The following is a 72,089-nucleotide window of genomic DNA, read 5'->3' as shown; positions in this document are numbered from 1 at the left end:
ATTACCCAAGGGAAGTTTCTAAGGAAAATTTCTCCTTGAATAGAGAAGCAAAGGCTCATGCCTTTTGCTGATATCCTTTCTTCCTGCTTTACCACTGTTGTTGGCACCATGGCAGCCATCTTATAACCATGAGGCAACAAGACAATGAGAAGACAAACAGAGCCTGAGTCCTTAATGGTGCTGTAAGCCACACCACATCAAACCTGGAGCTGTCCTCCCTCTAGATGTGTTATTACTTGAGACAATTAAATACCTTTTATAGAAGGCTTAAGGGGTTCTGTTATTTGCAACTAATCAAACACATCCTAAACAATACAGACTCAGGCTCAAAGGGTTAAGTAATAAGCACGTTGACACTGAGCGCTAAGTATGTGTCAAGTGCTGTGCTAAACTATTTGTGCCCATCATCTCCTCTGCTCTTCTCAGTAACCTTAGAGAGAGGTACTATTGTTATGCCCACTTTTCAGATAAGGAAACTGAGGCTTGGGAGATTTAAAAAACTTACTCAAGCTCATGAAACCAGCAAGTAGTGAAGCTAGAACCTGCACCCAGCTCTGGGCTGGACTAGAACACAAATTGTTTCATTCTCAGCCTTGTCTTTATCTTAATTCTGACTGCACACGAAGAGGAGCTTGTGCGGAGGTTGTTGAGGGAGGGAAGAATTCACCCTGGGAAGGCCATTGTCCCTCATATGGGTCCCTGGCTTGTGGCAGCTCCTTGACCTGGTCCCACATACCACTCCTGGCCCCTGCTGTACAGGTTGAGAAATTCAGTTGTGAGTTACCCCAGGGCTGAATGGGTTCCAGTTACCTGCCTCACAAAAACCCGTAAGTGGGTGAAAAGAAGAGCTATCAAGCAGATCAAATGCAGGTGAGATTTTGCTGACACCTGATCTTCCTTGAGGCTTGACGATGCAAGTACATGGAAAACTAGATTACAACCAGGAAGCTGCCTGCTAGGCGTGGGATCTGAGAGGGTAGAGAGGTGGTGATCCCGCAGACGTTCCCAAGCTCTGCAGCGTCTGCAGACAGATGGGGGAACTCGCTGGGTGGGCCAAGGCACCCACCCTGCAGACACTTACATCACTGGGTCTCCTTGGATTTGCACATTTTTTTCTTGGATGTGTGAATGCCTTCAGGCAGCTCTCCTCCAGCTTCCCAGCTGAAACCAAGCCATTCTCTTTCAGGGTGATTTTGCCTAGCAGCCATTACGATCTTGCTTCATCATTAACCCCCATTCACAGGAATGGAATTGCCGAGTCAAAACTTTAATTTTTTTATTGTAATGGATGTTGTCAGATTGCTTTCCAAAATGCCTGGAACCATTTGCCGCTCCACGAACAATGCAAGAGAGTTCCCTTTTCTCTGTATCACTGCCAACAAAGGTGTTCTAGCTATTTTCATTTTTTCCAGTCCGGTAGATATAAGGTTACTTTAATTTGCATTTCCCTGGTGAGTTTGGGCATCTTTTCAGATGTTTGTTGCTATTGAGCTCTGCCTTTCTCTGAGTTGGGTTTTTTTTTCCTTTCTTTTCTTTCCTTTCTTTCTTTTTTCTTATTTTTTGGTACTTTCTTGTCAATTATATATTATATTATTTATATATTACAAATATGCTCGTATATTATAAATATTTCTTATTCTAAATATATTTGTATATTATAAATATTCTATATTTGTATATTATAAATTTGTATATATGCATATATTACATTATACATATCTAAATATTGTATATTATATATATAATAGATGCATATTTGTATATTATAAATATAAATATTAATGTTATAAATATTTTACTCTGAAGATTGATGTCCTTCAGCTTGAGAAAATTATTTTCTGTTATTTATTTGATGATTTTCACCCTTATTTTCCATGTTCACTATTTCTGGAACTCATTAATCAGCTTGAAGTCCTGAGGGCAGGCCGTTGGAAGATAGGGGTGAAGCGGGAAGAGCACGGATGAAGGGGAACCCCAGGTATGAGCTGTGCCCCACAGGGAGGACGGAGTGACACCAGTGCCTGTTCTTGCTGCCTCTGCCCTTGGTGGTGTGGAGTGGGTGTCCGTCTTTGGTCATGGGGCCAAACATACACCCAGCCCAGGAGTCAGAGCAGCTGAAGGAGGATCCAGGGGAAGACAGAGCAGGTGCTGCTCGTCAGGAGATGAGCCCACAGATAATTCGAGCTGCAAATTGGTTGCTGATTCACTTCCACCCTCAAAATTGCTCAAGAGTCTCTCTTGTGGCCAAACCCAACCAAAATATACAGGGAAGGGAATTCTGGGAAATGTAGTTCAGCCTAGTCACGTGGGCCTATCACAAAGCCAGCACAGCGCACTTGGAAATCATACTTAACACTCATATAGCACACATATAAATATATGCCAACTACTATTCTAAGCATTGTATGTATATTAACTCATTTTTTATAATACTCCTAAGAAATAGCTATTATTATTAATATCCCCATTTTACAGAGGGAGAAACTGAGAACAGAGAGGTTAAGTAAGCTGCCTAAGGTCACACAGCAGGTAAGTGGCAGAGCTGGGTTTTAAACCCAGAAAGTCTGACTCCAGGGTTTGTTTGCTCCACTACTCCACTGTGCAAAGGCAGTGTTGCTCCCTGGCCAAATGGATACTTAAAAGTGGAACCTGGTGAGTTGTAGAGCTTTATTTGGGGAGTTGTTTATGTGATTGGCTGTGTTTTTATTTTGGACTCTCCCAATGGAGGTGGTTTGTTGAATTTTGGGGGGCTAAGGAATGTGTGTTTCAATAAATAGAGGGTCAAGGTGAAAGCAAACTGCTCAGAGAATCTGCATTTTGTCCTCTCTTGGTCCCTCTGCTTTAATCTTATGAGTGCAGGCCCTGCCACCAGAGGGGTGAGGTGGTTTCTCAGGAGGAGGGGCGGGCGCCACCTCTAGGCTCCTCCTGTCTCTCTGCAGGTTCTGGACTGCTGGGGACTGAGTCCCCTGAGCTGGGTGTAACCCCGGCAGGCCTCTGCATCCCCCGCCTCTCTCTTCACCTTATAAACGTGATCTAAGAGTCTGCTTTGGCCCCGGTGCTGTTCTCCTGGTGCAGAGGACAAAGCACTGGTGTCTCCATGTTTACGCACAGCCGGGTCTTCAATAGCGAACGTTCATCCTGTCGCAGCCACCAGGGCGGCACAGAAACGGCAAGCCGCCTCCCCAGCCGTTTGGCCTTGGAGTAAGTAGGCCATCGGAAGGAGCGAGGGTAGCGACCTTCTCTTCTGGCATTTGATAACCCCGGCCTCCTGCTCTGAAGCCCCGTCACCTGTGTCTGCAGAAGCCTGGTGCACCCAAGGAGGAAGGGGAGGGTGGGGTCGACCAGCCCCCTAGCCCCGCCCAGGAGCCAGGGACCAACGCTCTTCTCGGGGAACAACCTTCCCATCTGCGCTCCTGGGTCCCACCTGGGGCTGCTGCGGACAGTGCAGGATTTAACAGAGCAGCCTCCGGCCTGGCTTCCCTGCACTGATCCCCAAGCCTGAGTTCAGGGGAAGGTGCTGGAATGGATGTTGGGACTGGCCGGTTAGACCCTTGTCTGCTCGGCAGCTGGCCCCTGGGAGTCCCCACGGTGTGAGAAGGCAGGCTAGCATGTGACTGCGGGGCCGTTCCCAGTGATTCGCAAACTCAAGTGCACGTCGGAATCCCCTGGAGGGCTTAGTCCAGCAGGCCCCGCACCCAGAGCACCCGAGGCCCGAGAATGTGCATTTCTTACAAGTTCCCAGCTGCTTGCAGCTACCTCTGCGAGGAGGACCCCACTTTGAGAACCACTGCTGTGCAGAACGCCGCCTTCTCCTCTGAGGCATGACACCGTTCCAAGACTGACTGCTGAACTGTTGCTGCCCGCCCAGCCTGGGAGCAGCCTGGAGGCCGTCCTTTCCCGCCCCCTCCCAGCACGGAGTTGGGCAGCATCAGCAAAAGCCGCCAGGGAGGCCCCAGCCCTCTGCTTAGCTGATGGTCTACACAAAGCGTCCTCTGTGGTGCAGACTTGCTGACAAGCACCACCCTGTGTTTTGGGGATGAACCAAATCTTCATAACATTAGACCCGTGGATTCCTGGCTCTGAAAACTGATGCGAAAACTCCCCCTGCTTTCCAGCCAACCCACCCTGGCCATCCTCTGCAAGCAGGCGGAACGGGAGGCCCAGAAATGGAGCCAGGCCGGCAGGAGGTCTGAGAGCTGCTTCCTGTGTCAGCTGATACCAAGACCCCGTGCAGCTAAATCACGAACAGTATACTCCACAGCTGCCTCAGCCTCTTCCCCTTTGGCCTTAAAGAGCCTGTGCCCCGCCCTAGCGCTCAGAACCGGAGACACGGGCCAGGGCTGGCGGTGGGGAGCGGCTCAGGCCAGCCCAGGTGTGTCAGCTTTACAGACAACCGTGGAGCCTACAGGGCAGCCCCACTTGACTTGACTCTCCTTCTCCGAGCTTCCATGGACGCCCCATGGTTTCTCCCTCCTTGGCTTTCAGGTAGAGTCACAAGTTTCCTGTTCTGTCTCCCTTTACCCATCACTGTGAACTTCAGGTGAAGCGAGAGGGATTTGTGCGTACACAGAGCTACTGCCGACCTCCTTGGTGTTTAAACCCGGACTGTCTGGTCCACGTGTCGTAACCTGGTCCCTGAGCCCAAATATGGACTACAGGGTGGGTAGGTCACAGGTGTCATCTGTAACGTGCCCCCAAATGGCACTGGAGGATTCAGAAAGATGGTGCCTCCTAATTAAAGTTTCCACAGGCAACACCTGCCCAAGTGGAAACACCTCAACTGCCCCTGTTCTCAGCCTCTAGCAAAGAAAGAGAACATTCCTCACTGGGGTTCTTTCTGTTGAGTGTTTTTGCACGGTGCCCAGCCAGCAGACAGCTATTTGACATTCGCAGTCAATGGAATAAATCATGGAGTTGTGCTGGTTACCAAAAGCTAGTAATTTATTTCACTAGCTTTCAAATGAATTCAAGAAGTTCGGAAAACTGCATGGATATGAGTAAATTCTAAACTCAAGCACAAAGGGGTGCAGGAGTTTTCTTTCTTTCTTTCTTTCTTTCTTTGGTTATGCTGGGTCTTAGTTGCGGCTCCCTAGCTCCTTCGTTGTGTCATGTGAACTCTTAGCTGCAGCATGCATGTAGGATCTAGTTCCCTGACCAGGGATTGACCCCAGGCCCCCTGCATTGGGAGTGTGGAGTCTTATCCACTGTGCCACCAGGGAAGTCCCAGGAGTTTTATTTATATAAAATTTGTTTCTCTCTGCTACTGCTAATAAATATTAAATAAATATTTGTTAAAAACTGATTTGAAGGGGATGCAAAATGATAGCTTGCCACAGATCTCAATCTGACCCTGTGTAAATGTTACCGAATTAAGTCATAGGGACCTAGCTCAGGCCCTAGGCTGGCTGAGGCTCTGCGTCGGAGGGGGAAGCTTCTTTTTCTGTTCAGGTTCAAGTAGACAAATAACCGAGATGGAGACAGCGCAAACTTTATTCAGTGACCAAAGAATGGAGAAGCGGGAACTAAGTTCACAGGTTAACTTCTCACCCACCTGGCGAGAGGGATTTAATTTTAGAGTAAAGACAAAGGGAGGACGAGTGAGGCTGATGCCGGGGAGCATATGCATTAGTCTACTGGGGAAGGGGCAGGGCTTCTTCTGAGGGAGTGGGTGCCACCCTCTTTTCATCCCTTTTGGTCCTTACTGTCGGGTCACGGTCGCGGATAGGTGTGTCATTTTATATGCTGATGTAGTAAAATCAGCAATAATGAGACTAAAGCATCTGTTGGCGGTCAGATTCGTCGCCATCTTGGTCCCAGCTTGTTCCATCTGGCTTCTGTTTGTTTGTAGCTTCCTTTCTAATCTCTGGACGCTTTAACTTAAAGAATTATGTTAACTCTGCTAAAGGTGCCGGTTGGAGGGTTGTGAGCAAAGACCTAGAGCAGCTCTGGCAACATCAGCTCTATGAAAACGTGTGCCTGTCCAGTTTTCTGGGTGAGTATTCATAGCTTTCATTGCATTACTAAAAGCACCACCAACTGGAAAAGGACAGGAACCAATGGCTTAGATAAAGCTCTCAAGCCACTCCCGACCTCTCCTCCCTCCCCTCCTTCCCTCTGCCCAGCTGTCTCCATTCCTGGCTTTCCTTGTGGATCTGATGAGGGACTAGAATGAAACCACGTGTTTCACGAGTCGCCACCCACCTGTGGATGATTAAAGTGAGCTGGAGGAGTTTTTTGAACCAAGTGAAATAATAAATATAAAAATACTTTACAAAATCATACAGAAGGAAGGAGTTGAAAAGGTAGGGGGTTGCCAGTATTGTAAGTGTTAGTGTAATGACTGATTCCCCATCTCCTGACCGACCTATCCACGGGCTGTTTACTTAATGTTGTAAGTGCTGAAGGGTACTGATAATCACAGCTAAGGTGTGCTGGTAGCTTCCTGTCCCACTGATTTCCCACACCAACCCTATGAGGCAAGCAGTGTTACCCCCACTTTACAGATGAAGAAACCGAGGCCTAAGAGAGTTTAGGTAACTTGTCCTAGTTACAGGAGAAGGGTTTGAACCGAGGCCTTCTCGCTTTGGCCCCTAGGTCTTAACCACTGTTGAGCAGCTGCTACGTACCAGGAGCTGGGCTAACGGTGCTATGAGTATTAACCTACTGAGTCTGTACAACAAATCTGTGAAATGTGTGGTATTATTATTCCCATTTTACAAAAGCCCAAACTGAGCTAAAGATTACCTAGCCCTGACCACAAGATCACAGAGCTAATAAATACTGGAGCTGAGATCTACCCCAATCTCACTCCAGAGTTCATACCCTTAACCCTTGTGCTGAAATGCTAGGCTTTCAAAAGCTGCTTAAATCAGCCTCCAAATAACTATGGGGGTGGTGGGGTGCCTTCGTTAAAGGCGATTTCTCTTAGAGGAGGATCTGAGCTATTTTCTTAAGATTCAAAAACTCAGCAGAGAATAATTTCATTCTCACACTTCAACGATCACACTTTGGTTTCAGCAGATGTTCACGGTACACCTACTGTGTGAAAGCACTGGGCGCAGGGCGTAAGGGCTGCAAAGTTGAAGAAGGGTCCTCGCCCGCTGGGAGTCCCCGTCTAGACTAACAGACCCATCCATGTAAATGTCACAGAAAGCAGACTGATGAGACGGTCTGACAGCTGCTAAGGAGGCTGGGGAGCATTCTGTGGCTTTTGCTGACTGTTGAGTTCCCTGTTCAGGAGGGGTGGGCAGGTGTCCCAGGCATCAGGGTTTTAAGAAGTACCTGCAGGCAGGGGAGACATGCAGGGCTGAGATACTACTCAGCCCACTAGCTCCTCTGCTGGTTCCAAGCGGTAAGAAAAAGGAGGATTTGGTCTCCACATCCGTCTGGTCACATGCCCCAGGCAGCTCCTTGTTTCTTCTGCCCGATTTCCTTGTCCATGCCTTCCCTGCCCAACGCAGGGACACATCTCAGGGTTGTGGGTTTCTGCGGGGTCACACAGGAACAGACCCATCTCTCAACACTTCCGGACTTGTGTTGGGGGCATGGAGGTCTTGAGGCGCCCGCCTGTCCATTTCCCAAATGATGATTAACTGTAACTGACAACCCTGCATTACATAAGAGGATTATGAAACTCTGTAACAGGGAGGTAGGTGATCTGTGTGTATAAATAGACGAAGACCTCATTATTGTGCTTCTTTAAGACTCAGAGACATCTAGTGGCAGAAAATTGTATCTGCAGCCCTAGCAGATCCTCTCCAAATAAGTGACTTGAAAAAGTTCTAATTTGTGAGACTTTTGTACATACTCAAATTGGGAGACTTTAGGTTAAATTATTTTGAAAGAGAAGGAATGTACAGGTTTTCCATTTGTAGAAGTACAGTATGTTTTTAAACTTGAAGTATAGCTGATTTACAATATTTCAGATGTACATCAAAGTGATTCAAATATATGAATATATATATATATATATTTCAGATTCTTTTCCATTATGGGTTATTACAAGATATGGAGTAGAGTTCCTTGTGCTATACAGTAGGTCCTTATTGTTTATCTACTTTATATATAGTAGTGTGTATCTGTTAATCCCAAATTCCTAATTTATCCCTCCCCACCCCTTTCCCCTTTGATAACCGTAAGTTTGTTTTCTATGTCTGTGAGTCTGTTTCTGTTTTGTAAATAAGTCCATTTGTATCATTTTTTAGATTCCACATGTAAGTTGTATCATATGATATTTGTCTTTCTCTGTCTGACTTACTTCACTCAGTATGATAAACTCTACGTCCATCTGTGTTGCTGCAAATGGCATTATTTCATTCTTTTTATGGCTGAGTAATATTCCATTGTATATATATATATATATGTACCACATCTTCTTTATCCACTCATCTGTTGATGGACATTTAGGTTGCTTCCATGTCTTGGCTATTGTAAATAGTGCTGCAGTGAACATTGGGGTTCACGTATCTTTTCGAATTAGAGTTTTCATCTTTTCTGTATATATGCCTGAGAGTGGGATTGCTGGGTCATTTGATAACTCTATTTTTAGATTTTTAAGGAACCTCCATACTGTTCTCCATACTGGCTGTACCAATTTACATTCCCACCAACAGTGTAGGAGGGTTTCCTTTTCTCCACAACCTCTCCAGCATTTATTATTTTTAGACTTTTTCATGACGGCCATTCTGATTGGTGTGAGATGATACCTCCGTGTAGCTTTGATTTGCATTTCTCTCATCATTAGCAGTGTTGAGCATCTTTAGTATGGTATTGTATTTAATAAAAAGTACCGTAAGTCTACTTTAAGCCTGTTCTCCCCAAAGTTTTAGATGCACCCGACTGTATAAAGTGTGTGAAAGAGAAAATTAGACAATAAAAAAAATGACTCTGTTAACAGCCTCTACATATTCACCTGTCATGATGCTGAACTTTTTTGATATAATTAGGTTTTCTACCAAATTCACAATTATCACTATCAAATTGGTCTTATAGGTGAGCATGCATAGATTAAATAACTACTAAACCAAATATTTAGGAGAATGTATAAGGAGAAAGCTTCCCCGCAATCAGACTAGGAAGTACCTTTCCTAGACTCGGGGGCAGTAGAGCTGCTGGGGGAACAATTTAAGGGTGGGTATTGTTGGGTCCCAAAGAGTGAGGCCCTGTAGCCTGGACCACAAGCTGGGACCCAGCAAGACTGTAAGATACATCATGGAAGGTCAGTGTGGGAGCAGCAGTGGGATGTGTGTCATGTTTCCCTGGCAAAGCCCTAAGGGAGTGGCCGAACCTAGAGAAGCAGTGGCTGTACATGTGATGTGACGATGGGGCTCAGGCAGCCTCCCAGTTTTCTACAGCCCAGAATACGACAGGAAGAGCAGAACAATACCTGCGTGCCTGTGGACAGCATAGAAGGAGGAGAAGGAAACACTGAAACTCTTGAATTGCTCTCTGAGAACAGAGGAGCAATGGGGTGTCCCAGGAGTGACATCCGATGACATCCCACCAGCCAGTGCCTTGACACCAGGAAAGCTCCCCATTTCTTAGGCATGAAACTGGGGAAAAGAAGGTGCTGGAGTAAGTCCCATATTGAGTCACCTTAAGTGTTACTACCCCAGTGGAATGGAGCCTCTTTTCCCCTTTTCCTTTCTGCTCGCCACGCACAGAGCAGAAAGGAAAAGGGAAAAAGAGGAGTTAGCACGGGAAGTGGAAGATATACAACACTGACGGCTTTGTTCAAACGTCCTCACCTTAAATATCTGCTTCTATCTCAGTCTACCACTTCCCTCTCTCTCCCTCTCTCAGCTCCCCCCAACCCACGCATATTCTAGCCATTCCTTCATTTGCCTGCTCCTTGTTATTCAAGGTACAGCCAGATTTTTTTCTTTTCTTTCTTTATTTATTTGGCTGAGTTAGGTCTTAGTTGTGGAATGCGAGATCTTCACTGCTGGCATGCAGGATCTTTCCTTGCGGCGCACAGGCTCTTCGTTGTGGTGCATGGGCTTCTCTCTAGTTGTGGCGTGTGGGCTCCAGAGCACGTGGGCTTAGTTGCCCTGTGGCATGGGGATCTTAGTTCCTCGACCAGCGATCAAACCCACGTCCCTTGAATTGGAAGGTGGATTCTTAACCACTGTACCAACAGGGAAGTCCCCAGCCAGATTTTTTTTCTGATTATAAAAGTAATATGTATGCATATTTTAAAATACATAAAGGTGTAAAAAAGAAAGTAAAACTCATCTTAATTCCACCACACGGAGATGAACACTGTTAATGCTTTGATCTATATCCCCTTAGACGTCTTTTCTATGCATATCTGTATGTATATATTTAAGAAATGAACCTTACCATGCAAAGATATTTTATAGCCTATTCCCACTCCATAAATGCATAACTCTTTCCATGTCAATATAGTTGCATGTCATCATTTTTAATAGGTACACAGTATTGTATAGTGCTTATAAATAAACCATAAGTCACTTTTTTGAGGGCCATGTAGGTGGTTTCTAATTTCTTGCAATTATGAACAATGTTGTGATAAACATCCTTGTGTTTTGGGGGGTCTTTGGTTTGCTTGTCCAGTTCTTCCCCCAGGACAGTGGTTCTCAGAGTGTGTTCCATGGAGCCCGTGGAAATGCGTGAGGGGCTCCTGCAGGGGTGAGGTGAAGGCTGCAGGGCTTCAGCCCTTAATCTTCCTTCAACAATCATAGGTTCACGTCTCTCTGCTCCATTTGGGGAGAAGAAAGAGTTCCATCACTAAATGTAGCTGGAAATCCAGTGCTTTAGGACATAGTCAAGGAAAATTAAAATTGTTATGTCGGAGAGTATGCATGTTTAAAGATCTGATACGTACTGCCAGATGACTCCTGAAAGGGTATACTAATTTACATTCCTACCAAAAGCATATGTGTGCCTGTGTTTCCCACACCAACACTTTGCCTTTACAGAGCTCTAAAGGCAAAATCATTTTTAAAATTTCTATTTCTTTGATTAGTCATTATATTGCTTTCTTATTGCTGCTGTAATAAATTACCACAAACTTGGTAGCTTAAAAGAACATAAATTTATTATGTTGAAACAGAAGAATCTATTTCTTTCTTCCAGAAGCCTCCTGCATTCCTTGGCTTGTGGCGCCTTCCTCCATCATTAGTCTAACTTCTGCTTCTCTCCTCACATCTCCTTCTCTGATTCTGACCCTCCTGCCTCCCTCTTTCACTTATAAGGACCCTTGTGATTACTTTGGGACCACCCAGATAACCCAGAATAATATCACATCTCAAAATCCCTAATCACTTCTGCAAAACCTCTTTTGCTGTCACAGGTTCTGGGGATTAGGACATGACATCTCTGGTGGGTCATTTTTCTACCTGTCACAGTAATGATATAGAGCATGTTTTATTTATTGACAATCTGTAGTTCTTTGATAAATTATCCTTCTGTGACCTTTGCTCATTTTGCTATTAAGATATTTGTATTTTTCTAGTGGATTTGTAACACAAAAATTATATATTTTGGAATTATAGACGTGTTGCTTATTACGCATGTTGCAAATCTTTTTCTTCACATTTCTGGTTTTTAAACTTTCTTTAGGCCGTGTGTTAGTCTGCTTGAGTTGCCATAACAAAATAGAATAGTCTGGGTACCTTAAACAACAGAAATCTATTTTCTCACAGTTCTGGAAGTTAGAGCTCCAAGATCAAGGTGTCAGCACGGTCAGTTTCTGGAGAGAGCTTTCTTCCAAGCTCACCGATGGCTACCTTCTTGCTGTGTCCTCACACGGCACGGAGAGAACAAGCTCTCTGGTGTCTCTTCTTATAAGGTCATGAGGGCCTCACCCTCTTGACCTCATCTAACCCTAACTACCTTCCAAAGGTCCCATCTCCAAATACCATCACATTGAGGGTTAGGACTTAAGGCTTTCATGGAGACACAAACATTCAGTCCGTAACAGGAAAAATTTGGATTTTCATGTGGTCTAATCTGTCAGTCATATTCTTGATGCCTTTTGTCTTCAGTGATATGTTAGCTTAGCAAGGCCTCTTTCACCAGAGATACATAAACATGTACATACACTTTCTTCTTAAACTTTTATATATTTGCCTTATTTTACATTCAAATTTTAATCATTCTGGAATATAATTTGGGGTAAATTCTGACTCTGTTTTCTTGCCAGTTAAAGTACTTTGTTTACCATTTTATTCTTCAAATAACAGCTTCAAAATAGTCTCTAAGGACATAAGCTTTTAACCAGACAGGAGTCCTGGATTTGCCATTATCTGAATACTGGCCTGTTGAAACCAGTTTTCCTCCTTCCCTTTCTCTGCTAGTTGTAGAAAATTACTTTTTGTCTTTCTGGAAAATCCATTCATTCAGTACAAGACCAACAACTAAAGCCAACTTTTTTTTTTAAAGGAAACAATGAGTTTCCTTAATATTTCAGGCTTGAACAGCATTCTGTGTATAGCAATTTACCATCAACCCATATGAATGTGTACTTAGAGCTTTCACATTCCTTTGAATCCTAAAGTTATTTGGTTTTCAAAACCAATGGAAAAACACTATCCATGGAAGAAAACTATTTAGATATTTGAACTTTAAAAACCTTGAAGGCTTTATCTGTTGGGGCCACTTAGTGTTCTGCACAAGCCAGCATGAAATGTTTGTGCCTGGGAATGAAGGGTAGGGGTAAAGCTTCAAACCGCAGAAAGGCGAGTTCTAAATCTTATGACACAGGCTCAGTAATTTATAACTACACACAATGCTGGTATACTATACATTAATAATCCTAATTCTAAAATAACATAACACAGTATATCATAGTACAATAACAGGTATAAAGTGATTTTAATGGTTAAATATTCAATCGGATTAAAATTCCCATTTAATCCAATGCCTTTCTTAAGCTCCTACTATGTGCCTTGGCCCTGTGTTTCCAGGCAGTAAAAAGTGCATGACAACAAAACAAACATTTGTGATGCAAATAATTTTGAGATGGAATACAAATTTGTTGAGTTAATACATAAATTTATGTGTTGTATATATGGTGTGATATTACAGGATACATTATAACTAATACCGTGAAAGTAATTTTTCTATTTCACAGCCAGACCTTGAAAATGAGTAGTTTCCAATCCACAAATGTGTTGAATTTCAAAGGTCTGTTTCTAAATCAGTGGTTCAAAACTCAGAAATTATGTCACTATAAAAATAAGGTTCTAAGTAGTGGTGAGAACCAGCCTAACTATAGATTTTTTGTTTGATTGAAATTACACACATTTTCTATGAGAGGTAGTTGAAATTCTATACATTTGTTACAAGGGATACTTTTCAGATATGATACTAGTGATTAAAAGAGGAAAGCAATAGAACTTAATAAGACACGGTCTGTTTATCTAGAATGATAGTCCTTAAGGAAGTTGAAAGTTTAGTACAAAGAGAATGACTTTTGTGGAAATTCCAGAAAGTTTCAGAGACCTTTTCAAGGGGTTAGAGGTTGATGGCGTGGGTCTGAATTATGTCACAATTGTTCTTCTCCTTGTTTTTAATACAATGTGTTGTTCCACTGTTCATGCTTATCAGCCACATTTACTGCTCTGTTTTAATTAATAAATGGGATGCTGAGAAGCCAGGAGCAGTGAGTTAAGGAGAGGGCACAGAATTTGTGAGATCACCCCTCGGGGGAAGAAAGGAGATGGTAGAGAAAAGAGTCAGTGGCCTCTGTGAATTGGCCCCAAGGCCATTGTGGGGAATCCTGCTGAAGATGCATAAGTCCCTCAAATAATAACGATGGTCTCTGCTGCCCAGCTTCCCTCCCCTAACTAGTGGTTCTGGTCCTGAAAGTTGCCACAATTAGGACTGAGACTATTGCTCCCTCAATGGAGGGGAGATTTACATAACTTGGGGGAGAATTGGGGGATTGGTGATAATTAAAGAAACAAAAACAACAAAGTCAATTATTAATTCAAGAAAAAACAAAGAAAACAAGGAGGGAAGGAGAAGTGATTATAGTACACTACACGGCTCAGCTGTCAGTAAGATTTTTACAATCATAAAAGATAAACACTTATACCAGTTAGCAATTTGTTGCCTTTGGCCCCAGATTCAAACTCCATTTCTTGACCTGTGAAAGTTGATCTGGATCCTCAGTTCCTCCTTTGCGCTGACGTGGTGTTAAAAGCTTCGTCAGTAGAGGGCACTGGAGGGAAACTGCAAGAGGAAGAGGCTTCTCTTCCCAGGTACCAGTGTTTTCTGTTTTCCTCCTTGCTCCTACTGTTTGGTTGCCAGCTATGGATGGGTTGGGGAAGACATTCAGTGGCATTCACCTATATTAACAAATTTTTGCAGCACTCCAATGAGTAGATTCCCACTGAATCATGCCAGCACCCCAGTGGTTGGCTTCTCAGCCCTGGCCTGACAGCCCTTCAGAGAAGCTTCTTCTGCTTGCTAGTCCTGGCCATGCTTTTCTACCCACCTGCACCCTGGAGCAGTGTCTCCTGCTTGTCCAGTAACTGTTGACCAGCTCTGGCCTGGAGCAACTCCGTATACTTCTCTGCCATCTCAGCCTCAGGAAGGGATGTTTCTTCCTTGAGTAGCTTTGTTCATCTCTAGGGTATATTCCAGAGTTCTCTTTCTTCCATAGATGATCCTATATTGCAGTTAATAATTCTTATGTTAAACTTTCCCTCTACAAATCACTGTGCAGTTTCTGACTCCTGATTGGGCCTTGATTAATTCAACACTAAATACTTAACTAACAAAAATTATTTACCTATTTTGGGAAGATGGGGAGTTAGAAAGAGTGTGTGTGTGTGTGTGTGTGTGTGTGTGTGTGTGTATGAGAGAGAGAGAGAGAGAGAGAGAAGAAAAGAGAGAGAGAGAGAGAGGGTAGCTAAATCCTTATCTTCCATAGTAGGAAGTTGATAACTAAAATATAAATTTGAAAAATATATAGTATATATATAATATATAGTATATATTAATATATAGTATATATTATAATATATATTATATAACATATATAATATATCATATTATATATTATATTATATATGATATAATATAATATATTATATATAGTATATATATAGTATATATATAATATATAGTATAAGATTGTTATTTGGAGATTTGAAAAGGGTTGTATTAGGAAATGGAGTGTGAGGTATCTGCCATTTTTGTAACAAACCTTGTATTTGACTCTTTATGATCATAGATAACTTTGATAAGAAATAAAATGATAAAAAGAAAATCACTGAGGTTGAAACAAATAAACAAAAAGAGAAGGAAGAAGAGAAAGTTACAAAGTTTGTGGAATATCAAAAGATGTGTCATTGGGATAGTTTGTTTTTCATTAATCGCATAATACATGAGCAAACTAACAGTAAAGGTAGTAGATCAATCACTTATAAACTTGGAGAAAGGTTAAAAGATAAAAGTAGTAAAATCATCAACATCCACAATAATTAGTTAAAGGAGACACATAACAAAAAGATGTAAAATATGATGCCAAAAACGTTAAATGTGGGGTGTGGGAGTGAAAATGCAGGGCTGTTAAAAGGCATTCAAACTTAAGAGAGCAGCAACTTAAAATAATTACATATCTATAAACTTCATGGTAACCACAAAACAAAAATCTATAAGAGACCCAAACATAAAACTAGAGATAGTTATCAACTCACAAAGGAAGAGAGCAAAAGAAAAAGAAAGAAACAAAAAAGAACTATAAAACAACCCAAGAACAATTCAGAAAATGGTAATAAGTACATATCCATCGATAATTACTTTAAATGTAAATGGACTAAATGCTCCAATCAAAAGATATATAGTGGAGAATTCTCTGGCAGTCCAGTGGTTAGGACTCCGTGCTTCCACTGCAGGGGGCACGGGTCTGATCCCCGGTTGAGGAACTAAGATCCCTCATGCTGCGTGGCACAGCCTAAAAAAATTTTTTTAATTAAAGAAAAAAGATATATAGTGGATGAATGGATACAAAAACAGGATATATACTGCCTACACGAGACTCAATTCAGCTCTAAAGACACACACAGACTGAGTGAGGGGATGGGAAAAGGTATTCCATTGCAAATGGAAATCAAAAGAAAGCCAGGGTATCAATATTTATATCAGACAAAATAGACTTTAAAATAAAGACTTACAAGAGACAAAGAAGGCTATTACATAATGATCAAGGGATCAATTCAAGAAAAAGATATAACAATTGTAAATATATTTGCACCCAACATAGGAACACCTAAATACATAAAGCAAATATTAATAGACATAAAGGGAGAAATTGACAGTAACACAATACTAGTAGGGGATGTTAACACCCCACTTACATCAATAGACAGATCATCCAGACAGAAAATCAGTTAGGAAACACTGGCCTTAAATGACACATTAGAACAAATGGCTTAATAGATACATATAGAACACTCCATCCAAAAGCAGCAGAATACACATTCTTCTCAAGTACACATGGAACATTCTCCAGGATGGATCACAGGCTAGGCAACAGAACAAGTCTCAGTAAATTTAAGATTGAAATCATATCAACCATCTTTTCTGACCACAACCCTATGGGACTAGAAATCAACTATAAGAAAAGAACTGCAGAAAACAAAACACATGAGGGCTAAACAATATGCTACTAAACAACTAATGGGTCACTGAAGAAATCAAAGAGGAAATCATAAAACACCTGGAAACAAATGATAATGAAAACATAATGATCCAAGATCTATGGGATGTGGCAAAAGCAGTTTGAAGAGGGAAATTTACAGTGGTACAAGCCTACCTCAGGAAACAAGAGAAATCTCAAACAAAAAACCTAACCTTACACCTAAAGCAAATAGAGAAGAAAGATCAAAACCCAAAGTTAGTAGAAGGAAAGAAATCATAAAGATCATAGCAAAAATAAATGAATAGAGGCTAAAAATCTATAGAAAAGATCAATGAAACTAAGAGCTTGTTCTTTGAAAAGATTAAAAAAATTGATAAACCTTTAGCCAGACTCATCAAGAAAAACAAAGAGAGGGTGCAAATAAGTAAAATCAGAAATGAAAAAGAAGTTACAACTAACACTAGAGAAATACAAGGGCTCATAAGAGACCTCTATGAACAATTATATGGCAATAACGTGGATAACCTAGAAGAAATGGACAATTTCTTAGAAGCGTACAATCTCCGAAGAAATAGAAAATATAAACAGACAAGTTACCAGTAATTAAATTGAATCAGAAACAAATAAACTCCCAACAAACAAAAGTCCAGGACCAGATGGCTTCACAGGTGAATTCTACCAAACATTTAAAGAAAAGTTAACACCTATCTTTAAACTATTCCAAAAAATTGCAGAGGAAGAAATGCTTTTGAACACATTCTATAAGGTCAGCATCACCTTGATACCAAAACTAGGCAAAATATGACAAAAAAAATACAGGCCAATATCACTGATGAACATAGATTCAAAAGTCCTCAACAAAATATTGGCAAACCAAATCCAACAATACATTAAAAAGATCATACACCATGATCAAGTGGGATTTATCCCAGGGATGCAAGGATGGTTCAATATTCACAAATCAATCAATGTGATACAACACATTAACAAACTGAAGAACAAAAATCATATGATCATCTCAATAAATGCAGAAAAAGCTTTTGACAAAATTCAACATTCATTCATGATAAAAACTCTCAACAAAGTGGGTATAGAGGGACCATACCTCAGCCTTATAAAGGTCACATACAACAGGCCCACAGCTAACATCATACTCAATGGTGAAAAGCTGAAAGCTTTCCTCTAAGATCAGGAAGAAGACAAGGATGCCCACTCTTGTCACTTTTATTCAACATAGTTTTGAAAGTCCTAGCCACAGCAGTCAGTACTAGGGATGTAATGTACAACATGATAAACATAGTTAACACTGTTGTATGTTTTATACTGAAGTCATTAAAGGGACTTCGCTGGTGGCACAGTGGTTAAGAATCTGCCTGCCCACGGAGGGGGCACGGGTTCAAGCCCTGGTCCGGGAAGATTCCACATGTCATGGAGCAACTAAGCCCGTGTGCCACAACTACTGAAGCCTGCGTACCTAGAGCCCATGCTCCACAACAAGAGAAGCCACCACAATGAGATACTCGTGCACCACAATGAAGAGTAGCCCCCGCTTGCCGCAACTAGAGAAAGCCCGCGTGCAGCAACGAAGACCCTACACAGCCAAAATAAATAAAAAAAGAAAAGAAAAGTCATTAAAAGAGTAAATCCTACGAGTTCTCATCATGAGGAAAATAAATGTTTTCTATTTCTTTAATTTTGTATCTATGTGAGATGATGGATGTTCACTAAAGTTATTTTGGTAACCATTTCATGATGTATGGAAGTCAAATCATTATGCTGTACAACTTAAAGTTATACAGTGCTGTATGCCAATTATATCTCAATAAAACTGGATTAAAAAAAAGGAGCACTCCATTTGCTGCCCTCTGAGCCTTCCTCTACTGGCTCCCTAAGGATTACCCCTCACAGCCAGAGAAACAACAGCTTAAATCGATTTTCATTGTTAATACATGGGCTCAAATGGAAATGCCTCTTTTTTCCCTGTTGGCACACATGTACTTGGTCATTTGAAATACAGCATAGCTGTTAATGAATTAGCAAAATAATGAGGAGCCATGAATATCTGTGGTTTAGAAAGAAGTCTTAGAAAATCCGTTATCTCCTGGGCAAGATGGGAAAAGTTAGAGGGGTGTTGCTCTGAATCTTGAATTGTAGCAGAGGTGAGACCAAGTAGGATGTGCAGTTTGGTGGTGATTTTGGTGCTACAGACAGAGTTAGATTGTTGCTTACATTGAAAGGGAATGTAGTACTAGTCATTTTTACCTGCATCTATAATGAAATGAGAATAAAGACAAATAAATACAACTTATGTAATAAATACCCAGGAACATCTACAGTGGCAATATTCTAAACAAGTATGAAAAGGAACATGTGAATATAAAACTCTCCCTTGTCCCATGGTTTCCTTCTCTCTAATATGGGAATATAAACACTGTTGTGTTCTTTTTTTAAATTTTTATTTATTTATTTATTTATTTATGGCTGCGTTGGGTCTTTGTTGTGGTGCGTGGGCTTCTCATTGCGGTGGCTTCTCTTGTTGCGGAGCACGGGCTCTAGGTGTGCGGGCTTCAGTAGCTGTGGCTCACAGGCTTTAGAGCGCAGGCTCAGTAGTTGTGGCACACAGGCTCAGTAGTTGTGGCTTGCATGCTCTAGAGCACAGGCTCAGTAGTTGTGGAGCGCGGGCTTAGTTGCTCCACGGCAGGCTGGATCTTCCTGGACCAGGGATCGAACCCTTGTCCCCTGAATTGGCAGGTGGATTCTTAACCACTGTGCCACCAGGGAAGTCCCAACACCATTGTTTTTGTGAGAATTAATGATAATCTTTGGATAACATCACTAGCACAATGTCTGGCTTGCAGTAACATTAAATAACTGGTTATTACTGATAGTTGCAGGATTTTTCTCATTGTTTTAATTATTGTTTAAAAGCTGAGTTGCAACCTCAAATGGTTTCAGACCCAGGCCAGGAACATAAATGAGGCATGTGGGCCAGGTGGAGACTGTGGTACGTGGAGCGAGCGCATTTCTCCCAGGGGAGCAGTCCCCAGTCAGTTCCAGCCAGTCCCTGTCAGAGAAAAATGCCGGACTCCTCATCATTCTCCTCATTCTTATTCTTTTTTCAGGAAAAGCTGGAAATCCAGATTTTTATGTGAAATCTCCTGATTTTATATATTGAGAATTAAGCAATTCATATCTTTGGAGAGGATTGGGCCCACAAGCCTTGCACGCTCTGCTTTAAAGAAACAAAAGTGTCCCCCAGCTAGAGAATGTCTGTGGGATCCTGAGGGAATCACTCTTTTTTAGCCTTTCCCCCAGTGTCCTCCAGTCACTCCACACATTGCTTTCTCTGGTGAGCCAGCCAACAGTTCTGTCAATGTTTCTGCAGCCTGGGGTGAAGCAGGTTACCCTGTGCAAGGCTCTTACCAGGGGTCCTCCCTGACCCTGTTGGCCCAGGATAATCAGAAAGACCTTATGTGAAGCCCTCTCCTCACCATTTTGGGCCCTCTTCTCACCCTTCTCCCAGGACCCTCTAAGGGCATGGCTAAGACAGTTTTTCACACTGAACTGCTAATGAATTAACAGCTCCCCCTTCACAATGGGTGTCTAGCTTTTCAAAGAGAACACTCGAAAGGAAATAGATCTGGTTACTAATGCAGGGGTTTTAGGGTCCTTTGCACTTCAGAGGTGGGTCTTCCTTGGCTTTTCAGATCACACCAGGGGAGCAAAACCAAACTCTGCCTTTGTATCAAGCTAGCTGAGCTCCAGCTTCTTCTGGGGCCTCGTTTAAAAGTCTTCAGGGATCCAGGAGAAGATGCTATTAGGTCTTCCCTGCTGTTGAATAGTCAGTTGACTTTTATTTAATGTCTGTTGTCAAGTCAATAGCAGTTCAGTATCTACCAGGTATTGTTCAAAAAACACATCAAAAAAGGTACACTAATGCACAGAAGAGAGTGATCAGTATAGGTTGATGTAGAACGATCAGTTATTATTTCTAGGTTAAAAAAATTAGCAGTTTTTTGCTATAAGTTAATTTCCATTCAGCCAAAGGATGTCCCCCGGCTTCTAAAAGCAGGCCTTGCAATTTAAGTGTGTGGTCACCAGGTGGTGGAAGTGGGCCATGTCCGTGGAATCTTACTGGTAGCTGGAGAAGCTGAGCTCACCTTGCCTCAAATCATCTTAAAACCACAGTGAGCTAGGACTTCCTTTCCTTTCAGCCATATTCAACCTGGAGTTCATCAAAAGATGTTTGCCTTTCTGGCAATTCCTGGCTATAAAGGTCTAGGTTTTAACCCAGAGTACTATTCCTGAAAAATTTCACCCTTCTGTTCACCTCAGAGAAAGTCAAGAGTTCAGAACCCTCCTTTTCCAATCAGCTCACCTTTGTCATCTAACACGTTCTATTTTCCTTTCCCCTCTTTGTACAGTAGAGGAGCCCCTCCCCTCTCCTTATATTCCTAGGAAGGACCACACGCTCTGCCTGGGGGCAAGCCTGGAGGCTTTATTGAGTTGTAGAGGCAGGCTGAAGGCTTGGAGAACCTGTCTAGGCAGGAGGGGGTGTTTCTTCTGCTTCCACTGCTGTTATCTGACAAGTTGATCAGTCCCTCCATTTGGATACTTTTCTCAGCTGGGAACAGATGCATCAGGCAACTCAGATTTTTTACTGATCTGCACCATATATTGCTTAGGGGGTTACAAAGTAATTTTAGCAAGTAGACAAATTTGCAAAGACAGAATTTACGCATAACAAGGATTAACTGTACAAATGCACCCAAAGATAGGATCTCGGCTCTCTGCACTTTTTTCTTTCCTCTTCCAATAAGAGCTCCTTTATTCTTACATTGTTAACTATCAGCTCCAGACAGAGTACTTCAAAACATTCATTATAAAGCCTTTCTGGGGAATTTCCTGGTGGTCCAGTGGTTAGGACTCAGCACTTTCACTGCCATGGTCCCAGGTTCAATCCTTGGTTGGGGAACTAAGATCCCACAAGCTGCACGGTGTGGCCCAAAAAGAAAAGAAAAGCCTTTCTGTAGATCAGCAGTCCTCAAAGTATTGTTCCAAGGTCCTGGCGGGGGAGGGGGGTAAATCCTAAAGATAATCCCTTTGGCAACTGCATATCTGCGTGAATCTAGATTTTCTTCGTATACTTCAACTGAAACAGTTTGTCCTAACAAATCGAATGTAAAAGCGGATCTGAGAAGACAGCTGTCTTCTCTTAACCAGACATTAAAGAGATCAGCAAAAGTGTAAAACAATCACTGAGATTTTTTTGTTTTGGAAAATACAGTAATATTATTTATGTTAATTTGTAACTGATTTGCGGTTACTTTTAAACAAATTACTAAAAATTTTATATGTCTTTGTTCTAATTTCTAATACAATAAACATTGGTAGATAAAACCCACTTAATCAAAAGTTCGTTGGCTCCGCAATAATTTTTAAGAGTATAAAACAGTCCTGAGACCAAAAGTTTGAGAACCAGCACGCTAGGCCTGTAATCACTTTTTCAATAGTGTTCCTGATATTTGTACTTGGACATCCCATGAGCACCTTAACGCAACTTGACTAACAGTATATTCACCAGCCCTGCTCACCCTTAAGCCATTCCTTCTCCTGACATCTCAATTTCTGGCATCGTCTTTCCCTCAGCCACCTCTAACGTTTCCCCTCTGGGCGTCCCCTACAATTTTTACTCAGGGGAAAAAAACTCAAGAACCTCTGCAGAATCCATGTCTTCCTTTCCATCCCCGCTCTATCCACCTCTCATCTCCCGTCTCCATCATCCTGTCTCTGCAGTCACCAAACTACTGTGTGCTCTGCTAGCAAGCCAGTCATCACCCCATACGGCCACGCCACCTCCCTGCTCAAACACCAGCAATAGAGCCCATTACCTTCCGGATCAAGTGCAGGGTTTTAGTCCTCCATGTTTGAATGCGAGTGAAGGTTTCTAGCAGTGTCCCACTGTTCCTTTAATCAGACTTTCTTTCTTCCCTTGAGGAGAGTAGGATTGGTGGCGAGGATGTAGGGTACAGGTGGGAGGTAGGTTGCTTCACTCCATATGCCAAATCGTCTGCATCCCTGCTGTAGTTCTTCCAGGACAGACCTTTACAGGTGTAACAAGTATGACTGTTTTCCACTCACAAACTTATATAAGCACATGATTCACCCTCCCCTCTTCCTCCTCCCTAGGATTAGTTCTAAATCTCAGGGCTTATGCAATAGCCTGATATTGGTGGGGAAGGGCTAACTCTTCTTGGTTTTGGTCTGGCCTATGCTGACCTCCGTTGTGATGTGAGGCAATAGGCTTCGGGGAGGGGGCATGGGGAGTTCCCACTATAGTTTCTAGTCCTGACTCACTGGAGAGGCCCTTCCACAGCCTTTGCTTCCAGAAAGGTCCCAGTGGTAGCCAAACGCACATAGATTGCTCCTCTCCCAGTAGCAAGTTACTGATAACTGATAATAACGAAAGTTTATTGCACTCTTATTATGGGACAGTCTCCATACTGGAGGCTTTTAGATTTTATCTCATTTAATTGCCACAAGAGAGAGGAGTTTGGAGATTCTTCAGCCCTCCTGGAGGCAAACCGTGTGGCTGGCAGGGTCTTGGTGCTTTGGCTGGGTGTAAAGCCTGTGACTCTGAGGTGAGAGAGCCGAGTTCAGGAAATTGGTCCACCAGAGACCTCCTGGCTCCACATAATATCAAACGGCGAAAGCTCTCCCAGCGATCTCCATCTCAACGCTAAGACCCAACTCCACTCAACGACCAGCAGGCTCTAGTGCTGGACACCCTATGTCAAACAACTAGCAAGACAGGAACACAACCCCACCCATTAGCAGACAGGCTGCCTAAAATCATAATAAGGTCACAGACACCCCCAAACACACTACTGGATGTGGTCCTGCCCACCAGAAAGACAAGATCCAGCCTCATCCACCAGAACACAGGCACTAGTCACCTCCACATGGAAGCCTACACAACCCACTGAACCAACCTTAACCACTGGGGACAGACACCAAAAACAATGGGAACTATGAACCTGCAGCCTGCGAAAAGGAGACCCCAAACACAGTAAGTAAAGCAAAATGAGAAGACAGAGAAACACACAGCAGATGAAGGAGCAAGGTAAAAACCCACGAGACCAAACAAATGAAGAGGAAATAGGCAGTCTACCTGAAAAAGAATTCAGAGTAATGATAGTAAAGATGATCCAAAATTTCGGAAACAGAATGGAGAAAATACAAGAAAATGCAAGAAACGTTTAACAAGGACCTAGAAAAACTAAAGAGCAAAGGAACAACACAATAAATGGAATTAAAATGTCTATAGAAGGAATCAAGAGCAGAATAACTCAGGCAGAAGAACGGGTAAGTGACTTGGAAGATAAAATAGTGGAAATAGGGCTTCCCTGGTGGCGTAGTGGTTGAGAGTCCGCCTGCCAATGCAGGGGACACGGGTTCGTGCCCCGGTCCGGGAAGATCCCACATGCAGCAGAGCGGCTGGGCCCGTGAGCCATGGCCACTGAGCCTGCGCGTCCAGAGCCTGTGCTCTGCAACGGGAGAGGCCACAACAGTGAGAGGCCCGCGTACCGCAAAAAAAAAAAAAAAAAAAAAAAAAAAATAGTGGAAATAACTACTGCAGAGTAGAATAAAGAAAACAGAATGAAAAGAATGGAGGACAGTCTCAGAGACCTCTGGGACAACATTAAATGCACCAACATTCAAATTGTAGGGGTCCCAGAAGGAGAAGAGAAAAAGAAAGGGACTCAGAAAATATTTGAACAGATTATAGTTGAAAACTTCCCTAATATGGGAAAGGAAATAGTTAATCAAGTCCAGGAAGCACAGAGAGTCCATACAGAATAAATCCAAGGAGAAACATGCCAAGACATATATTAATCAAACTACCAAAAATTAAATATAAAGAAAAAATATTAAAAGCAGCAAAGGAAAAACAACAACATACAAGGGAATCCCCATAAGGTTAACAGCTGATCCTTCAGCAGAAACTCTGCAAGTCAGAAGAGAGTGGCAGGACATATTTAGAGTGATGAAAGAGAAAAACCTACAACCAAGATTACCCTACCCAGCAAGAATCTCATTCAGATTTGATGGAGAAATTAAAACCTTTACAGACAAGCAAAAGCTAATAGAAGTCAGCACCACCAAACCAGCTTTAAAACAAATGCTAAAGGAACTTCTCTAGGTAGGAAACACAAAAGAAGGAAAAGACGTACAATAACAAACCCAAAACAATTAAGAACACGGTAATAGAACATACATATCGATAACTACCTTAAATGTAAATGGATTAAATGCTCCACCCAAAAGACATAGACTGGCTGAATGGATACAAAAGCAAGATCCGTATATATGCTGTCTACAAGAGACACACTTCAGACCTAGGGACACGTACAGACTGAAAATGAGGGGATGGAAAAAGATATTCCATGAAAATGGAAATCAAAAGAAAGCTGGAGTAGCAATTCTCATATCAGACAAAATTGACTTTAAAATAAAGACTATTACAAGAGTAAAAGAAGGACAGTACATAATGATAAAGGGATCAATCCAAGAAGAAGATATAACAATTGTAAATATTTATGCACCCAACATAGGAGCATCTCAATACATAAGGCACATGCTAACAGCCATAAAAGGAGAAATCGACAGTAACACAATCATAGCAGGGGACTTTAACACTCCCCTTTCACCAATGGACAGATCATCCAAATAAGGAAACACAAGCTTTAAATGATACATTAAACAAGATGGACTTAATTAATATTTATAGGACATTCCATCCAAAAAAAACAGAATACACTTTCTTCTCAAGTGCTCATGGAACATTCTCCAGGATAGATCATATCCTGGGTCACAAATCAAGCCTTGGAAAATTTAAGAAAATTGAAATTGTATCAAGTATCTTTTCCAGCCACAAAACTATGAGACTAGATATCAATTACAGGAAAAAAAATCTATAAAAAAAATACAAACACATGGAGGCTAAACAATACACTACTAAATAACCAAGAGATCATTGAAGAAATCAAAGAGGAAATCAAAAAATACCTAGAAACAAATGACAATGAAAATACGATGACCCAAAACCTATGGGATGCAGCAAAAGCAGTTCTAAAAGGGAAGTTGATAGGAGTACAATCCTATATCAAGAAACAAGAAACCTAACCTTACACCTAAAGCAATTAGAGAAAGAAGAACAAACAAACCCCAAAGTTAGCAGAAGGAAAGAAATCATAAAGATCAGATCAGAATAAATGAAAAAGAAATGAAGGAACAATAGCAAGATAAATAAAACTAAAAGCTGGGGGCTTCCCTGGTGGCTCAGTGGTTGGGAGTCCGCCTGCCAATGCAGGAGACACGGGTTCGTGCCCCGGTCTGGGAAGATCCCACATGCCGCGGACTGGCTGGGCCCATGAGCCATGGCCGCTGACCTGCGCATCCGGAGCCTGTGCTCTGCAATGGGAGAGGCCACAACAGTGAGAGGCCAGCGTATCGCAAAAAACAAAACAAAACAAAACAAAACAAAAAACTAAAAGCTGGTTCTTTGACAGGAAAAACAAAATTGATAAACCATTAGCCAGACTCATCAAGAAAAAAAGGGAAAAGACTCAAATCCATAGAATTAGAAATGAAAAAGGAGAAGTAACAACTGACACTGCAGAAATACAAAGGATCAAGAGAGACTACTACAAGCAACTATATGCCAATAAAATGGACACCCTGGAAGAAATGGACAAATTCTTAGAAAAGCACAACCTTCCGAGACTGAACCAGGAAGAAATAGAAAATATAAACCTACCAATCACAAGCACTGAAATTGAGACTGTGATTAAAAATCTTCCAACAAACAAAAGTCCAGGACCAGATGGCTTCACGGGCAAATTCTATCAAACATTTAGAGAAGAGTTAACACCTATCCTTCTCAAACTTTTCCAAAATATAGCACAGGAACACTCCCAAACTCATTCTACAAGGCCACCGTCACCTTGACACCAAAACCAGAAAAAGATGTCACAAAGAAAGCTACAGGCCAATATCACTGATGAACATACATGCAAAAATCCTCAACAAAATACTAGCAAACAGAATGCAACAGCACATGAAAAGGATCATACACCATGATCAAGTGGGGTTTATCCCAGGAATGCAAAGATTCTTCAATATACGCAAATCAATCAATGTGATAAACCATGTTAACAAATTGAAGGAGAAAAAACATATGATCATCTCAATAGATGCAGAAAAAGCTTTCGACAAAATTCAACACCCATTTATGATAAAAACTCTCCAGAAAGTAGGCATAGAGGGAACTTACCACAACATAATACAGACCATATATGACAAACCCACAGCCAACATCATTCTCAGTGGTGAAAAACTGAAACCATTTCCTCTGAGATCAGGAAAAAGATAAGGTTGTCCACTCTCACCACTATTATTCAACATAGTTTTGGAAGTTTTAGCCACAGCAATCACAGATGAAAAAGAAATTAAAGAAATCCAAACCAGAAAAGAAGAAGTAAAGCTGTCACTGTTTATAGATGACATGATACTATACATAGAGAATCCTAAAGATGCTACCAGAAAACTTCTAGAGCTAATCAATGAATTTGGTAAAGTAGCAGGATACAAAATTAATGCACGAAATCTCTTGCATTCCTATACACTAATGATGAAAAATCTGAAAGAGAAATTAAGGAAACACTCTCATTTACCACTGCAACAAAAAGAATAAAATACCTAGGAATAAACCTACCTAAGGAGACAAAAGACCTGTGTGCAGAAAACTATAAGACACTGATAAAAGAAATTAAAGATGATACAAACAGATGGAGAGATATACCATGTTCTTGGATTGGAAGAATCAACATTGTGAAAATGACTCTACTACCAAAAGCAATCTACACATTCAATGCAATCCCTGTCAAACTACCAATGGCATTTTGCAAAGAACTAGAACAAAAAAAATTCACAATTTGTATGGAAACACAAAAGACCCTGAATAGCCAAAGCAATCTTGAGAAAGAAAAATGGAGCTGGAGGAATCAGGCTCCCTGACTTCAGACTATACTACAAAGCTACAGTAATTAAGATAGTATGGTACTGGAACAAAAACAGAAATATAGATCAATGGAATAGGATAGAAAGCCCAGAGATAAACCCACACACCTTTGGTCACCTTAACTTTGATAAAGGAGGCAAGAATATACAATGGAGCAAACAAAGCCTCTTCAATAAATGGTGCTGGGCAAACTGAACAGCTACATGTAAAAGAATGAAATTAGAACACTCCCTAACACCATACACAAAAATAAACTCAAAATGGATTAAAGACCTAAATGTAAGGCCAGACACTATAAAACTCGTAGAGAAAAACAGGCAGAACACTCTATGACATAAATCACAGCAAGGTCCTTTTGACCCACCTCCTAGAGAAATGGAAATAAAAACAAAAATAAACAAATGGAACCTAATGAAACTTAAAAGCTTTTGCACAGCAAAGGAAAACATAAACAAGACCAAAAGACAACCTTCAGAATGGGAGAAAATATTTGCAAATGAAGCAACTGACAGAGGATTAATATCTAAAATTTACAATCAGCGCATGCAGCTCAATATCAAAACAACAAACAACCCAATCCACAAATGGGCAGAAGACCTAAATAGACATTTCTCCAAAGAAGATATACAGACTCCCAACAAACACATGAAAGGATGCTCAACAACACTAATCATTAGAGAAATGAAAATCAAAACTACAATGAGGTATCACCTCACACCGGTTAGAATGGCCATCATCAAAAAATCTATAAACAGTAAATACTGGAGAGGGTGTGGAGAAAAGGGAACCCTCTTGCACTGTTGGTGGGAATGTAGATTGATACAGCCACTATGGAGAACAGTATGGAGGTTCCTTAAAAAACTAAAACTAGAACTATCATACGACCCAGCAATCCCACTACTGGGCATATACCCTGAGAAAACCATAATTCAAAAAGAGTCATGTACCACAATGTTCATTGCAGCTCTATTTACAATACCCAGGACATGGAAGCAACCTAAGTGTCCATCGACAAATGAATGGATAAAGAAGATGTGGCACATATATACAATGGAATATTATTCAGCCATAAAAAGAAACAAAATTGAGTTATTTGTAGTGAGGTGGATGGACCTAGAGTCTGTCATACAGAGTGAAGTAAGTCAGAAAGAGAAAAACAAATACCGTATGCTAACATATATATATGGAATCTAAAAAAAAAAAAAGGTTCTGACGAACCAATAAAGACGTAGACTTAGAGAATGGACTTGAGGACATGGGGAGGGGGAAGGGTAAGCTGAGACGAAGTGAGAGAGTGGCATGGACATATATATACTACCAAATGTAAGGTAGATAGCTAGTGGGAAGCAGCCGCATGGCACAGGGAGATCAGCTCGGTGCTTTGTGACCAGCTAGAGGGGTGGGTTAGGGAGGGTGGGAGGGAGACACAAGAGGGAGGAGATATGGGGATATATGTATATGTATAGCTGATTCACTTTGTTATAAAGCAGAAAGTAACACACCATTGTAAAGCAGCTATACTCCAATAAAGATGTTAAAAAAAATTGTCACAAGAATCCTATACGTATTAATATTGTCTCCCCTTTATAGATAGGCTCTGAGGAAAAAAATAGTTTGCCTAAATTAATGGCTAAGTAGCAGAGCTGTTGGATCTTACCCACAGATCTGTTTGAGTACAGTGTTCATGCTCTTAGCCACTCATGGTAAAACACTTCCTCCTCTGGAAGGCTCCGGAAGCCTTCCTACTCTCCACTTTGCTTCAATGACTCTTGAGTCCTGGTGCTAGATGAGGATTAAAATTAAGTAGTTGTGTGTGCTCTGTTATACTGCAGTCAACTGTTTATTCTATAAGCCAGGGTAGAGAGGGGAACCAGACTGAGACCCTGCCCTCCAGAAGCTCACACCAAGCTGTGCCGAGTGCTTTGCTGTAAATGCTTCTTTTGCCTAAGACGAGTCCGTGTGTCCAATGTGTTCCCAAGTCCAAGCTCGCTCTGTTTGCCGAACGACAGGCCAATAAATTGGGAGACGAGGTATTGAGGCAAGGAATAGCGATTTTATTCAGAAAGCCAGCAGACCGAGAAGATGGCAGACTAGCATACCCAAATAACCGTCTTAATGGGGTCTGGATGCGAAGAGGGAGAGGAGGTGAGGAAGTAAAGTAAAAAGGCCATTTGTCTTGCAGCTGCATGGGGAGGGGGATGTGTTAATTTCTTCTTTTCTGCAGCCATTCACAGGTGGGCAGGGTCAGAATGTCTCTCTCTGAGCTGAACAAAGGCCTTTTAGTTTAATAGTCAGGCAGAGGGGCAGGGTTCCCTGTGGCAGGCCATTATGTACGCTTACAGCTATAGACAGTGATTATAATAGTAACAAAAGCAGCGAAAAGCAAAGGTTAAAATAAAAGATGCAGAAGAAACGTGGAGTCAGCATTAGGTCTTCCCTGTTACAAATGCACAGTGAGGCCAAACATACCAAAACATGTGGCGCAGAGAAAGGCTCATTGCAGGGCCAAGCAAGGAGACCTAGTAGCTTGTGCTCAAAAGACCTCAACTCCCCAGTGGCTTTTAAGGAAAGGTTTTGATAGGCAAAATTTGGGGCGAGGGCTGCAGAGTGTGTGACTTTCTTCTGACTGGTTGGTGGTGAGGTCACAGGGGTTGCCCCAGGAATCTTGTGCTCAGCTTAAAGTTTTCATGCTCCACCTGGGTGGGGGCCTTAGTTCCTGCAGAAGAACTCAAAGATACTGTTATTTATAGTCTTTGAGGAGGAAGCAGGACCCTGCCCCAAGGCTGCACGATTGCTTCTTGTTTCTGCATTCCCCCCCTTCCCTAATTAGTAACTGTTTGAATCTGCCCTTCGGAACTCAGGGAAGGTCTAGGAGGCTGAAGCCTTTTCCCTATAAACAAGAAACACGGAAAGGCTTTTATACCCTGGAGGGTTCCACAGGGTCCTTCTCAGTTTCATTTCAGGACTGCCGGGGTGGATGCTGTCCTACTGTTGAAAAAAAACCCACCACCATTGTTGCTTAAGGCCACCACACCTCTCAGTTCGGCCCACTAAGAAAAAGGAAAAGGGCTGTGTTGACTCTGACATGAGGTCTTTGAGGAGTCCCTGAGCCTTCTCCAGAGGCATTGTTCTGCAGAGGGAACCTCAGTTGGCCAAAGGTACAGAGAAGCAGAAACAGAGATTGGAAGAGGGAAGGTAGCAAGAGGTGGGGGGAGAGGGAGCAGAGTGCCCGTCACAGACAAGATGCCTGACGTTCCTGAGGAAGCTCTCCAAAATGCTGCTTCACAAAGCCTTGCTCTGTGCTGAAAATGTCATCCAACTGGGAGTCCTGTCTGTTGCCATTCTGTGCCGACTTCACCCAAAGGTCACCTATTGTCAGATGGAGCCCAGGTGGAAAGTGAAGTGAGAGGGAGTCCAGTAGGCTGATTTCATTCTGGCTTTTCTGGTTTCTGTTTTTATTTTTAATTTTTTAATTGAAGTGTAGTTGATGTACAGTGTTTCAGGTGTACAGCATAAGTGATTCAGTTATACATACATACATATACATATGTTAATGCAATTTCGTGTGCCCGATGCACGGTGAGGCCAAACAAACGGAAACGGCGGAGTTTGGAGCAGAGAAAGGTTTATTGGTTTTAAAGGTTTATTGCAAGGCCATGCAAGGAGAAGAGGTGCTCATGCCCTGAAAAGCCTCAAGCTCTCCAAAGGGTTTCGGCAAAGCATTTTTAAAGGCCAGGTGGGTGTGGGGGTGCCAGGGTACGTGATCAGCTTGCGCACAATTCTCTGATTGGCTGATGGTGAGGCAGCAGGGTGGTGTCACAGGGGTTAACCTTATCAGTCCTTAGGCTCCAGGAGGCCTGGAGCTGTTTGCTCATGGTCATCAAGTAGTTCTTCCATTTGGTAGGAGTGGGGGGGGGGCGTGACTCACATCTGCAAAACAACTCAGGAAGTTTGCATCAAATACTATTATCTAGGTACTTCAGAGAGGAGCTAAAGCAGAGGGGATGGGGGAAGGTCTGTCCCAGGAAGGCCCCATAGGGTCCTGCTCCATTACATATATATATATATATATATGTGTGTGTGTGTGTATACACACACACACACATATACACAGTGTATACATATATACACACGTGTATACATATACACACATGTACATACCCATATATACCCACACACACATACATACACACATATACACATATACGTACACATATATGTACACACACGCACACATATACACACATATACACACATGTACACACATATACACACAGACACACATATATATATACTTTTTCATATTCTTTTCCATTATAGGTTATTACAAGATATTGAGTAGAGTTCCCTGTGCTACACAGTAGGTCCTTGTTGTTTATCTATTTTATATATAGTAGTGTGTGTATGTTAATCCCAAATTCCTAATTTATCCCTCCCCACTCTTTCTCCTTTGGTAACCATAAGTTTGTTTTCTATGTCTGTGAGTCTTTTTCTGTCTTATACATAAGTTCATTTGTACCATTTCTTTAGATTACACATACAAGTGATATCGTATGTCTTTCTCTGTCTAACTTAACTTCCCTTAGTATGATACTCTCTAGGTAGCTGGTTTCTCTTTAAGTAAATGAGTAGGGGTAGAGCTCCATCTGGTTTCCAAATGGCAGTGAAATGTACCCTGTCATCCCAAAGTGACAGCTGATTTCATATAAACAGGATCGTTCCACATTTTCCAAAGGCAGTGGTGATCCAGGGAAGCAAAGGTGGATACGCAGGTACCTGGAGAGGGCTGGAGAAGGTGGCCTAAGAGACCAATAACCCGGTAGCCAAGGCGTAAGGATCCACACTGATCTGTGTGGCAGCAGAAAAGAGTCTTAGATAAATCACAAGGAAGAAAGAGAGGAAGTTCTCAAATAATTGCAAACACTTGTATCACTCAGGACTCTTGGGTTGCAAACAACAGAAAGGAACTCTGGGTAACTGAAGACACAAAGAAGAGTGTTGAAAGACTATGAGTAGCCCAGAGAATGAGGAAAAGGCCTCAGCGGAGGCAGAACTAGGGCAGCTCCAGAATCCAGGAAGCAGGAAGTAATGAGCAACCCTGTCCTTGGGGATGAAACTGTTTTGCCATTTTGGGTCCTTGTGTCATGAGGCCCAAGATCTAGTTTCCACAGGACAAGAGACCCCATTTGTTTAGTTTGGTTGGGAGTGGGGCACCTTGAGGGACAGCCCCACCAAACCTGCGTGCCGTGGATGGGGGCAGTGTCTGCATGGGAAATAGATGGAGACACGGAGGCTGCGCAAGTGATGCCCCCATGTGTACTTACTCACCTGGGCTTTCCCTAGGGATGTGCAGGTAGGCTCTCACTGGAGTGAGTTTTAATGCAGCACTGGTCATTAGAATTGAGACTGGAAATAGTAGAAACAGCAATAGAGAAAGTACTGCAGGAGGGAGTACAGGAGAAACGGGAGGCAATGTCAGAAAGAGCATCCTTCAGAGATGTGTGTGAGGAGAGGAGGGACAATCACTTCTCTTCCTGTTCACTGCTCTTCAGAACTACCACGTACAATTTGGGAAAAACGCCCCAATTAGCCGTACCCAAGGGAAGGTACTAGTGCCTTTACATAGGTAAAAGACAAATATGGAAGAAAGAAAAGGAAAACGTTTGCAAATTTTGAGCCAAAGCATAAGGGCTAGCCTATGTTTGTGTGTCTAAAGAAAAAAGAAATAAATGTCTTCAATCAACATAGTCCCTCTTTATTCTTGTGCATGTTTTTAAAAGTACACATTTCCATCTACGAAGAAAATAAAATTAAAGCTTCTAATAAATAGTTCTTCAGAGAAATAGATCATATTAGAGATCAAACGTTCAGAAAAATCACATAAACACACACACATACCTATAATGAATTAAAAGTCAGGAAGGGGACTTCCCTGGTGGAGCAATGGCTAAGACTCCACGCTCCCGGGCTTCCCTGGTGGCGCAGTGGTTAAGAATCTGCCTGCCAATGCAGGGGACATGGGTTCGAGCCCTGGTCCGGGAAGATCTCACATGCTGCAGAGCAACTAAGCCCGTGTGCCACAACTACCGAGCCTGCGCTCTAGAGTCTACGAACCACAACTACTGAGCCTGCATGCCACAACTACTGAAGCCCGCGTGCCTAGAGCCCGTGCTCTGCAACAAGAGAAGCTACCCAATGAGAAGCCCGCGCACCGCAACGAAGTGTAGCCCCTGCTTGCCACAAATAGAGAAAAGCCCGTGCGCAGCAACAAAGACCCAGCGCAGCCAAAAATACAAATTAAAAAAAAAAAAAAAAAAAGATTCTGCGCTCCCAACGCACGGGGCCTGGATTTGATCCCTGGTCAGGGAACTAGATCCCACATGCGTGTCGCAACTAAGAGTTTGCATGCCGCAACTAAGGAGCCCGCCTGCCACAACTAAGACCCGATGCAACCAAATAAATAAATAATTTAAAAAATAAAATAAGTCAGGAAGAAAATGAATTACATAGATATTCACAGGAAATGAGACAGATGGTTGCAGTGCTGAGAGAGAGAGAGAGAGAGAGAGAGAGAGAGAGAGAGAGAGAAACAGAGAGACAGAGAGAGACAAGCCTAGAAGACTAGAAGGGCTGAACTGAGAGGACACCTGAAATCAAGACCAAAGGTCTACAGAGCAACAGAGACAAATATGTCCCGGAATAGCAGAAGGCTGAGCAGCCTCTCTCTCGATTCATTCACTCAACAAATAGGTACTGAGCTCCAGCTGTGTTCAGGATGCTAAGCCATGTCTTGAGGAGATGTCACCACTGACTCAGGGAATCTACATTTACTACCACCTTACCCTCTCCTACTGAAATTCTTCCTTAAAGACCTAGTGACAAAAATAGGGCAATATAATGGTCACCAAGTTTGTTTCTGTTTAGCTACTTGAATCCATCATTTGAAAAAAGAAACACAAAAACTGGGAATACAGTATGGAACTTCAAATCAAATTTCATATTGATTTTCAAAATTTTTCTAATTAAAAAAAAACTTTTGAAGCTTACCCACTCATTTTAATATTCTCTCAAAAGCAAAGATAGACTCTGTATTTAGAAGGTCATGCCTCTATCATGATAATAAAATGGTTTTTTTAAAAAAATTATTTAACATATGACTCTACTCAGTTGGAAAAATATAGCAAAACATGAAGCAGGTTCAGAGCTGAGAAAGATCTAGGTTAGTCTTGTGGGTTGTTTTTGGAGAGAAGAAATAGGGTAAGAAATTTTTTGGATTTTGTCCAGGTCAGATCCAGTTCAAACTTCAAAGAGAGAATAATATTGTTATTTGAGTTCAGTTTCAATTCAAATTAAAATACCAGTTTCCTACTTTGGGTTTAGTTCAACTCTCTGCTGAGAGTTGAGAATGTCATTTAGTGGAAGAAAAGATGCCAGGGTAATTATTTTTTAACTCATTTTGTTACCCCCTACCCCACTGTAAACTGAGCGTAGCCGACGGCTTTCAGATCCACAGAGCACGGTGGAAATCCTCCAGGGCACAGAATTCCCTGGGCCCTAGGATCCATGTGGCCAGAAAGCCTTTTCGAGCTTGCACCCTATTCTGAGGAGAGGCAGGAGGGATGCCAGGGTCTGATAGGGCCCTTCTATGTGGGTTGACCATGGGTGAGAAGGCTAAGGAAGTGGGAGGTAGGCTCTGGGGAAGCTGACACTTGGCATCTAGGAGCAAGGCAGAGGTATGCAGTGGACTCCATCCTACACCAGGAGAAAGGTCAAGACAGGCGTGAAGATACCTGTTTTCTCCTCTTCATCCATTCCTAGAGACACTGACAAACTGTGTCCAGAGGGAAAAGCAAAGAATAGGGGAAGGTGATGATTCAAAAGTGTCCTTCCCTGGTCCCACGTGCTAATACGTCCATCAGAACCTTGCTGAGAGAGGACTGGCTTGGCGCCGCTGCCCCACTGTTTCTGCAATCAACACCTACACCCACCCCTGTCTCCACCCAGCCCTGGCCACCTTGCTTTCTTATGGAGGAAGCCCAAACACTGCTCAAAATGACAACAACCTGAGCCCCTTCTCCACCCCATCTCCACCTTTAAAAAAGCAGCTTCAGAGACTTCATGGAAAAGTCTTTAAGCAAAACTGGTAAAGGGATTTACAAAGCCCGCTTTTAAATCTATGTACTGCTACACCTGGGTGTCTGTCGCCCATGCCCTGTTTATAATACTTTGAGGGATAACAACAGCAACAACAAAAACAACAAGAGCAAAACCCAAACACTGTTGCTCAGGCGCTGAGAGGATTAAATGAGATGACATACTGAAAAGCGCCTTAAAAAACCAAACATCACTGTAGAACTGCAAGTCCACTTTAAATATTCTGGGCTCCTTACTGGCTTCTAACAGCCTAGACTTACAAATATAATTAATATATATCCCATGGTTAAGTTTTTAAACTATTCTATCATTTATTAACTGTTGTAATCACACTATTACTATTATTACCACTACTAGTCGCATTTATCAAACAGGCACTTTGCGTAACACTTACACACATCATTTCAATGAATCCTCCCGAGAATCCTAGGAAGTCACTGTCCCCAGTTACAGAGAAGGAACTGAGAGGCTCAATATTTATTTACTAGTCCATTCTTTTAGCCACTGATTTACAATGGCACCTTTAACATAAAGTGAATTGCGGTATACACATGACTCTGTTTTAACTCTCTATTCTGCTCCGCTGATGTGTTCAACTATTTCTGCCTCAATACCAAAGCCTTTCATGATGGCTTCATTTACTGTATATTTTCCTATTTGATATCATTACACTTTTTTTTTCAAAAAAAAATCTTCTTTTCAAAAAGTAGATTTTTGGGAATTCCCTGGCACTCCAGCGGTTAGGACTTGGCGCTTTCACTACTGTGGCCTGAGTTTAATCCCTAGTTGGGGAAATAAGACCTGCAAGCCTCATGGTGAAGCCAAAAAAAACCAAAAAAACAAAAGATTTTCCTCACACAAGGCCTGTATTTTCCTTTTGTATCATTTGCTGTTTAGGGAATATACACAGGAGGGTGTATATTACAAAAGACACAGGAGGGTAAACAGCGGGTAAGTGTCTCTCCACTACATCCCATCATTCAATTCTCTGTCAAGAAGGAACTGCTATTACCCGTTTCTTATTGCCCTTCTAGAAATAGCCCAGACACATGAACTTTAAAATAAGTCTATCAAGTTCTGCCAAAAAAATTCAATTAACATTTCCATTAGAATTGAATTGAGTTTATAGATTAATCTGAGGGAAACTTGACATCTATACAATAACAAATCTCGTTCAGCAGCTAGAATGCCTTTCCATTCTTTTGGTCTTTTTGTCCTTCAGTAAACGTTTACGATTTTATTCATATTTTACATATTTCTGATAATATTTTTGCCTAAGTCTTTTAGTATTTTTGTGTGTATGGCAATAATAAATAGAACCCTGGTGTGTTGCTTTTGTATCCTTCTTATTAGTCTCATAATATCTCATTTGACTATCTTGCATTTTCTATATAGACAGTGATATTGTTTACAAATAGTGACAGTTGAATCCTCCTTTTCAGGTTTTTTTTAAATTGAAGTATAGTTGACTTCTAATGTCACGTTAGTTTCACGTGTACAGCACAGCGATTCATTTATACGCACATACGTGAAAAAAATATATATATATATTCTTTTTCAGATTTCCCTTACAGGTTACTACAAAATATTGAGTATACTTTCCTGTACTATACAGGAGGTCCTTGTTGGTTAACTATTTTATATATAGTAGTGTGTATATGTTAATACCAACTCCTAATTTATCCCTCCCCTGCCCCCCCTTTCCCTTTGGTAACCATAAGTTTGTTATTTACTTTTTAATAACGTTATTTATTTATTTTTATTTTTGGCTGCGTTGGGTCTTCGTTGCTGCACGCGGGCTTTCTCTAGTTGCGGCCAGTGGGGGCTACTCTTTGTTGCGGTGCGCAGGCTTCTCATTGCGGTGGCCTCTCTTGCTGCGGAGCACGGGCTCTAGGCACGCGGGCTTCAGCAGGTGTGGCGGGTTGCAAAAGTAGTATTCCCACAAAGCCAGAAAAATGATGGTTCCCTGGTCTGGGAACATCCCACATGCCGCGGAGCTATTAAGCCTGTGTGGCACAGCTACTGAGCCTGTGCTCTAGGGCCAGCGAGCCACAACTGCCGAACCTGTATGCCACAACTACTGAAGCCCACATGCCTAGAGCTCATGCTCCATAACAAGAGAAGCCACCACGATAAGCCCACGCACCACAACGAAGAGTAGCCCCACTTGCTGCAACTAGAGAAAGCCCATGCACAGCAACGAAGACGCAACGCAGCCAAAAATAAATAAATAAATAAATTAATTAATTTAAAAAAATCTACAAACAATAAATGCTGGAGAGGGTGTGGAGAAAAGGGAACCCTCCTATACTGTTGGTGGGAATGTAAATTGGTACGGCCACTATGGACAACAGTATAGAGGTGCCTTAAGAAAGTAAAAATAGAGCTGCCATATGAGCCAGCAATGCCACTCCTGGACACATATCTGGAGAAAGAACCCATAATTTGAAAAGATACATGTACCCCAGTGTTCATCGCAGCACAATATCCAGGACATGGAAGCAACCTACATGCCCATTGACTGAGGAATGGATAAAGAAGAGGTGGTATATATATACAATGGAATATTACTCAGCCATAAAAAAGAACGAAATAATGCCATTTGCAGTGACATGGATGGACCTAGAGATTGTCATACTGAGTGAAGTAAGTCAGACAGAGAAAGGCAAATATCATATGATATCACTTATATGTGGAATCTAAAGAAATGGTACAAATGAACCTATTTACAAAACAGAAATAGAGTCACAGATACAGAACAAACAAACTTAAGGTGACCAAGGGGGAAAGGGGAGGGGAGATATAAACTGGGAGATTGGGATTGACATATACACACTACTATATATAAAATAGATAACGAATAAGGACCTGCTGTATAACACAGGGAACTCTCCTCAATACTCTGTAATGACCTATATGGAAAAACAATCTAAAAAAGAGTGGATGTATGTATATTTATAACTGATTCACTTTGCTGTACAGCAGAAACTAACACAACGTGGTAAATCAACTCTACTCCAATAAAAATTCATTAAAAAATAAAAACAAGCAAACAAACAAAAACCCAATTAGTTACACACTCCAGATGGTACATTTTCTACTTCTGCAGAGGTAGAAGCTAGAGATGGAAAAGGCCACAGATCACACATCTGTCCCTCACTCTCCTGTCATAAAGGTACTAAGTTATATATCTCTTTAGGGTTTGCTTAACTATAGGGGACAGTCAAGCTTTGGCAGCTGAGGGACTGGGGCCAAGCATTTTAACCTCTTCCTATTTTTAGGGATATGCCAGTTGTGTGCATCCTGGTGGGGGACAGGCCCCACTTCCCACTGAGGAAGCCCTAAAGGCCTGTTACTCGCACATGAGAGAGAGACCAAAGCTTAGCCCACAGATGCCCCTGCCAGCTCTGATGTAGGAGGTCTGGGGACACAGGGCAGTTTAATATCAGTTGGAGGGATGGATAATAACTGTACAGTAGTTAAACATGTATTAGTTCAAAACACAAAGAAAGACTGAGAAATTAAGTAGCATCGTATAGCAGATACAATCAGACATACTGAAATAAAGTTCAGGGGGGAAAATTTAAATTATAAACACAAGGGAAAATTCTAATATCAAGCTAAATAGATTATTACAAAACATTTTAAGAATTCCAGCAGGCCTCCTGCTTCTCTGCGAGGCAGATTAAACAACACATTTTTCACTTTAATTATAGCAAGAAAACCTAAATGTTGGTTAAAGCTCAGAGAGTAGACTCCCTGGGTTGGGCACAGTGGCAAAAACCTCCAAGGAGAAATTACATTCAGAGGCACAAGCTGAAAAATATAAATAAATGAAATAAATTTACAAATCAATGAAACAAATGAACTTTAAAAGAAATAAATGTTTTTTTCAACAAATGGTGCGGAACAATTGGACATCCACATGCAAAAAAGTGAATCTAGACACAGACCTTACACCCTTCACAAAAATTGGATCATAGACCTCATTGTAAAGGGTAAAACTGTAAAACTCCTAGAAGGTAACATAAGAGAAAACCTAGATGATTTGGGGTATGGTGATGTCTTTTTCAGATACAGCACCAAAGGCACAATTCATGAAATAAATAATTGATAAGCTGGATTTCATTAAAATTAAAAGCAGAGGATTTTTTCAGACAGTAAGATTATTCTATGTAGTGGTGGATACGTGTCTTGATACATTTGTCCGAGCTCACAGAATGCTCAACACCAAGAATGAACCCTCCATCTGCAGCAACATGGATGGCCCTAGAGATTGTCATACTGAGTGAAGTAAGTCAGACAGAGAAAGACAAATATATGATATCGCTTACATGTGGAATCTAAAAAAAGGGTACAAATGAACTTATTTACTAAACAGAAGTGGAGTCACAGATGTAGAAAACAAACTTATGGTTACCAGGGGGTAAGGGGAGGAGGGATAAATTGAGAGACTGGGATTGACATATACATATACTATATACAAAATAGATAAGTAATAAGGACCTACTGTATAGCACAGGGAACTCTACTCAGTACTCTGTAATGGTCTATATGGGAAAGCAATCTAAAAAAAAGTGGATATATGCATATGTATAACTGATTCACTTTGCTGTACATCTGAAACTAACACAGCATTGCAAATCAACTATACTCCAATAAAAATTTTAAAAAAAGAAAAAGAAAAAGAATGAACCCTAAGGTAAACTACGGACTTTGGGTGATTATGACGTGTCACTGTAGGTTCATCAGTTGTAACAAATGTGCCACTCTAGTGGGGGATGTCGGTAATGGGGGAGGCTGTGCATGGGGGCGGGGGAGGGAGTATATGGGAAATGTCTGTACCTTCCTTTCATTTTTGCTGTGAACCTAAAACTGCTTTAAAAAAAACAAAGAAAACCAAAACACTATTTTTAAAAAGGATTGTAAAGAGCTAAAATGACTAAGACCAGGCATTCTTATAAAGTTCACTTAGCAGAAAGGGCAGGAGACTAGGACCCAGTTAGTACCGTGCTCTCCAGGCCCGCGAACCCATCAGAGAGTCTTTGTAGCACTTAGCAATACCTGTCGTTTTCTTAGTTATTTGTTCCCATTGAGTCTCTGTCTCACACACTGTGGAGACAGACACTCCGGCTGCTTTTCACTGTAGGAACCCAGCACCTTAGAACAGTATCTTAGGCACACAGACCAGATGTTCAACAAACATACATTTGCCGTGGGCTGGTCTCTTTCCCCTTTCTCTGGGACACACCAGAACCTAAGCTCTCCTCACTTCCCCGCCAACCTTCTCACCTCCTTCCCTCCAAGCTGAGGAGTCCTCACCAGATCTGAGAAGGCTGGGAGGGGGGTTGGGGAGCCTTGCCCTGTGTCATTGCCAAAGATTCTCCAGGATCTGTCTTTGCGAGAGTGCTGCCTTTCCCCAATCGGCCCAGATTATTGAAGCTGGAAGGCTATAAAAGACCTCTTTCCCTCTGAGCCCCTGCCTTCCCAAGGATGGCCAGGCTGAGCAGCCCCAGCCAGTACAAAGTTCATCTGAGCCACAGAGGCAAGCCACATACATGGATAATTTTCAATTTTCTAGTAGCCTCATTAAAAAATATAAAAAGAACAGGTGAAATTACTATATTTTACTTAACGCAATATATACAAATCATTATCATGGCAATATGCCATCAGCATTAAAAAGAGTTATTAATGAGATAATTTCCCTTTTTTTGCACTCTTTGAACTTCCGTGTATATTTTACACTCACGGCACACCCGTTTGCACTAGCCACACTTCAAGTGCACAGTGGCCACATGTGGCAGGTGGCTTCACAGACTGGAGCCAGGAAACTGGGGAGAAAACCCTCCCTCGTATTTTAAAATGGCCCCTCCCACCCTCACGCGGGCATCTCCAGTGTCGCACACGAGGCCCCAGAAGATGCCGCGGCCTCGGAAGGAGAAGGAAGGGTGGGCGGGGGATGGGCGGCAGGGACGGGGCGCAGAGGAAATTGGCCGTCACCCGGCTCTTTCTCGGATCGCTTCACTGCCTCTAAGACACTTGCCCCTCAGGGTGTCTGGCAGGCTGCTTGGGCTGTGCTGGGGGGCTAGCGGGGGGTGGGAAGGTTGTCGACGGACAAAGAAGCTAGCAAGGGGTCAACCGGAGGCCGCCCCCTCCGTGGTCCTACCTGGCCCGGGACTGGTGCGGAGGGCTGGCCCGTCTCCAGACTTCACGTGGGCTTCCCCTGTGTCTCTAAGCGTTGTAGCGTTGCTGCCGAACACCAACACCCTCGTGCTATTTTGTTTGTGTTCCAAAAAGATGCTTTTACAGCGTCTCTGCACCAATTAGCCTAAAGCGTAATTGCCCTCTTGTGAAGCGGGCCTTGCTTTAGGGCCTGCCATCAAAGGTCTCCCGGGCTCCCTACCAAGTACTCGTGAGCTTCTTGCCCCTTTTTACTGGAGGGGAAGCGGCCTGAGAAGCCAGCGGCTGCCTGTAAAGAGCCAGTGAGTCAGGCAGGACGCCATCGTCTCGCCCTTCATCAGCAGGAGTCCGGAAGGATGTTAAGTAAGCCCGGGGAAGCCTTCCTTGTTGAATGAGGTCACGGTCCACCTAAGGGAATGTTTCACATGCTTGCAGCTCCCCCTTGTAACCATCTTTTGACAGAAAACCTGAAAGGGATTACGTACGGAGGATGCTGAACATGATCTAACTTTTTCTTAATGAATCACGCTGATGCTTATGGCTAGTAATTCTTTTTTTAACATCTTTATTGGAGTATAATTGCTTTACATTGTTATGTTAGTTGCTGCCGTATAACACAGTGAATCAGCTATACATATACATATATCCCCATATCCCCTCCCTCTTGCGTCTCCCTCCCACCCTCCCTATCCCACCCCTCTAGGTGGTCACAAAGCACCGAGCTGATCTCCCTGTGCCATGCAGCTGCTTCCCACTAGCTATCCATTTTACATTTGGTAGCGTATATATGTCCATGCCACTCTCTCACTTCGTCCCAGCGTACCCTTCCCCCTCCCCGTGTCCTCAAGTCCATCCTCTATGTCTGCATCTCTATTCCTGTCCTGCCCCTAGGTTCTTCAGAACCATTTCTTTTTAAAGATTCTATATATATGTGTTAGCATACGGTATTTGTTTTTCTCTTTCTGACTTACTTCACTCTGTATGGCAGACTCTAGGTCCATCCACCTCACTACAAATAACCCAGTTTCGTTTCTTTTTATGGGTGAGTAATATGGCTACTAATTCTTAAATTATGCTTTCACGTAATAGTTTTTTTTCTCTTCTCTCGCTGTCACTCCTCGCTGTCACTTCTGTTACGTGAGCCCTGCTTGCATCAATCGCCCTTTTTCAAATTGTCCATGAACATCAGACACCATGTCTTGTAGGAATGTGTGCAAACTAAGAGCCAATAAGCCCTGAAGAATGATGGGGGGGCTCCCTCTTAGCTAGGGATGCTTAAGTGCTTGGGGTTTGTCACAACTCTTTTAGCTACTCAGAGATTTTTTTTCTGAATGTGATTTTTTTCCCCCTGAAGTTCCGCTTATCTACAGAACATTGAGAAGTTCTTTGATTTGTTTGTAAACATTACTTGCCCAGGTTATACCAAGTTTCTCTACCTTTTATTTTAGGTAGTCTTTTAAGATATTGGAGCAAATGATTCTAGCTTAGGATCCAAACTTGGGGAACTTCCAGGAGAACACAAAGCTGGTATTATTTGCTGTATCAAATGTTCTTAGTTTTCACTAACCTCTGGGCACGTTTACAAATATTCTTAAAGAAAGCATTCATAGCTTATTACCAACCAAAGGAAAAAAATGGAAACCAAACCTGCTTTCACTCACACCTACCTTTTAAAAATATATTCATGCAGTTTCTTACTATGAAAATGGAAAGGAATGATTGCCAGTTGGCAACAGATGAGGTTGTTTTGGAATTTAGTGTAATGGTTGTTTCTGTGGAATCAGAGGTCCCTCTGTTTTCTTATCCTCGGGAGCATTTCTTCTTTTCCCCTAACTCTATAAATCCTAAGTTCTGTGAGATCTTGACAAGCATAAGTCTCATTCGTGATAGAGGGAGAAATGTCATTGCTCCAGATTCTCCCTTCAGACTAGGACAGAGTGAACAGCGTCCCTGGGAAAGAGACCTGACGAGGAGCTGGTGGCAGTGTGTAAAGTGTAGGGGCAAAAAATTCAGCAAAGCTTATCTTCATGGAAACGGGATAATATAACAGCGGGTGAAACAGACGACCCCGCCATCCCAGATAGTTTTGCTGTTACAAACTGGGATAGGATTTGGGTGGGGAAAGCGATGTGACACTGCAGGACTTCTAAGCAGTAATTTGCCAAGGAACTGCTGAAAGGTATTGCCACAGATCACAATAGGAGGAGGCTGGATTCTGAGGACTGCAAATAAACCTGCACAGGGACACCGGTGTTGACCAAGGGGGCCCTTTTCTTCTTACTTCCTTCTCAGAGACACAACCTCCTCCGACCTGGGGAAACTTTTGAAAGCTCATAGCAATGCTTACTCACCAGATAAGTCGTAAAGAATCTACCCCTTTCCAGGAAGTCTGTGACGGTAGGGGGTAAGCATATGTGAACAAGAAGGTGTAACCAGGTGTAGCCTGCTCCATGTCTGACTCACCTTTTGACCACGTGCTTCTGGCTTCACCATGCCTCAGCTTCTCTACCTGTCAAATGGGAGCAAGAGGAAGTGGTATTGTTTGATAAAATTCTCTGAAATCTTTTGCTGAAAGGTTCTTCGAAAGGGCAAGACAGTATAATGATCCCTTAGCTATTCAGTATGAGGTTGCTATAAATAGAGTCTGGAATAGGATCACAGTGTCATATACCCGTTTACAACAATAAATGGGCCATATCATGATCCAGGGAAAGCTTGGCAGAATTCTTGGTAGGACATGCATTTAGGAAAGCTGAGACTCGGTCCTCCCAAGGACCAGATAGCCGCTGTTCACGGGCTTTCAACAAAAGTTGTTTTTCATCCTGGAGCCCTGCTTCTCAACGTGACTGCCCAGTTGTAGGTTAGGGTGTTTCTGGCTGCTCTAGGAGACTTGTCCAAAATCTAATTTATACTGAAATGGTGTGCAGGCATGTGTACGTGTGTGTGTGTGCACATGCAGGCATCTTCTTGCCAAATCGGAATAGAACTATAAAAATACATAAATAAGTGTAAACATTTAGCCTAGGTGACCCCCACTAAGTGAGCTCTAGGATGACGCGTGTCTCTGTTATAAACATAGTGGTGGCCAGCAGAAGGGCAAACAAGGGGGTTCCTGAGCCTTTAGCTCTACTAGACTAAGATGGGAGGCATTGGGCACGGGGACTGTGGCATCTTCTGAAAGGATGGGTCAGGGAATCACACTAATTTGGGAAGGGGCAGGGGCAAAAGTGTTGGCAGGGCCAGGCTTTCGGTAATGTGAATATCCTACTAACAAATAAGAGGTGGCTGGGGCGTGGCAGAAGGGCAGGTTCAGGAATAAACACTGAAATGGGGTGTGTGACCTTTGTCAGTTATCACAGGACACTTTGGTAGACATATATGGGACACATGGGTGTATGGGGTAGCCAAACGTTCAGCTTTAGCCAAGTAAAATGGTGAGGTTTCTATTCCACTTTCACCTGCAATGCAGAACTAAGGAACGCACTTCTTAAGAAAAGATTTAATTATTGGCATGAGTGTAAGAAACGTATCGGAACTCGCTTTCTCCCTCTCCCTCCCTCAAACCTCTTATTTCCTCATTATTTTTGTTGACCTAGGTGATTAAATTTATTGGTTTAACTGCCTGGTACACAGTAGTGGTTCAACTGATATGCAATGATGGAATGAAAAAAAAGCATTTAAACTTTTCAGAAACATACTGTGAAGCAGCCTGGTAAAGGATGTTAAGTCCATGACCAGTCAGCAAAAGGAAGGCCATGGGGAGAGATTCCGCAGAGCATAGATTCATTTCCTGCCTGGCCTTCTGCCTCTCTTCTTTCATTTGGGCCTCACTGCACCTACTTTGCCTGCCAAGAGCCTCTAACGCCTTGGGAAGTGAATGTTGGTGCTACATGACCGGGAATTATCCTGGACTCCGATGCCCTTGAAGGCCCAAAGTTAGATTTCCCAAGTCATTCCATGCCTGCCCGGAATAACAGGGGACACTGCACTGAAGAGTCAACGTCATGTAGGAATGACAGCATGATGATGTAACCCCACATCCCTGGTAAATCCCAAGTGAACTTCCCAGACAGCATTGTGAGGTAGTTTGGAGCTTGGGTCTTAGAGTCAGGCTGCCTGGGTTTGCATCCCAGCTCTGCCACTAGCTGGATGTCCTTGAGCAAGGTCTTAACCATTCAGGGCCTTATTAAACCCATCTGTAAGTGAGTTTAATCATTGTATCGACCTGGCTGATCAGGCCACCCAAGATGGCTGCTCTCTTGCTCTCTGTACATCCCCAGCTCAACCAGTGCCTGCTTCACCTACAGCTACTCACATAACTGACTGGACTGACCTGCCCTCTTAATCATAGAGCCTCCAGCCCCAGCTATAGTGATTGTTCTAATCTTCATTTATTTATTTTTAAATATTTATTTATTTATTTGGCTGCGTTGGGTGTTAGTTGCGGCACGGCGGGATCTTCACTGCGGTGCGCGGGCTCCTCTCTAGTTGTGGCGCGCAGTCTCCAGAGCGTGCGGGCTTAGCTGCCCCGCGGCATGTGGGGTCTTAGTTCCCCAACCAGGGATTGAACCTGCGTCCCCTGTATTGGAAGGCGATTCTTAACCATTGGACCACCAGAACTTCTCTACTATGGTAGCTTCTCAAACGGGCTGTGAGGGGCTTGCCCCTCTGCTGGTTTCCCTGGTAACCCAGGACCCAGCTGACGTCAATTCCCCCTATAACTGGTAACCTCTGCCTCTCCCCGGGGAGCAAAGACTACTTCCGTGGTCTGCCTGCCTTCTGCTGCAGGCGGTGAGATGTCGCTCCAGGACCTTGCTTCAGACATGTAAGATCCCCTATCCATTAAACCACTGATGTCTCTGTCGCTGACTCCGGGCTCTTTCTTGGGTCTTGAGGCTGGGCACGTACAGGGCTTCAACCAGACCTTACCAAGTTGTCGTGAGAACTAAAGGAGAAAAATCCATGTAAACCATCTTAGTGCAATGCTTGGAACACAGTAAGTATTCAACAACTGTTGTATTATTATATTCCATGATTCCTGCTAAATGGTCTCCTACCCATGCTTCTCAGGTGACAAAATGGGCCTGCATCACAGCTACATTGGTTCATCCACACATTCTCTGAGCACCCGTTCCTGAGGATCTATGATTTTTTAAGTCAGATTTTCGGCGGAAACTGTAGGATACACATATGAATCAGACCTGGGTCCTGCTTTCAGACAACTTATACTAGGAGTGACGAATGTGTAAGAAACAGAAAGTGTCTGAAAAGAGATAGAAATAAAGTGTGATATGGGTGCTCAGAAGAGAGAACACAATGGCTTCCAGCTGGGGAAAAGAGTCATTTCAGCTGGGCAGCTTCTGGAAGTGGGTGGAGGTAGGGGTCGGAGCAAGAAATTTAGGGCCGAAGGCAAAGGAGGAGAATCCACAGAGTGAAGGAAGCGGGAAAAGCTGTGCTTGGCTAAGAGCATCAATGGGAAAAGCTTGGAAGGTGGGTTGGAGCCAGTTAAGGGGCACAGGCCACACGTGTTTATCCAGAGCCTCTTTTTTTCTTTTTTTTTTTTTTGCCGTACGCGGGCCTCTCACTGTTGTGGCCTCTCCCGCCGCGGAGCACAGGCTCCGGACGCGCAGGCTCAGCGGCCATGGCTCACGGGCCCAGCCGCTCCGCGGCATGTGGGATCCTCCCGGACCGGGGCACGAACCCGCGTCCCCTGCATCGGCAGGCGGACTCTCAACCGCTGCGCCACCAGGGAAGCCCCAGAGCCTCTTTTAAGCCCCCATGTCTGTTTCTCATGACCAGGGTCCCCAGCTACAGGTGAGGGCACCTAACCCCAATGCAGGCGACAGGCTGGCTGGTAACCTGAAGAACAAAATCAACCAGCCGAAGTCTTCTTTCTCGAGAACCTGAACAAAAAATCTTCTGGTCGCTATTGCTGCGTCACAAGTTATCCCAGAATATGGCTGCATTCGCTCTGCCACGGCAGAACTGAGCCGTCGTAACAGAGGCCCAGTGACCCTCAAAGCCTAAAATATTTATAATCATCTGGCTTTTTAGGGAAAGTTTACCAACTGTGCTCTAGGAAGACTAGTCCAGGAGCTGTGTGCACGATGGGCTGGCAACAGAGTGGAGGCTAGAAGATGCACTGGGAGGCCGCTGTCAGGATTTGGTGGTAGGAGATGAAGAGGGAGAGAAAAAAGTAAAGGATGTGTCACAGGTTAATCAACAGGTCTGGAAGCTACTTGTGTAAGGAGAACCCAGAGAACTTGAAGCCTGAATTTCCAAATGGTTGTCAATGTGTTCTTTACTCATATCTGGTAACAGGGATGGTACCGAGGAAAGGTAGAAACCTGTCTCAGTATTTCCCACCAGACCCAGGGGAAGGTAGATATAAGTGTATATGCAGCCATGACCCAGGATGCTCTGCTCTGAACTGATTCTGGGATCAGATAATAGCCAGAAACAAAAGTGAAAAAATAGACCATGAAAAAGTAGGTAAGTTCAAAATTCCTCAGATCCTTTTCTTTCTTTCTTTTTTAGTTGAAGTGTAGTAGATTTACAATGTTGTGTTAGTTTCAGGTGTACAGCGTGGTGATTCAGTTATATATATTCTTTTTCAGATTCTTTTCCATTATAGGGTATTACAAGATATTGAATATAGTTCCCTGTGCTATACAGTAGGTCCTTGTTTATCTATTTGGTATAGAGTAGTGTATATCTGCTAACACCAACCCCCTAATTTATCCCTCCCCCACCCCCTTTCCCATTTGGTAACAATAAGTTTGTTTTCTATGTCTGTGAGTCTGTTTCTGTTTTATAAATAAGTTCATTTGTACCCAGATTTCTCAGATGCCATGAAAGGGGACAGGTGGCCACTGTCCCCACCCTCACCGCTGCTCCTGAGTGGCCCGTAGTTCTCCTCCCAAAACACTCCAGCAGCTCTAACAGCCTTCTGGGCTCTCAACCTCTTATCACCCTTCTTTCCACTTCCTCTCTGAAATCTCCATCATAAAAGCCCCACTGCCTTTGGCAAGGCCTCAGGGAAGATGGGGAACTGGGCAGAACTGGCCGGAGCCCTCTTTAGTGGACTGAAGAACAGCCATGGGCTAACACATCTTAATCTCATCAAAATGTTTTATTGTTTATTCTTTTCCCATTTTTTTAAATATACCTTATTTTTTACAGCAGTTTTAGGGTACAGCAAAACAGAGCAGAAGGTATAGAAATTTCCCATACACATCCTGGTCCCGTAGACACGTAACCTCCCCCATTACCAGCATCCTCCACCAGAGTGGTACTGTGAGCAGATAGGGTAGGGGGTTCCCAGAGAAAGAGAACCAGGCATGGCTTTCTGGACTTAAGAGAAGCCATTTTGGCCTAAGCCATTTTGTGATCTAAGCCAGTCTCAGTGCATGTCCCTGAACAGGTCTCAGTAATCAATGGTCTTAAGGGAACAAAAGAATGCAGGAGCAAATGACCATCATCGTCAAGAGAAGTAACGATAGTAAAGATAATACATCAGTTGGAAGGATTCCCAGTTCTCTCTCTTTTTTTTTTTTCCGGTACACGGGCCTCTCACTGTTGTGGCCTCTCCCGTTGCGGAGCACAGGCTCCAGACGCGCAGGCTCAGTGGCCGTGGCTCACCGGCCCAGCCGCTCCGCGGCATGTGGGATCTTCCCGAACCGGGGCACGAACCCGTGTCCCCTGCATCGGCAGGCGAACTTTCAACCACTGCGCCACCAGGGAAGCCCCCCCAGTTCTCTTTCAATGGTAAAGATTAGCCTGAAGCCTCAGCCTCCAGATAGACTGGAACCTAAGGCCTGATGATGTTGATTTTTTCTGGCCCTTTGACTTCAACTAAAGCTTGGACTCTGTTGACCTTTGCCCCAATTCTATGCTGAATTCTCATTTGCTCAAGCCCTTTCATGAACATACATGTACGCTCAGCTTAAAACTTCCCCAATTTTGCTGTTCATGGAGACACTGCTTTGGGAAAGATCCCCGGTGTTCTCCCTACTTGCTGCAAGTGATAAATCCTTCTCCCAATCTTTGGCTCGACTGCATCTTTTGGACCAACACCCACCAATAGGCAAACCCAGTTTTTTGGGTAACAGTACATTTGTTACAATTGATGAACCTACATTGACACATCATAATCACCCAAAGTCCATAGCTTCCATTGGGGTTCATTCTTGGTGTTGTACAATCTGTGGCTTGGACGAATATATAATGACATGTATCGACCATTATAATATCATACAGAGTAGTTTCACTGTCCTAAAAGTCCTATGTGCTTTTTCCATTCATCCATCCCTCTACCCGAAGCCCTTGGCAACCACTGACCTTTTACTGTCGCCATAGTTCTGCTTTTTCCAGAGTGTCATATAATTGGAATCATACAGTATGTAACTTTTCACATTGGTTTCTTTCACTTAGTAATACACATCTATGAGTCCTCCATGTCTTTTCTTGTCTTGATAGCTCATTTCTTTTTAGCACTGAATAATATTCCATTCACCCACATTCAAATACATTGTGGCTAATATGATTATGAACAAACTATTATCTATTGTATCAATTAAGAATAAAAAAAGTTTTTGTTTGACCTTCACTTATTCCTTCTCCTATGCTCTTCCTTTATGTAGATCTAAGTTTCTAACCTACATCATTTTCCTTCTCTCTAAAGAACTTAACATTTCTTGCAAGGCAGATCCACTGGCAACAATTCCCTCAATCAATTTTTGTTTATCTGAGAAACTATTTCTCCTTCATTATTGAGGGTTAATTTCACAGGGTACAGAATTGTAGGTTGGTGGAGTCTTTTTTTTTTTCTCTCAACACTTTAAATATTTCACTCCATTCTCTTCTTGTTTGCATGGTCTCTGAGGAGAAGTCAGATATAATTCTTATATTTGCTCTACTATATAGGTTAAGAATTTTTCCCTTCCACTTTTTCCAGGATTTTTTTATCTTTGATTTTCTCTAGTTAGAAAATTATATGCTTGGGTGTAGCTTTTTTTTTTTTTTTGCTATTTATTCTGCTTGGTATTCTCTGAGCTTCTTGGATCTGTGGTTGGTGTCTAACATTAATTTGGGAGAAATTCTCAGTCACTATTGTTTCAAATATTTCTTCTGTCCCTTCCTCTCTTTCTTCCCCTTCTGGTATTCCCATTACACATATGTTATTTTTTTGTAGTTGTTTCATAGTTCTCAGATATTCTGTTCTGTTTTGTGTGTGTGTGTGTGTTTGTGTCTTTTTTTCTGTTTGCTTTTCAGTTTTGGAGATTTCTATTGCGGTATCCTCAAGCTGAAATATTCTTTCCTCAGCCATGTCTATTAATAAGCCCATCAAAGGCATTCTTCATTTCTCTTGTGCTTTTGTTTTGTTTCCTGTTACAGTGTTTTAGATTTCTAGCATTCCCTTCTTATTCTTCCTTAGAATTCCATCTCTCTTACATTGCCCATCTATTCTAGCATGCTGACCACTTTGTCCATTAGAGCCCATAACACATTAATCATAGTTGTTTTAAATTCCCAGTCTGATAATTCCAACATCTCTGCCATAACTGAGTCTGGTTCTGATGCTTGTTCTGACTTTTCAAACTGTGTTTTTGCCTTTTACTACGCCTTTTAATTTTTTCTTGAGAGCCAGACATGATGTGCTGGCTAAAAGGCGCTGCTGTAAATAGGCCTTTGGTGCAGTGGTGAGTTGCGGGGTTAGGGGAAGCATTCTATAGTCCTAGGATTAGGGCTGCATCTTTTAGTGAGCCTGTGCTTCTGAATTGTGAACTTCACAAGCGCTTCTCAGCAGTCCCCTCATTTTAGGTGGGACGGGGTGGCTGGAGGGGGTCGGAGTTTGGTATTTCCCTTCACCTATGTGGAAGGCTACAGACAGCTGAAATCAGTTAGGGTCTGATAAAACCCCAGCAGGTGAGGATCTGGCTAAATAGTTTCTCTTGAGAGCAGACCTTGTTAAGGACAGAATGCTCTTAAATATTTCAAAATGGCTTCTTTTCCACTTCCCCGGCCAGAAGCATGAGAGAATTTTTCTCCAGTATTCACGGTGAGGATCTGGTGGAGCTCCAGGAAGCAAAACTCACAAAAGCGTTGGGGTGCCCTGATGACTGGACCACCCTGGAGGTTTTTTTTTTTTTTTTTTTTTTTGCGGTACGCGGGCCTCTCCCGTTGCGGAGCACAGGCTCCGGACGCGCAGGCTCAGCGGCCATGGCTCACGGGCCCAGCCGCTCCGCGACATGTGGGATCCTCCCGGACCGGGGCACGAACCCGTGTCCCCTGCATCGGCAGGCGGACTCTCAACCACTGCGCCACCAGGGAAGCCCCGGCCTGGAATTTTTAATCTGTCCACACTGAGCCTCCAGCAATTCATCAATTACAGTTCAGGTTTCCCTGATTCCCTGGTTCCCATGGAGGCTTTTGCCTTGGTAAGTGGTGATTCTCTGGATTTGCCTGTCATGCTCTCCAATTTGGGGGCCAGTGATTTGTCCTGTGACCTCACTTCTATTAAGGATCTAAGAGGAGTTGCTAATTTTTCAGTGTGTTCAGCTTTTTACTTGTTGCTAGGATGGAGTGGTGACTTTCAAGCTTCTTACGTACCAGACCAGAAACCAGAAGTTCCATCTTTATGTTTTGAAAAGTAGAAAGACAACTAATACGTATTGAGCACCTGCCCTAAATCAGGTGCTTTACCTGATCCATTGTTTCATTTTCTCCTTTCGACAATCCTATGGGGAAGGTATGATTCTCTCCATTTTGCAGATGAGAAGGTGAGAGTTAGAGGAGGGAGGCGATTGCTCAGGTATCCGTGACTAGTACATGGTCTCCCTCACTCCAAATCCCATCTGCTTCCAGCTATGTTCTCATGTTGGAAATAAAGGAGGAATAAAGGGCAGAAATAACTTAAGCATCAAAAACCATTTTCCGTGTTTATAAAACCAGCTCATACTGTAATACTTATGAATAAAGGATCTTTTGTGTGATTAGATTCTAAAGAGACCAGTTTGGTAAAGCCCCAGGGACTGGGTTTTGGCGTACTGCTTGCTATACATAGAATGGGCATTTAATAAATTCTTGCCGAATGAATGAATGAGTGAGCATTCCATCGTGTGTGCTGTATGTCATTAAAGCATTCTTTCAGTGGGTCTGGCACTGTGCTAAGTGCTTTGCATTCTTTATCTCATGTAATCCTCTTAACAACACAAGGGAGGTGCAGTTATTTTCCCCATTTTTACTGTTGAGGAACCAGAGACAGAAAAAATAAATAACTTGCTCAAGGTCATATAACTCATAATTGTAGAGGTGGGGCTTGGCCCAGGCCTGTCAGGCTGTACAGTTCAGGCTCTTGACCTGGGCTTTCCTGCCTCCTGAGAGGAGCAGGGGAGGGGCTTCCTCCACACACCCACCTGGGCAGGAGGGCACCCCTGCTGATGCTCCCACTAAGTGCCTCACATCCACTACACCTGCTACTACATCCACCTCCGCCAGATGCCGTCTCTCACCGTGCACAGCTGAGGGTGTTTAAAGCTTCCCCTAGACTATAGTCCATGACCCCACAGAACCCTCTGAACTAGAGAATCAGGCAGAGGACAAGCCCAAATGCCGCTGCCTGAACGGACTTGTCATGTGGCCCAGGAAAGCGTGGTGTCAAGGAGGGTCTTGCAGTCCCTGCCTGGGAATGGACATGATTCCTACTCTGGCTTCTCTTACCCTAGAGCATCAGATGGACGGAGCACAGGATTAAAAGAAGGTCAAGCTACAGAGACCTGCGCTAGGAGTCATCTTTACCAGTTGCTGGCTGTGTCATCCTGGGAAAGCCCCTTAACTTCACGAGACTCTGTTTCCTCCTCTACTGCACAATAATCACGGTAAGAATAACAATTCTGTCTCAGGGGCTGTGGTGCTAACTCAGTGATACCGGGCAGAGGAAGGTTCTTTGCAACCTTAAAGCACTCTACAAGTGACTCAGTTCCCAGAGCCCAGGACAGGGGCTTTTCTACTCTACCCTGCACCTCTTCGTGAGGGAGAAGGGAGCACTTTTCATGAAGCAAGGATATCCGAGGACCTGGTGTTTTGTCTGAGTCTTGTTTCTGACCCCAGTGTTTGGAACAGTAGGCAATGAAGGAGCCAGTACAGCTTCCTGGGCTGTACTGGCTGTGGTCACCCCCATGAAGGAGTGGGGTTCACAGCCTATCTGAGGTCCATAAATCTTTAGGAACCTGGAACATTTATCCCCTCCTTTCCCTCCCTTGATGATCACTGACACCTCTCTCTCTATTCCCTGCCTGGGCCCACCAGTTCCTCTCCTCTCTTGAAGGTAAGGTTAAGCCATTTTAAGTGACATGGGGCTTTTTCCTCCCTCAGGACACTAATAATCATCCCCAAACCCTCTGTTGCCCCTGCTCTACCCTAGGGCAGCCAACAGTCTGCTGGGAGCAGGTGTGGGTGAGTAGGAGTTGTTTAACCCCTTAACCTACATTCCTACCCACCCAGAATCACAGAAACAAAACACATACACACACAAGTTAACTAGTCACTCTTCCTGGACCTCATTCTTCACAAACTGTTGCCCAAATAGTGTGGTTATCTGAGGCTTCATGGGGAACACAGTCTTCTGCTCTGAACTGAAAAGTTTAACATAGAGGGAGTGGCCAAGATGGTAGAGTAGGAAGACCCTCAGCTCACCTCCTCCCACAGACACACCAACATTACAACTATTTACAGAAAAATGATTGACAACAAAGACCTGAAAACTAGCAGAATAGATTTCCTACAACTAAAGGTACAAAGAAGGAGCCACAACAAGATGAGTAGTAGGGGTGGAGACAAGTAGGTAACCCACAAATGGGAGGATAATTATAATTGCACAGGTTCTCCTAAGGATCCAATGGTCCAAGCCCCACAGCAGGCTCCCCAGCCTGGTGGTCCTATACCAGGAAGACAATCACCCAGAATGTTTGGCTTTGAACACCAGTGGGGCTTACTTTCAGGAGAGCCAGAGGACTATGGACAATAGAAACTCCACTCTTAAAGGGTGCATGCAAAATCTCACACACTCTGAGACCCAGAGAAAAAGCCATAATTTGAAAGGAGCCTGGATCAGACCCACCTTCTGATCTTGGAGATCCTTCCAGAGAAACAGGAGGCCATTGGAGCTCACCCTAGGGACATAGAGACTGGCAGTAGCCATTTGGGGAACTTATTCTACCAGGAGGACTCTGGTACTAGCAAGCACCATTTTGGAATCCTCCATCTAGCTTATTAACTCTAGGACATGGCCCCATCCACCAGCTTGTCAGCACAGTACTTGAACATTTCAGGCCAAGCAGCTAGCCAGGTGCGGACAGAGCCCCACTCACCAGCAGGCCAGCTGCCTTAAGACCTGCTGAGTTCCCCAGCTGCCCTGGGACACAGTGCCAGCCACCAGAAAGCCCAGGACCTGGCCTCACCCACCAGCAGACCAACACCTGCTCTCAAACCCCAGGCCCTGGCCCCAGAGATCCCAGGACACAGCCTCATCTATCAGTGGGTGGGAACCAGCTCTGAGATCCCCTGGGCCCTGATCCATCCCACCCACCAGCAGGCCAACACCAGCTCCAAGACACTTTGGACCCCTCAGCCAGCTGCTGCACGATCCAGCCCACTCAGGAGTGGGATGACAGTAGCTTTGGGACACACTGGACACTTCAGCCAGCCATGTCAGGAACCGGCCCCACCTAACAGCAGGCCAACACTAGATCTGGGACCCCTGGCCCCGCAACCATCCACCTCAGAACATAGCTCCACCCACCAATATGCCAGCACTAGCCCCGGGACCCCCCAGCACTTTGTAGCCAGCCACTTCGTGACCCAGCCCCACCTACCTGTGGCTGGCAGCCTCCACACACAGCAGGGTCTGGCAACCAACCAGACTGGGGGCCAGCCATGTCTACCAGACCAGCCACAGTAGTCAACCCCCTACAACAGAAGGACCCATATAGTCCACATAGGGGGCACCCCTAGAACATATAACTCTGATGACCAGACAGGAATGCATTGCTGGGATGCATAGGACTTCTCCTACAAAAGGCCTCTTCTCCAAGGTCGAGAAATGTAACTAACCTTCCAAATACATAGAAATAAAAACAGCAAATCAGGCAAAATGAGGTTACAGAGGAATATGTTCCAAAACAAAGGAACAAGATAAGACCCCAGAAGAAGACCTAAGTGAAGTGGAGATAAGCAATCTACCTGATAAAGAGTTCAAGGTAATGATCATAAAGATGCTCAAAGGACTCGGGAGAAGAATAGATGAACAGATTGAGAGGTTAGTAGTTTTTACCAAAAAGAGTTAGAAAATATAAGGAACAAACAACAAACAAATCAAGAATACAATAACTGAACTAAAAATACACTAGAGGGCTTCCCTCGTGGTGCAGTGGTTGGGAGTCCGCCTGCCGATGCAGGGGACAGGAGTTTGTGCCCCGATCCGGGAGGATCCCACATGCCGCGGAGCGGCTGGGCCCGTGAGCCATGGCCGCTGAGCCTGCACGTCCAGAGCCTGTGCTCCGCAACGGGAGAGGCCACAGCAGTGAGAGGCCCACGTACTGCAAAAAAAGCAAAAACAAACAATAAAAATACACTAGAAAAACAACAACAATAGATGATACACAGTTTAAGAGACCTCAGGGACAACATCAAGTGTACATCAACATTCCCATTATAGAGGTCTCAGAAGGAGAAGAGAGAGACAAGGGGGCAGAGAACATATTAGAAGATATAATAGCTGAAAACTTTCTTAACCTGGGAAAGGAAACAGACATCCAGGTCCAGGAAACATAGAGAGTCCCAAAGAGAATCAACCCAAAGAGGGCCACACCAAGACACATTGTAATTAAAATGACAAAAATTAAAGATAAAGAGAGCATCTTAAAAGCAGCAAGAGAAAAAGCCACAAGTCATGTACAAGGGAATGCCCATAAGGCTATCAGATGTTTTTCAGCAGAAACTCTGCAGGCCACAAGGGAGTGGCACAATATGTTTAAAGTGATAAAAGGGAAAAGCCTACAACAAAAGAATACTCTACCCAGCAAGGTTTTCATTCACATTTGATGGAGAGAGAGAGTTTTACAGACAAGCAAAAGCTAAAAGAGTTCAGCACCACCAAACCAGCTTTACAAGAAATGTTAAAGGGACTTCTCCAAGCAGAAAAGAAATTAGAAATATAAAAATTATGAAAGGAAAAATCTCATTGGTAAAGGCAAATATACAGTAAAGGAAGTAAATCAACCATATATAAAGCTAGTAGGAAGGTTGAAAGACTAAAGTAGTAAAATCATCTATCTCCACAATAAGTAGACAGGAACGAAATAAAAACATGTAAAATATGATGTTAAAAACAGTAAAAGGGGAGGAGAAGAGTAAAACTTCAAGGTTGTTAAAATGCATTCAAAATTGAGATCAGCAATTTACAATTTTATATATATATATATATATTACATACACACACACACACATATAAATTGCTATATATAAACCTCATACTAACCACAAACCCAAAATCTGTAATAGATACACACAGAAAAAAGTTTGAAGAATCCAGACATAACAGTTAAGATTGTCATCAAATCACAAGGGAAGAGAACAAAAGAAGAAAGGAAAAAGGAAGAACTACAAAAACAACCCCAAAACAATTAACAAATTAGTAATAAGTACATTCCCATCAATAGTTACTTTAAAATTAAGTGGCCTAAATACTCCAATCAAAAGACCTAGAATGGCTGAATAGATACAAAAACAAGACCCATATATAAGCTACCTAAAAGAGACCCACTTTAGATCTAAAGACACATGGACTGAAAGTGAGGGGATGGACAAAGGTATTCCATGCAAATGGAAATGAAAGCCAGAATAGCTTTATAAATATAAAACATTCCAACCAAAAGCAGCAGAGTACACACTGTTCTCAAGTGCACATGGAACATTCTTTAGGATAGATCACATGCTAGACCACAGAATAATTCTCAGTAAATTTAAGAAACTGAAATCATATAAAGCAACTTTTCTGACCATAACACTATGAGACTAGGATTCAACCACAGGGGGAAAAAACTGCAGAAAACACAAACACGTGGAGGCTAAACAGTATGCTACTAAATAACCAATGGGTCACTGAAGAAATCGAAGAGGAAACAAAAAATACCTGGAGACAAATGAAAATGAAAACATAATGATCCTAAATCTAGGGGACACAGCAAAAGCATTTCTAAGAATGGAGTTTATAGTGATACAAGCCTACCTCAGGAAACAAGAAAAATCTCAAATAAAAAACCTAACCTTACACCTAAAGGAAACAGAAAGAGAAAAACAAATAAAATCCAAAATTAGTAGAAGGAAAGAAGTTGTAAAGATCAGAGCATAAATAAATGTGATAGAAAAAAAATAGAAAAGACCAATGAAACTAAGAGCTGGTTATTTGAATAGATAAACAAAATGGACAAATCTTTACCAGGCTCATCAAGAAAAAAAGAGAGAGGACCCAATAAAATAAAATCAGAAATGGAAAAGAAAACGTCACAACCAACACCACAGAAATTCAAAGGATGTTATGAGATCCCTGTGAACAATTGTCTGCCAATAAAATGGACAACCTAGAAGAAATGGACAAATTCCTAGAAATGTACAATCTCCCAAGACTGAACCAGGAAGAAATAGCAAATATGAACAGAGCAATTACTAGTAATGAAATTGAATCAGTTATAAAAAAGAACAACTCCCAACAAACAAAAGTCCAGTATCAGATGGCTTCGCAGGTAAATTCCACCAAACATTTAGAGAAGAATTGACACTTATCCTTCTCAAATTATTCCAAAAAATTGCAGAGGAAGGGATGCTTCCAAACTCATTCTACAAGGCCAGCATCACCCTGACACCAAAACCAGACAAATATAACACAAAAAAAGAAAATTACAGACCAATATCACTGATGAACATAGATGCAAAAATCCTCAACAAAATATTACAAAGAGAATTTAACAGTACATAAAGGATCATACACCATGATAAAGTGGGATTTATCCCAGGGATGCAAGGATGTTTCAATACCCACAAATCAATCAATGTGATACACTACATTAACAAACTGGAAAATAAAAATCATATGATCCTCTCAATAGATGCAGAAAAAACTTTTGACAAAATTCAACATCCATTTGTGATGAAAACTCTCCACATTATAAAGGCCATAAATGACGTGCCAAAGCTAACATCATACTCAATGGTGAAAAGCTGAAAGCATTTCCTCTAAGATCAGGAAAAAGACAAGGATGTTGCCACTTTTATTCAACATAAATTTGGAAGTCCTAACACAGTAATTGGAGAAGAAAACGAAAAAAAGGAATCCAAATTGGAAAGGAAGAAGTAAAACTGTCACTGGTTGCAGATGACATGATGCTATTCATAGAAAATCCTAAAGATGTCACCAACAAACTACTAAAACTCATCAATGAATTTGAGAGTTGCAGGAGACAAAATTCATATACAGAAATCTGTTGCATTTCTATACACTAACAACAAACTACCAGAAGAAGAAATTAAGAAAACAATCCCATTTACAATTGCACCAAAAAGAATAAACTATCTAGGAATAAATCTAATGAAGACGGTAAAAGACCTGTTTTCGAAAAACTGTAAGACACTGTTAAAAGAAATTGAAGATGACACAAACAGATGAAAAGATATATCATGTTCATGGATTGGAAGAATTAATATTATTAAAATAACCATGCTACCCAAAGTAATCTAAAGATTCAATGCAATCCCATCAAAATACCAATGATATTTTTCACAGAACTAGAACTAATAATTCTAATAACTTATGGAAACACAAAAGACTCCAAATAGCCAAAACAACCTTGAGAAAGAACTAAACTGGTGGTAACATGCCCTGATTTCAAACTATACTAAAAACTACAGTAATAAAAACAGTATGGTACTGGCACAAAAGCAGACACATAGATCAATGGAATGGAATAGAGAGACCAGAAATAAATGCACATTTATATGGGCAATTAATATACCACAAAGGAGGCAAGAATATACAATGGGAAAAAGACAGCCTTTTCAATAAATGGTATTGGGAAAACTGGACAGCTACATGCAAAAGAATCAAACTAGACTATTCTCTTGTACAAAAATAAATTCAAAATGAATTAAAGACTTAAATGTAAGATTTGAAACCATAAAACTTCTAGAAGAAAATGTAGGCAGTATACTCTTTGACATCAATCGTGGTAATATTTTTTGGATATTTCTCCTCAGGCAAGAGAAATAAAAGCAAAAGTCAACAAATAGGACTACAACAAACTGAAAACTTTCACACGGTGGAGGAAACTCTCAGCAAAACAAAAACATCACCTGCTAAATGGGGTAAGATACTTGCAAATTATATATCTGACAAGGGGTTAATTTTCAAAATACACAAATAACTCATACAACTCAACATCAAAAAAAAAAACCTGATTAAAAATGAGCAGAAGATCTGGATAGACATTTTTCCAAGGAAGACGTATGGATGGCCAACAGGCACATTAAAAGATGCTCAACATTACTCATTACTAATCATCAGGGAAACGCAAATCAAAACCACAATGAGGAACTACCCTGGTGGTGCAGTGGTTAAGACTCCGCACTCCCAATGCAGGGGGCCCGGGTTCGATCCCTGGCCAGGGAACTAGATTCACATGCATGCCACAACGAAGAGTTTGCCTACCACGACTAAGGAGCCCGTGTGCCACAACTAAGGAACCAGCAAGCCACTACTAAGGAGCCCACAAGCCACAGCTAAGGAATCCACCTGCTGCAACTAAGACCCAGCACAACCAAATAAACAAATAACCACGATGAGATATCACTTCAAATATGTCAAAGTAGATATTATCAAAAAGACAAAAAATAACATGTGTTGGCGAGGATGAGGAGAAAACAGAACCCTTGTATGCTATAGGTGGGAATAGAAATTGGTGCAGCCATTATGGAAAAGAGTATGGTGATTCCTCAAAAAATTGAAAATAGAAGTACCGTATAATCTAGAAGTTCCACTCCTGGGTATTTATCTGAAGAAAATTAAATCTCTATTTAGAAAAGATACATACACCCTTAGGTTCATAGCAGCATTATTTATGATGGCCAAGATGTGGCAGCAATCTAAGTGCCCATCCAGAGATGAATGAATAAAGAAGATATGATATATACATAAAATGGAATATTACTCAGCCATAAAAGAGAATTAAGTCTTGTCACTTGCAACAACATGGATAGACCTAGAGGGAATTATTCTAAGTAAAATAAATCAGACAGAGAAATCCTATATGATTTCACTTATATGTGGAATCTAAACAACAGAACAAATGAACAAACAAAACAAAACATAAACAGAGTTATAGATACAGAGAACAAACAGGTGGTTGCCAGAGGGGAGGAGAGAAGGGGGAGGGAAGAAATAGATGAGGGGAATTAAGAGCTACAAACGTCCAGTTGCAAAATAAATGAGTCACAGGTATGAAATGTACAGTGTGGGGAATATAGTCAATAATTATGTAATATCTTTTTTTGGTGACATATCGTAACTAGATTTATCATGGTGATAATTTTGAAATGCATAGAAATATCAAATCACTATGTTGTGTACCAGGAAGTAACATAGTGTTGTAAGTCAATTATACTTCAAAAACAAAGAAACAAACAGACTCATAGAAAAAGGATCATATTTGTGGTTATCAGAGGCAGGAGGTTTGGATAGGGGGAAGTGGATGAAGGCAGTCCAAAGGTACAAACTTCCCATTATAAGATAAATAAATACCAATGATATATTGTATAACATGATAAATATAATTAACACTACTGTACATTTTATCTAAAAATCATTAAGAGTAAATCCTGAGTCTTCATCACAAGGAAAACTTTTTCTTTTTTTATAAATTTCTTTATTTTTTGGCTGCGTTGGGTCTTAGCTGCTGCATGTGGGCTTTCTCTAGTTGTGGCGAGTGGGAGCTACTCTTCATTGTGGTGCGGAGGCTTCTCATTGCTGTGGCTTCTCTTGTTGCAGAGCATGGGCTCTAGGTGCACAGGCTTCAGTAATTGTGGTACGTGGGCTCAGTAGTTGTGGCTCATGGGCTCTAGAGTGCAGGCTCAGTAGTTGTGGTGCACGGGCTTAGTTGCTCCACGGCATGTGGGATCTTCCCAGACCAGGGATCGAACCCATGTCCCCTGCATTGGCAGGTGGATTCTTAACCACTGTGCCACCAGGGAAGTCCCCAAACTATACTTTTTTATTTCCTTAATTTTGTATCTATATGAGATGATGAATGTTCACTAAACTTATTGTAGTAATCATTTCATGATGTATGGAAGACAAATCATTATGCTATACACCTTAAAGTTATACAGTGCTGTTTGTCAATTATATCTCAATAAAACTGGAAGAAAAAAGTTTAACATAAGACTTATGGCTCAGGATAGAGCTAGCGCTGCGTATCGTATGGGATTCCTCATCTCCCTCCACCCAAGGCTTGCTCCTGCTAGAAACGTTTCTTCAATTTCCTTTTTTTAAAATGTATCTGTTGCCATTTTATTTTTATTTATTTATTTGTTTATTTTTTGGCTGCGTTGGGTCTTCGTTGCTGACTGCGGGCTTTCTCTAGTTGCAGCAAGTTGGGGATACTCTTCATTGTGGTGCACGGGCTTCTCATTGCAGTGGCTCCTCTTGTTGCAGAGCACGGCCCCTAGAGTGTGTGGGCTTCAGTAATTGTGGCATACAGGTTTAGTTGCTCTGAGGCATGTGGGATCTTCCTGAACCAAGGATTGAACCCATGTCACCTGCATTGGTGGTCGGATTCTTAATCCCTGCGCCACCAGGGAAGTCCCTCTCCTATTTCCTCTTGTTAAGAGGCAAGATTAGCCAGAGACATCTCTTGATGTTGAAACATAGCTCGGAGAATTAACATTCTATTAGATCCCTGGATAATAAGCAAGGATCCCTCTGGGATCTTAGTCTAAAGAGTTGCCAAATGTACCAATGACAAGTCAATATTTACGATCATACTTAAAATTAAATATGTTGTGTGAGTACAAACTATGGCAGCAACAGTTACAGCAGGATTCTCTTTTACCTCCATCAGTGACTGAGTCTTCCATATCATTTCAGAGCGATACATAAATAAAACAAAATCTCATCACCTGTTATATATAAGTACTCCCTTTATTTTTACTCTTAGGTCATAATATCCCTCCTATTACTAGGAATTTGAAGATGTTTGATTGAATAACTAAAGTAAGAATTCCAAATTTGTCTTTATCATTCGATCAAAAAATTTTTTGCATTAACAGCTGGCAAAACACTGCACTAATACTATGAACCCTCAACACAAACATCTGGATATTAATACTTGATTGTGGTAAGAGATAGTTACTGGCTCAGAAGAGTGGTCAGGAGAGAATATCTTATTAACAAACACCTCCTTTGGAGTACTCTCTAAGAATACTAATATTTTTGCAACGTTAAGATTTTGTTTCCAGGACCTTATCTAAGATTCATCAGCATCATAGAATTTGCCAAGCGTCAGGAATCTTGGGAGACCATTTTAGAATACTGCCTACCACACAGATGTCAGTGCCCGCGTATTCTTTAAATCACTCACTTCCTCTCCCCGATGTTACGGGCATTGGTTCTGAGCCCAGCCAGACAAACAAAAATGATATCATGTACATGCAATGAAAAATGATACACAAAGCAAAAGGAAGAATTGGTCTACTATGCAGGGGTGGTGTGGCTGCTGAGGGGATGTTTAAAGGAAGTTTCAAGAAGTGATATTTCAACTGGATGGTTAGAAAAAGAACCATGCCTTCTTTCTGTCTTCACTGCCTGGCACAGTCTTCAGGTACAGAGTAGACCCCCGCTGATGTTTGTTGAATGACCTTGTAGGTGTCTTCTAGGTGGAGGAGGGGAAAGAGAATTCTAGATAGAGGGAATTTCACGTACAGAGACCCAAAGTTTTAAAGCCACTTGCTATGTTCAAGGATCCATGAAAAGTATCCAATTATCTAAACATGCAAGGCAAGACATAGCAAGAGAAGAGGCAGACAATGAGGCCAGAACATGGGAGGCTTGGAATATGGTGCTAAGGAGGTAGGACTTTATTTTGAAAATGAAAAGGAACACTTGAAGAGCTTTAAGGAAGTGAAAACAAAATCAGATTTGTGTTTGAGAAAGTTAGCTCCAGTGGAGAGCACAGTGTGAAGGCTGGTTTGAGGTGAGGGTTAGGATGGATGGGAGTGAAGCTAACCCACGGCTGTAGGAATTAGTGTCTAGTGGTCTTGGAGTGCAGGTTAGGAAAGAGGAGGGTCTACACCAAGACAATGGCAGTGGGATGGAGAAGGGGAATGGCCCCCAAAGCTGGTTGGAAAGTAGAGTGACTGAAGAACGTGGTTGGGAAGAAGAGTTGATCGGATTTGAAGGATGACAGAGTCATGGAGGATGACCTGAGAATGACTCCAGCTCAGGAGATGGATAAATGATGAGACCATCCATTGAGCTTGAAGACTAAGAGAAAGAACATGTTTGAGGAGTGGGGGCGGGGGTGGTAATGGAGGGAAGAAGGGCAGCTGTGAATGACAAGTACACTTTGGGGCATGTTGAGTTTGAGGTGCTTGTAGAATATCCCAACAGAGAATCCAAGAGGATGACGTTGAGTTCTGAGCTCTAGAGCTTAACAGGGATGGACACACATCAGGGTCTCCAGCTTCTAGGTGAGCAAGCAAGTCATAGCATTGAATAGTCACAGAGGGACAGTGTATAGAATAAGAAAGTAAAGAAGCTGAATATAAAACCACGCGTCACCAAAAGTCTGCAAGGTCGAGGGCAGAAATCATGAGCTGGAATCAAAGGTGAGAGAAGAGAGGCTTTGATGGGAACTGTGAGTCTGGGAATATGTAGTGACCACAGAAGGTAAACAAAGCAATGAGGGGCTGCTTCATTGTCAGAAGAAACTGTGCCCGTGAAAATCTTTGCTGGTATTTAGTTCACTGGCTTGAGTTGTAAAAAAACACAGAGAGGGCAAGTCTCACCACACCGTGCATAATTTCAACACAGAAGTAAATTAGCTCGTAAAATAGATTGTCAAAGAGTCCTTTACTGGGTTAGGAAATACTTGTTTTCACTGAGGTCTATTCTTTTGAAGAAAAAAAGAACTTGAGTGAAAATGTATAATTCTCCTTTGATCTCTGTAATTAAGAGATTTGACCCAAGTGTTCATCAGCCCTTAATAAAAATCAGTAACGTTCCCGTTACTTTCCGTGGCTTGTTTTCTAAGTTGAAGAACGAAAGAGTATCTTTGATAAGATCATCAGGGGTAAACAGGATTTCACAAGAAGAGGGATCAGTGTGGAAAAATAAAATTTTAAAAGGGGCAGATCCGTTTTCTATTTAGTTTTCCTTTGCCCATGTCAGACTCCACCAAATAACCTGAATAAATACTAGCAATTGCTGTGCCCCACCAAAGTTTGGACATGCTTCAAACATCTCCAAAGGACAATATATTTACTCGAAAAAATATAAAGATGAAGTTAACCAACTGTGTGTAAATTCACCACAATCTCTCCTCATTATCCAGAGGGGATGGCCCATGACGATAACTTAATGAGGTCAAGTCCAGCTGAAATGCAGAGATTCAAGTGCCAAAAAGTCAGTGTCTCTCCGCTTTTCTCCTCTGCTCCCTGGAAGCTGGTGTCTTGCTAAGTAGCTGGCTGGGTACTCACATTCTTGGTGACTTGGAGGAGGCAGGAGCTTTGGCAAAGCAACAATAACACACACACGCACACACATGTACGCAGGCACATAGACACACACATACATCTCACTTCTGTCCTCTCCATCCCCTGAAACAGTAAGAATGTCAAACCCTTAAGTTCTAGAATGACTCTGAGGATGTTTATATGAAATCATCCTATTTCTCTGCTATTTAGTTAACGGTTGGTTATGCGACCGGGTTCACGTCAGCAGACAAGGGGATTGGGGAGAACCTTGACCGATGGGGCCAATGACGTGGTAAAGAGAGACCCGACTTAAGGAAAGAGGAAGAGGCTCCCCAGCAGCAGTGGGGAGGCAGCAATGGGAAATGCCAACAACTCCTGGAGCCCATGTGAACGGAAAGCCGAGGTCGGTAGTCCATTAATCAGAGCAGAAGGGGAACTAAAGAAGAAAGCACACGAAATTGGAAAAAACAGAAAGGACAAGGTATTTCCTTAGCGAGAATGGGAAAGTCACACACCCTTCTCCTCCCCTCCCCAGACATGCCTGGAGTTTTGTTTCACTAATCTCTTTGAGAAGGTGTTCCCGGATGCTCTCTAGCCTATCAGTTTATAAGAAAATCTACTTATCACTCCCAGTGAAAATGAATTTGAACGTCAGCCATAACTAGTTTCTCAAGTGGAAGCCAAGTAGGGCAGGTCTGAGTACTTTATTTCCTGCCACGTGAAGGTTTGGAGTCAAGCAGAGGTTAAAATGTGCAATGGGCTGAGCACAGACAGTTCAAATGCTGGCCCTGTCACTTATGGTATGACCTTGGATAGGCTCTTCATAGATCTAAACCTCAGTTTTCTCACCTGTATAATGGGAATAATAATATTCCAGATCCATATCCCTTTTGAGCAATTCTGAAATCCAAAGCGCTCTGAAAAACAGATTTTTTTAAGTTTGCAGGAAATTCATTTGATGGCAAAACCTGAACTGAACTAATGTGAGACTTTATATAGTTTTTATTTATCCCATTAAGCATGATTATCCATACGTTTGCTGCAGAAACATCAATGTGTATGGGGATGGATGGGTGTTACGGAGGTGTTATGAATAGTCCAGTATATGCACATTTGTGAGATTTGTCTCTCACAAATATGAAAGATTCTGAATTCTGAAGCATACCAGGGGATCTGTGTGGAATCTGAATAAGGGACTGGGGACCTGTTCCTTGGGGATATTGGAAATACTAAGGGAAATAATGTGTATGAGGTGCTTGTAACAATGTCTGGCACTTTGTAAATACTCAAGAAGTACAGACTAGAATTTTTTATTACAAAATATTCGAATGAAGAGTGATCTACTCCTGTCCCTGTCACTGTGGAATTCACCGAGGGGAAACATCAAACTCGGAGGCACCGACTCCCCTTCCACCAGCCCTATCACTGAAGGCCCTGCACTTTTTGGAAAAAGAACCTCTCCGGAAGGCTATGCACATGTTCCTGGCGCTGTGGAGATGAGCCCCAAAGCCTAAAGCCAAGAAAAATGTTCCGAACGCACAACAGTTGACGATCACAAGGGCAGGGTATGAAAGAAGGGCTGAAACTGGACATACTCCCTCCTAAAGGTGGTGTGGCCTGATGGAAGGAGGCTGGACCTTGAAGTTAGAGAGACCTCAGTCCTAGTCCCACCCTCCCTAATGATGGGAACCGCTGGGTCTCAGTTTCTTCACATGTAAAGTGGCCTAACAGTACTTCTGGAAGTTTCGTTATGACGGAAAAGCATTCTGCATGGGGCCTGTTACATAGAAGAGGCTCAGCAAGGGACAGGAAGACAGACATACGCACAAACCATTATACTGGGTGACAAGAAAACCAAGGTTACTACAGAGCACAGGTCTGCCTTGCCCTAAATTACACCCCTGGGGGAAAAGCCTTATATTTCCTGCAGAAGTGAGGCTAAGAGACCACGCAGAGGGGGCAGTCTGTCTATGAAGAGTTCTAATCCTGCAGCGGTGAGAGGTGAGCCTGGGTTCTTCTTCCTAACAAGACAATCTCCCCTGCTCCTTTGGGGACCTCTGACTCGGTAGGATAGCCATACACAAGGTCAGGTTGGAAACTGCAAGGTGATCTGTGAACACATGGATGGTCAATAAGGCTCATTCACCTCCTGAATCCAATTTTGGCTGTATTACCAAGTCCCAGTATGACCCCTTAAAAAAAGGAATAATTATCAAGTGTACTTGGAAGAAGAGGGGGGTGTTTTCTGCCATTCAAAGTGAACCCTTTCATGAAGGAGACCTTTAACCCAAATAATCACCTTGTCCTCGCATACCCAAATCAGAACTAACACAGAAAGTAAACAGATATTCATTACAGAGGTGGCCTTGAGATTATCCCCAGCCAATGCCTGGTTTTCTACGGTTAGAGACTTTGACCCACGTAATCACATTTTCTTCAGACCCGAGCCATACGGCTTGAGAAGTAGCAGGTATAAGACGTTATCGACACATTGGCTTTCCTAAGCACGCCTTTCCTCTTTCCTGCCCATCATGGCTGGAGGCGAGGATCCCCACCTTCCCCACCCTGGACCTCAGGGGCTCAGCTCCTCATTCCAGTGAGTCACAGCAGCATTGAGAACACACCTTCACAGTACCTGTCCCCAAGCCCAGAATGAAGAGGCTTCCCGGACCATCCTTTGAATGGCCGCTGTCCACGAACTCACTCTCACCTTTTCAGAGCAACATCTCAACAGCCAGGAGTTAGGGTACCAACAAGTCTGGGGCACAAGAGGAAGGGATGGAAAATGAACATGGGAGTGAGAAGAGGGAATTTTTAGAAATAATTTGACATTTGATTAATTTCTCAAAGCATCGAAGTATAAAATAAATATCCATGAGTCCATCCTGGTATAAATAAATAAATAAACAAATAAATAAATGTAGGAGAAAGGACAGCTCTTCCTTACAAAAGAATTCCACTTAATAAATGTAGAAAGAGTGAAGAAAATAGAAAATCACAATTAGAACACCACAGTAATAACTGCTACGTGCAAGGTCGACTGATGGATGCTAGAATTAGCAGGCAAAAGTTTGAGGAGAAACAGGATATTTGCATAGTCTCAAAGTGTGTCTCCCATCATACCTGTTATTTACAAAGAGAAAATAGTGGACCCTGGTGGTCCAGTGGTTAAGGCTTCGCGCTTCCAGTGCAGGGGGCGCAGGTTTGATCCCTGGTTGCGGAACTAAGATCCTGCATGTCGCGTGGTGTGGCCAAAAAAAAAAAAAAGAGAGAGAGAGAAAAATAGTAACCTTACAGTGGAGAAATGCAGCAGCAGACACCACCCTAACCAAGCAATTGAGGCTAAGATAGCCAATATTAAGACATATCTACATGTGTACCCTCTGAAGATCTTGCACTGAGAACTGTATTCTTACCAAAAATGCATTATTTCAACTTAATTATGAGAAAACACTGAACAATCACAAGTTAAAGACAGTTCTACAAAATAATTGACCAGTACTCTTCCAAAGTGTCAAAGTCACGATAGACAAGGAAAGACAGAAGAACTGCCATGGAAGAGCCAACTAGATGTGACAACTAAATATAGTGTGGGATCCTGGATTGGAGATGGGAACAGAAAAAGGACATGAGTAGAAAAACTGGTGGAATCTGAACAAAGGCAGTAGTTTAGTTAATAGGACTGCACTTGTGTTGACTTCTGAAATTTTTAAAAATATATTTATTTATTTCTTTGGTTACACCAGGGTCTTAATTGAGGCAGGCAGGCTCCTTAGTTGCGGCTTGCTGGCTCCTTAGTTGTGGCATGCAAACTTTTAGTTGTGGCATGCATGTGGGATCTGGTTCCCTGACCAGGGATTGAACCCAGACCCCCTGCATTGGGAGCTCAGAGTCCTATCCACTGTGCCACCAGAGAAGTCCTGACTTCTGAAGTTTGATCCTTGTACTGTGGTTCTGCTAAATGGTTTTTTTTTCTTTTGAATTTTATTTTATTTATTTTTTATAGAGCAGGTTCTTATTTATCTATTTTATACACATCAGTGTATACAAGTCAATCCCAATCTTCCAATTCATCCCACCATCACTACCCCACCACCAATTTCCTCCCTTGGTGTCCATACGTTTGTTCTCTACATCTGTGTCTCTATTTCTGCCCTGCAAACCAGTTCATCTGTACCATTTTTCTAGGTTCCACATATATACGTTAATATACGATATTAGTTTTTCTCTTTCTGATTTACTTCACTCTGTATGAGTGACTCTAGGTCCATCCATGCCTGTACAAATGACCCAATTTCATTCCTTCTTATGGCTGAGTAATATTCCATTCTATATATGTGCCACATCTTTATCCGTTCATCTGTCGATGGACACTTAGGTTGCTTCCATGTCCTGGCAATTGTAAATGGTGCTGCAATGAACATTGTGGTACATGACTCTTTTTGAATTATGGTTTTCTGAGGGTATATGCCCAGTAGAGGGATTGCTGGGTCATATGGTAGTTCTATTTTTAGTTGTTTAAGGAACCTCCATACTGTTCTCCATAGTGGCTGTATCGATTTATATTCCCACCAACAGTGCAAGAGGGTTCCCTTTTCTCCACACCCTCTCCAGCATTTATTGTTTGTAGATTTTTTCATGATGGCCATTCTGACTGATGGGAGGTGATACCTCATTGTAGTTTTGATTTTCATTACTCTAATGATTAGTGATGTTGAGCATTCTTTCATGTGTTTGTTGGCAATCTGTATATCTTCTTTGGAGAAATGTCTATTTAGGTCTTCTGCCCATTTTTGGATTGGGTTGTTTGTTTTTTTGATATTGAGCTGCATGAGCTGCTTGTATATTTTGGAGATTAATCCTTTGTCAGTTGCTTCATTTGCAAATATTTTCTCCCATTCTGAGGGCTGTCTTTTAGTCTTGCTTATGGTTTCCTTTGCTGTGAAAAAGCTTTTAAGTTTCATTAGGTCCCATTTGTTTATTTTTGTTTTTATTTCCATTTCTCTAGGAGGTGGGTCAAAAAGGATCTTGCTGTGATTTAAGTCATAGAGTGTTCTGCCTATGTTTTCCTCTAATTTTTTTTATAGTGTCTGGCCTTACATTTAGGTCTTCAATCCATTTTGAGTTTATTTTTGTGTATGGTGTTGGGAAGTGTTCTAATTTCATTGTTTTACATGTAGCTGTCCAATTTTCCCAGCACCATGTATTGAAGAGGCTCTCTTTAATCCACTGTATATTCTTGCCTCCTTTATCAAAGATAAGGTGACCAAAGGTGCATGGGTTTATCTCTGGGCTTTCTATGCTATTCCATTGATCTGTATTTCTGTTTTTGTGCCAGTACCATACTGTCTTGATTACTATTGCTTTGTAGTATAGTCTGAAGTCAGGGAGCCTGATTCCTCCACCTCCGTTTTTCTTTCTCAAGATTGCTTTGGCTATTCGGGGTCTTTTGTGTTTCCATACAAATTGTAAAATTTTTTTGTTCCAGTTCTTTGCAAAATGCCATTGGTAGTTTGACAGGGATTGCATTGAATGTGTAGATTGCTTTGGGTAGTAGAGTCATTTTCACAATGTTGATTCTTCCAAACGAAGAACATGGTATATCTCTCCATCTGTTTGTATTGTCTTTAATTTGTTTCATCATCATCTTATAGTTTTCTGCATACAGGTCTTTTGTCTCCTTAGGTAGGTTTATTCCTAGGTATTTTATTGTTTTTGTTGCAGTGGTACATGGGAGTGTTTCCTTAATTTTTCTTTCAGATTTTTCATCATTAGTGTATGGGAATGCAAGAGATTTCTGTGCATTAATTTTGTATCCTGCTACTCTACCAAATTCATTGATAAGCTCTAGTAGTTTTCTGGTAGTATCTTTAGGATTCTCGATGTATAGTATCATGTCATCTGCAAACAGTGACAGTTTTACTTCTTGCTTTCTCATTTGGATTCCTTTTATTTCTTTTTCTTCTCTGATTGCTGTGGCTGAAACTTCCAAAACTATGTTGAATAATAGTGGTGAGAGTGGGCAACCTCGTCTTTTTCCTGATCTTAGAGGAAATGGTTTCAGTTTTTCGCCATTGAGAACAATGTGGGCTGTGCGTTTGTCATATATGGCCTTTATTATATTGAGGTACGTTCCCCCTATGCCTACTTTCTGGAGAGTTTTTATCATAAATGGGTGTTGAATTTTGTCAAAAGCTTTTTCTGCATCTATTGAGATTATCATATGATTTTTCTCCTTCAATTTGTTAATATGGT

The sequence above is a fragment of the Leucopleurus acutus genome (assembly GCF_964270905.1).
Source record: "Leucopleurus acutus genome assembly, chromosome: 17".
Classification (NCBI taxonomy): domain Eukaryota; kingdom Metazoa; phylum Chordata; class Mammalia; order Artiodactyla; family Delphinidae; genus Leucopleurus; species Leucopleurus acutus.
Note: the sequence above shows the minus strand (reverse complement) of the source record.